The sequence below is a fragment of the Muntiacus reevesi genome, chromosome 22 (genome assembly GCF_963930625.1).
Source record: "Muntiacus reevesi chromosome 22, mMunRee1.1, whole genome shotgun sequence".
Lineage (NCBI taxonomy): Eukaryota > Metazoa > Chordata > Mammalia > Artiodactyla > Cervidae > Muntiacus > Muntiacus reevesi.
In genome coordinates, this window is record NC_089270.1 from 7936768 (window position 1) to 8008856 (window position 72089).

Here is a 72089-nt window from a genome sequence, read left to right on the forward strand (position 1 = left end):
AGTCATGAGGAGACTTCCTGGGGTGTGAGAAGATACACAGAGAGAAAGAGAGGCCCCAGGGAGAATTAAGGCACCATGGTCATTCTAAGTCACTACATTATGTGATTGTCTAATATGCAACACTACTGTCTTAGTTCATTCAGGCTGCTCTAACAGAATACCATAAATTGGGTAGCATATAAGAAACAGAAATTTATCCCCCACAGTTCTGGAGGTCAGAAGTCCAAGATCAAAGTGGTGATGGATTTGGTTCATTGATAACTCCTTCCCTCCTAATTCATAGATGGCCGTCTTCTTGCTGTTACTCACATGGAAGAAGGGGTGAGACAGCTTCCTGAGGCTTCATTTATAAAGGTACAAATCACCTCCCAGAGATCCCACCTCCAAATGCCATCACACTGGAGATTAAGCTTAGCAAATAAGCTTGAGGGAGACATGTTTGGTCTATAGCAAGTAAATAAGCAAAGCATGTATTGCAGGCTGCAGTTAAAAATCTAACTCTAGAAATTTTAATATGGATTTGTACCCTATTTTTACTTTTTTACAACCATTTGAAGTTGAGGATATCACTTATATTTTATGATTCTCACTCTCCTTGTCTATATGATAGAGATTCATTCACCCATTTAATAAAATTCTACCAAGAATGTGGAGGTAACTTGACGAACAAGCCAGTCTCTGCTTCAAGGTAGTCACAGCTTGTTTGAGAAAAAAAGGCAAGAGGCCAGAAAATCACAAGGCAGAGCCTTTAGTTCTATTTCACCAAGTACAACTCCTGGAACCCATGTACTGGGTGGGAGGAGTATTGGATTCCCTCCTAGACTCAGTAGGGGAGGTGATGGATGAATCAGAGTATAAACTGGACCAACAATGCAGGAGTTAGCCAAATGATGGAGGTGGGATGGATCAGAACAGAGATGTTTAAGACAAGGGCGTGGCATGTGTTTAGAGTTCAGCGCTAAGAGAGAGTTCAGGGCCTCAGGGAAGAAATAACCAGCTGGATTGGGAGTAGGTGTGAGAGCGTTTATATCCATTTAAAGTCCATTATCATAGGGTTGACCAATCTAGAGAACCTGAAATGAACTTCTCAGAAATGAATTATGCAGTCAATCGTAACCTTTAGGGAGGACACAACTTGATGAATGTACCGTGAAAAGGGGTTATTTTAAGCATTCCTGGGAGGAAAAAAAAAAAAGACCTGTTGCTAGAAGAGAAGATGGTTTTACAATTCGAAGACATGTTTAGGGAAGCAGTGGAGAATATCCAAAGCAATTAGGAAGCACAAATTTTGTTTTGTTTTAAATAGAAAAAAAATCCAACTCAAATAGAGCTCAAAAGCAAGGATTCCACTTGAGTTGGAAAGTGTAGCTCCTCGAAACAATTACCTGTGAGAATAAACATTATTTGATGCTGTTTCAAGCTCTGGGAAAATTATTATTCTGGATGATACCCATTTAGTACAGGGACAGAGGACAGAAGAGTAAACAATAATTGAACCGAGGGTCAGTAGGCTACAATAAGACATTCCAAGCCAAGAATTACGATGCACAAATCAAGGAGGGGAGATGAAGGTTTCATTCAAATGGTGGAAGACTAAACTTCAGGGAAGCACAGTCTTCAACCCGAGGGAAGTATGGCTCAGGGGAACCCTACCTTCACTTGAGAGAGTTGAGTCAGACTATTAGTATATTATTCAGCAAAGCAATGTTGGCAAGTTGCCTTGGCCCCTACTTTGACCCAACTATACACTTCTCAGGAGAAGAAAATATCAAGAAACTGAACATTGCAAATAAATGATCTTAAGGAAATCAGTGTTCCTATCCCAGTCGAGTAGATTTCCTGCTGGCATGTTCCCTTCTGGACCACATTCTAGGTTCTAGGAGCCCCAAAATTCCATCCCTGAAGGGTCCCAAACTTGTTTCCAGAGCCTGCACAGTCCTTTTTGCTTAGGTCTGTCCTGATAAAAATTACTCAGGGATGAATGAAAAATGCTTCACACACGATAATGTTTTAACCGCAGATCCTCTGGAATTGCATCATCTCTTCTGACACAAGTCGTGGACTAAGAAGAAGAAAACAAAGGAAATTTCCCTGGTCACTGTATACTTCAAACATGGACTGGTCCCAGAATAGCTCAGTAAGTGTTATGCTCCCAAGTATCATGTAAGTGAAGTTGCTTAGTGTGAAAGAATCAATGTAAAAAATAATTAAATCTCTCCAAGCGGGAGAAGCATAGAACAAGTACCTTTGTTTAGGTCTGCCTTTTCATGAATGTGTGATGAGTTCAGTAGCAACTATTTGCAAATATATTAGGCACACAAACACAGGTATAATCAGAACTAGCTTACCCTGTACAAGGAGGGACAGGTAGGACCCCTTCCAATTGTTTAGGTCACTCTTTGAGGATTAAATTCAGGAAACTGAAATGGATGAAGCCATTGAGGTAAGTCACTATTGGCAGCCAGGTTTGGGAAGAGGCTTAGAGAATGTCAGATGGAGACTTAAAGCATGACGGCAACATGATTGTCCCTGAGAAAACGTGGACTTCACCAGGTGAAAATGCTGGTTTTGAATTAAAAAATGAACCAGCAGAAAAGAGATGGTCAGTACAAAGATGAGAAATAGAGAGATGAGAAGACTTGACACTGATAAGTCACCTTTCCCGGGTCGTTTGGAGGAAAGGACCGCTGAATGAGAGCATTTGGAAATAAGGTATCTGTGACCTGCATATGGAGAAGAACGCTCGAAACTTCATAGCTTGAAGACACTGGCTATTATCATCATCTCTCTTCCATTTCTAGGAGTCCATGGTTACTCACCAAGTAACACGTTGAGTATCATTTGGATTCCCATGTAGACTCACCAGTAGGGAAATGTCTGTCTGTTTAGTAAAAGTGAAAGTAGCAGACACACCCCAAGGCAACGCCGATGAGTCATGCCCTGTCTATTGCCTGCCCGTGAGTTAGGCTTATAATCAATACCTGTGGCTGGCTTATCACCATCAACTGTGGGTGGATGCCACTCTTGTGATTCGGTCTCATTATCTAAGATTCTGCCCTAGCAGACTGAACATAGAAAGATTCCCCTGCTGACCTTGGATTAGCAAACAGTCATGTTGTCAACTAGCCCTGAGGAGGACACATGGCCGAGAACTGGGCAGGTTTTAGAAGCTGAGAGCGGGCTCCAGCCTCCAGCCAGTAAGAAGTGAGACTTTCAGTCGGCTAGCCTGAAGGAGAAGAATTCCTTTCTTTTTCAGTTGGAATATTATTGCTTTACAATGTTGTGTGAGTATCTGCTATACAAAAACATGAATCAGCTATAAGTATACATATATCCCTTCCTTCTTGAGCCTCCCTTCCACCCTCCCATCCCACCCCTCTGGGTCATCACAGGTCACTGAGCTGAGCTCCTTGTGTTGTACAGGAGCTGTGTATTAATTTTACACATGGTAATATATATATGTGTGTGTGTGTGTGTGTGTGTGTGTGTGTGTGTGAATGTTATCCTCTCAATTCATCCCACCCTTCCCTTCCCACCTTGAGAGCAATGATTAATCATTCAGATTTGGTATCAAAGCACCAGGTCTCAGATTTTTTTTTCCTGCTATGTGACTCAAGAACAATTTTCTCCCCCATAAAATGAGAATGATAGTAGTTAGTACCTACCCCACAGGGTTGAGAAGTACACTAAATGAGCTAATATAGGTTAAGTGCTTAGAATCAGGAATGGCACAAATATTTACTATTGTGAATCCATAGCTAAAAAGCAAAGATTTTCAGTTATGACCCCAAGAATTAGCACTCATGATCTCTGTGTTCAACCTACATGTCCAGTGCCTTCAAAAAGACCCAGGAGAGGCCCAAAAAGCTACAATGTTATGGGTGGAAAAAAATGAGTCCTTTGACTTTGCACCAACCCAGACACACAACCACACATCTATCACCACTGAGACTGTTTCCTCACTTGTCTACTATGTACCTGATAACAGCAAATAAAAACAAAAAATAATATGAGTAAATCAACTCTGTCTTCCTGTGCATAATGGATGGTAATAAATCTTTCATCAGCAGAAAAGCAGGCGAGTGATCATGCATTTCAGCAAATAAATCACCCAGCAGCCATGTTTCTGGAAACTGAAACGAGAAACATCTGCAGGGAATCAAGCAAACCTACTGAGATGGGTAATCTGGGCACACCATTAGTCTGAATTAGAGTCTCAGTGATTTTAGGGGAAAGTCCATCTCCTGGCTGACGACTCCAAGCTCAGGTGTTACTATGTAATTCGACCTTGTCCTACTGAAATCAGAGTCTTAAACAGTCTGCTTCTTGGAAAGAAAAAGAAATTTAAGACTGGCACAAAAAGCAAGCTTCCTGGTTATCTGCTAGGAACAGGCATTTCAGTAGGCATCTTGACCAGAGATGAGCTTCTGACACATTTGGGATCCAAGTTGAAAATCAGGAAGGTGATTCTGACAAACCAAAGACACAATTTTAACAGTGAAGTCTTTCATCCTAAGGGACAGATTTAAGAAATCGTCTATCAAAGAAAGTCATAAAATCTTGAAGCTGAAAGGGATCTTAGAAACTAATGAGCTCAATGTTGGTGCAGTAAGATTAAGGTGGCTTTTCCCAAAACCAAAAATCTAATTCAAAAAAAAGCTCATGAGGTCAAAGCTGGGAGTGGACCCCAAGTCTCTACCTTCCCAGCCCAGGCTGAGATAAGAAAAATAAGGAAACTGAGGCTCAGAATTGTTAAGTAGTTTGCCCAAAGTCAAACTGTTATAAGAGATTTGGGATTGAAATTTGTTTTTCTAATCCTAATATTCTTGTTTTTAATGTCCTCCTTGTATAATACCTCCATAGTAAGGAAGAGAAATTATGTTCTGTTTCTAGGATATGGTTTTTAGCATGACATACATTCAATAAATTTTATCTAATATTAAAATGATAAAAATGACAAAGTAAGATCATTATATTGAATTGCTTTTATTTTTCAGCTCTACTTAAAACATGGAATGCCTGAGTCATAGACATATAACCCCTTGTAACATAGCATCTAGCTGGGATATTGTATCTCCTTACGATGAAAGAAACATAAGAGTGGGTCCAGGATCATGAGATCTACTGGTTAAATCACCTGGTTACTGATGGCCTGGTAGAGTGTTGAAATAGTGTGTTAAGTGCACAATTGATGCACTAACTTGGAAACAAAACCTGCGAGGATAGGATGCCACACTCCTGCTTTCAGCACATTCATTAAATCAGACTTTTAACATGTCCCTGTGTCCCCAACAGAAGAATACGTGAATCCAGACAACAGAAGGTGGAAGCACGAGTGGTTCCTTTTATCACCATCCCCAGTGACCCATGGTGGGTGTTTCCTTGATCCCCAGTTCTGGGATCTGCAGCATTGGAAGTCGTCCCCTCCAAAGGAGTGCTAGGACCACAGTGAGCTTCAAACTACCAATGGCTTTTGTGCACTTTGAGTTTCTTGCATCCAGGGCTCATTAAAAAATGAGTCACCATCTTATCACAGGTGACTGACCCTGACTGGCAGGACTCCTATTACAGGATGGAAGAAGAGAAGAATGTGTGTCAATCTTGAGTAATCCAGGTGGGCACCTCTTGGTACTTGCTTGCCAAACAGTGACTGTGGTTGGACGAGTGGAGTAACATTTGGCGCAAGAAGAGAATGGTGATCAGGATCTGAGACCCATGAAGAGTTAAGTTTTGGGTTGTGCACAGATAACCCATTAAGACCAGTAGAGGTGATTAATGAGGTTGAGAGATTTAGAATGGTTAGTGGAAGGAACATCAGCTCTGGTCCCACAACCAACTACAGCTGTGAAGACATGGATGGATCTAGGATCTTTAATACTTCAGTAAGTCAAAAAGAGGAAAACGAATATTGTGTACTAATGCATACATGTGGAGTCTAGAAAATGGTATGGGTGAACCTATTTCCTAGGTAGGAATAGAGAGGCAGATGTAGAGAATGGACATATGGACCCAGCAGGGAAAGGCAATAGTACGAATCAGGAGATCAGGATTTGACATTCTGTCGTGTATAAAATAAATAACTGGTAGGAACCTGCTGTGTAAAATAAATAGCTGAGCACTGGGAGTTGAGCTCAGTGCTCTGTAGTGACCTAGAAGGGTGGGATATGGGTGGGGGATGGCACAGAGGCTCAAAAGCCAGGGGATATATGCATACATACAGCTGATTCACCTTGTTGTACAACAGAAATGAACACAAGCTTGTAAAGCAATTATACTGCTACTTCAGTCTCTCGTCATGTCTGACTTTCTGGGACCCCACGGACTGCAGCACGCCCTGTCCTTCAGCATCTCCCAGAGTTGGCTCAAACTCATGCCCATGGAGTCGGTGTTACCATCCAACCATCTCATCCACTGCCATCCCCTTCTCCTCCTGCCTTAAATCTTTCCCAGCATCAGGGTCTTTTTTAATGAGTCGGCTCTTTGCATCAAATGGCCAATTATATTCAATTAAAAAAATAGTTCTGCTATTCACCCCACTGACCTCCCTATTATAAGTTTCCCGTTGGATAGAGCAAGCCACCTTCATAAAGACAAAGAATAGAATGGTTGCCAAGGGGCTGGGGAGAGGGGAAAATAAGGAGCTCTAAAGTTAACAATCCTAAAATTTCAGTTCAGCAAGATGAGTAAATTCTACAGACTGTACAACATTGACCAATAGTTAATCACATCGTACTGTACATTTAAAAGATTGTTGAAGGAGTCAAAACTCAGCATATATATGCATCACACCCATAGTTAAATAAACATGTGAGCTACAGAATATACACGTGTGTGTGTATGTGTGTGTGTGTGTGTGTGTGTGTGTGTTTATGCTCATATATGGGGCTTCCCTCTTTCTTCTCTTTGAAAAACTGTAGTGAGGGGTAGGAGTAATCTGGTAGTTAAGATGGTAAAGAATTTGCTTGCAATGCAGGAGACCCAGACTCAAACCCTGGGTTGAAAAGATCCCCTGGAGAAGGAAATGGCTACCCACTCCAGTATTCTTGCCTGGAGAATCCCATATATATGAGAACACTACAGACATACAACATTTATCCAATAATTTCCATCATAAAATGGCCCAGAGTGGATGATGGGCACATTCCAGAAGGACAACTATTTCATGAGAACCTGATATGATATCTCCTATCATATCATTGGTCACTGAAAAAACAATGATAATAAGACAGAGTCCTTGACCTTAGAAAACTCTCAGGTCAGGAGAGAGAAGCAAGCTAACAGATTATTTTGATTTTCTAAACAGTTTATTTTTTTTTATTTGGAACTATCAAGCTGTAGGGAGATTCCAATTTATTTTCACACACATTTTTTTTTCAGTTTCATGTTCAGTTTTGCCTGTACAAATGGAAGTATTAGAAAAATCTGCATGCTAAATGTGAAATCAACTTTGCTGTCAAGCATAATTTAGTGACCCATGTTTTGTCGTTCTCATTAGCCAAATATTTTAGTGATCACTAACTCTCACTTATTTTAGCCCAGTCAATTTTAAAGAGAGAGAACCCTCTGCCCAGAATTATTTGTTTCTAGGCAGCAAAAATTACTGACATATGAGATAATTAAATTTGATCACTCCCCAGAGAGCAAGGCGGAGTAAAGATGGCCTTAGTTCAAGTTCCTGATTTAAAAAAAAAAAAATTTGGTCTGGAACACAGGAATTGAGACCAGAAGGTCTAAAAGGTATATATTATTGTGCCGTGAAGGGCAGTGCTCTGAGAAGATTGTTTTGTACCATAAACAACAGAATTCTCTGAGCCAGCACCATTCTCTTCTGTGAGAGCCTTATGTGTATCATTAAGCTCTTAGTCAGGTGAGCATACCGGTCCTGCTTGAGTCTGGGCCCCTGTGATTTTCATGAGGCAGGGAACTTACCTCTGAATGATGAGTTGCTGGAATTTTGTTGCTCCCAATTTTCATGTCAGTGATCCTACAGGGGGTTTGTTGTTAGACTTGTTCTATAAGATGCAAGGCTTCCCTGGTAGCTCAGTAGGTGAAGATTCTGCTTGCAATTCAGGAGATCCGGGTTTGATCCCTGGGTTGAGAAGAGCCTCTGGAGAAGGAAATGACAACCCACTCCAGTATTCTTAGCTGGAAAATCCCATGGACAGAGGAACCGGGCAGGCTATAGTCCATGGGGTCACAAGAGTTGGACACGACTTAGTGACTAAACCACAATAAGATGCAAAGTGAAGCCATTAAGCCATGGCCAACTTTTTCGATGTGGCTTCCCTGGTGGATCAGGTAGTAAAGAGTCTGCCTGCAATACAGGAGACCTGGATTTGATCCCTGGGTTGAGAAGATCCCTTACAGGAGGGAATGGCAACCCACTCCAGTATTCTTGGCTGGAGATTTCCATGGACAGAGGAGCCTGATGGGCTACAGTCCATGATAGGGTCAAACAAAGAGTTTCCTAGATTCTTCCTTCTCTCAACTTTGTAAATAAACCACAGTTGTTTGGGGTGGATTTATAACATTACCCCCACATTCCCCTCACTGCAATTTTTCAAAGAGAGGAAAAGGGAGAAGAGATGAGTATATGGTAACATTACTCTAGTTATGCCCCCAAGGATGCACCCACCTTAAGTGAAGGCTCTAAAGTAACAACTCAAAGCAGGTTTTCCATTTATTATATGTCATTGTTAGGCATTATTCACCAGTTTCATTGGCTTTCTAGGTGTTTCAGTGGTAAAGAATCTGTCTGCTAATGCAGGAGATTCAGGAGACGTGGGTTTGATCTTCCCTGGATCAGGAAGATCTTCAGGAGGAGGAAATGGCAACCCACCTGAGTATTCTTGCCTGGAGAATCCCATGGACTGAGGAGCCCACGGGGTTTTGAAGAGCTGGACACCACTGAGCATGCTTGTACACATTAGTTTCATTATCACCATTAGGAGTTGACGACTTTGTTAGTCTTTCTTTGAAAAACAATATTCAGAATAATGCAATAAGAGTTTTGCAATTCTTCAACACTCAGAGAACAAATAAGCAATCTATTAGTTGTCCATTCCAGTGAAATTTCCAGGAAATCTTCATAAATAAACACTTCTTGAACTTCCAAGAAAATGTTAGCTCATGCATAAAAATATGTTTTAATAAAACAGCAAGGACCAACTGTACAGCACAGGAAGCGCTGCTCAACGTTATGTGGCGGTCTGAGTGGGAGGGAGTTTGGGGGAGATTGGTTACATGCATATGTATGGCTGAGTTCCTTTGCTGTCCATCTGAAACAATCAAGGCATTGTTAATCAGCTATATCCCCAATACAAAATAAGTTTACTTTGTAAGAAAACAGTTTCATCATTGCCTTTTTAAAAAGTATGCTTCAAAATTTTAATGTAAAAACAACTCTTTCCCAGTGACTGGGTTTAAGTAGGACTGAATAACTTTGGGGACAATAAACATTATAAAGAGGAAATGTCACCAGGTAATAATTTATTCTATTCCCTTACAAGCCAAGGGGCTTCCCTGGTAGCTCGATTGGTAAAGAATCCTCCTGCAATGCAGGAGACCCTGCCTGGATTCCTGGGTCAGGAAGATCTGTTGGAGAAGGGATAGGCTACCCACTCCAGTATTCTTGGGCTTCCCTTGTGGCTCAGCCGGTAAAGAATCCACCTGCAATGCAGGAGACCTGGGTTCGATCCCTGGGTTGGGAAGATCCCCTGGAGGAGAGAAAGGCTACCCACTCCAGTATTCTGGCCTGGAAAATTCCATGGACAGTCTAGTCCATGAGGTTGCAAAGAGTCGGACACAATTGAGCAACTTTCACTTCACTCAGAAGCCAAAAGTAGATTCTAAGCAGAATAACTGAGTTTCAGATCAGCCCTTCCTATAGGATTTATGAATATAAATTTTAAAATTTTCTTATGAGAAGAAGTAAATTATTTTCCAATAGCTTTGTGGTCCATGGCCAAGTAGAATCTCTGAATCAACTTTCTGATAAGTGTCAGAGATCCCAAGAATAATTTTTCAAATATATACTTTATCCATTCTCTTGCCTCTAGCATCCCCTCAGTAAAGACCAGAAGAGAAAGAAAAAACTCTCTGATCTTTTAAAAAAAACAGGATGTCAGAAAGATGAAAAACAGATAAAGTTGTGTAACTTTATATGTGAGTAAGGTAAAATTGCAGTGGCAAAAAAAAAAAAAAAAAAAAAAAACACAAAAAACCCAAAACAGGAATTCTCATAAATTGAGCATCTGCTCTGTGCCAGACACTATCATAGAGATATATGTTGTTCAGTCACCCATTTGTGTCCAACTCTTTGAAACCCCATGGACCTCATTTAATTGGATTGGCCAAAAATTTCTTTGAGTTTTGCAGTAGGATCTTGACTACAAAAACCCTAATAAACAACTTTTAGCCAACCCAATATTTTAACTACCTATTTTTAATATATTTTCTTTTTTTAACTATGAAAGTATGATGACACATTAAAGGAGACTTGGAAAATACAGAACAAATTTACATATAGTTCCACTATATATTACAGTTTTTTTTAATAGATAAATTAAAAATTTTAGTTGGAGTTTCACTATCAAACTCTCAAAAATTAATAGAAGAAATGTACAGAAAAGTAAGTCAAAGCTCTTCTTGGTAAATGTCACATTGCACTTGAAAATAAGTGAGTTGTTTTCAAATATCTTTTGACATTGATTTCTAACATAATTCCACAGTGATAAGAGAACAGACTCTGTATGATTTCAATACCTTTGTGTGTGTGTATGTGTGTGTATGTGTGTGTATGTGTGTGTATGCTCAGTCATGCCATGGTGCTCGCAACCCCATGGACTGTTGCCCACTGGCTCCTCTGTCCATGGGATTTTCTAGGCAAGGCTACTGGAGTGGGTTGCCATTTCCTCCTCCAGGGGATCTTTCCAACCCAGGGATCAAACCCAGGTCTCCTGCATTGCAGGCAGATTCTCTACCACTGAGCCACCTGGGAAGCCCTTCAATACCTTTAGATCATGAATTTTTTTTTTTTAATGTCCCTGGTTATGTCGCAGTGTCTCCTTTGAATAGAATTGGTATCCTACTGTTGTGTGAGAATTGTATACATTTTAATGATGTTGAATTGGTTTATGGTGTTTTCAGGTCTACTTTAAATACCTCTTTAATAGCCTGATATCTATATAAAGTTACATTCTGAGGTATTAGGGGTCAAGAACTCACATAGGAACTTGGCAGGACAGAATTCAGCCTGTACCCAGGCTTAAGCTTGGGCATCAAGGTGGGTCTCCTGGCAGCTCCACGTCTATGTTGCAATGTTTGGATCAAACTCTAATTCCTCTTCTATAAGCCACAGCCAATGAACAGAAGCTGGAAGTGAGAAATTTGGACGCTTGCTTCCTTCCGCCTACAGAAAAAGTCATACCTGACCTGGAGGCCAAAACCTAAGCTCTTGCCCAATACAAATATGCCCAGGAAGCAGAGATGGGAAGCTAAACAAGATCACATGCCTTTTAAAACATAACATCCTGCCCATTACAAAAGGGAAGTTGGATAAATCTCAAGTTATGAACAGTCTGATGAGCAACACTGCCCCTGTGAAGGAAGACTTGGGGGATAAAGGTGGGCTGGGAAATAAGGAAGACACCAGAAAATCTCTATACTGCAGTAAGAGGCTAAACTAATACAGAAAACAGGGCAAGGATTACCCTTTTGCTCTGACTGCTCTTTGGTTCCTAGCTGGGACTCACATGACCCAAGACCATCCACTTCTTCCTCCTGCCTCCACCCTGGATCCTCAGCCTCATCACCTACCAGAGCCTGGCTTCTCTTGTTCACCACCCAGCAGACTATTCTCTGTCTGTTTCACAATTTTAGAAGCAAAGCATCCTTATTAGTTTCTCAAGATCCGAACTCTGTCAGGATCAGGCTCTACATGAAATGTATAGATCAAAACCCAAGGAGTTTGACATTTATATTTTTAATAGATTTTTTTTTCCTTCTTAAAACACCCACAGGCTGTGACTGAAGTGGAAATGTTTGCTTTTAATTGCAGTCTGTGCTCCGCTGGCTCCAAGGCTTGAGTTCCCCCAGCCGCCCTCCTCAGGAGCGCGTAGCTTTTGTATCAAACAGAGCTGGGAATGGGGATAGGAACAAAAGGTCTGAAATGCCATGTGATAAGAAAAGTTCTTTTAACACTCTTCAATCGCAGGCATCTGGGGGGAGTTTTAATTCAGAGAAGAAAAGATAGAGCAGACGAGGCTACTCGAAACCCTTTAATAATTATTTCTTGCATTTTTGAGTCCCCGTTTGGAGACATTACATTTCTCTGCAACTAAAACATAAATACCAGCCAGACTGTGGCAGCATCTTTCTGTAACAGACGCTCAGTGAGCCTCTTGTGGTTTCTATGGGGCAGTTAAAGATGAACAAGGAATAGCTTTAGCTTCAGGTCACTTACAGCCTGACATGTCCAAACCAGTTCTCCAGGCAGCTCACACGCCCAGGGAGACAGACCCAAACATCTCCCACCTGAGTCCAGGTGGCTCATGACCAATGTTCTCCCAAAGGTTTTGCTTCCAAGATTTCCAAGAAAACTGCTCACACACATCTGAATCTAATATTCTCCTCTGTGTTCAGAGGCAGTCTTCCTTGCAAATATTAAAAAATCCTGCTTTCTTGAATAAGAGGATTATAAGCCTTCTCTAGAGGTCTCAGAGTTCAGTTACTAACATCTCTGCATAATAATAAGGTCTCTGCTGTCACTGGAAATATTTTCATCATGATGAGCAAGGCAGGATTGAAAGTTGCTCAGGAGATACTGTATATGTCCGGTCCCAACTGCCTGCATCTAAACGGACAGCGAGCAGCCAGCACTTTTGAAGCGTGTTAGTTGCTCAGTTGTGTCAGACTCTTTGCAGCGCTATGGTTAGTAGCTCACCAGGCTCCTCTGTCCATGGGATTCTCCAGGCAAGAATACTGGAGTGGGTTGTATTTTCCTTCTCTAGGGGATCTTCCTGACCCAGGGATCGAACCCGGGGCTCGTGCACTGAAGGCAGATTCTTTACCAACTGAGCCACCAGAGAAGCGCTTTTGAAAGGACCCCCTGAAAAGGAGCCAAGGGCAGGTGAGAGACCTCCCTCAGCCCCTCCAGTTCCTCCCAGCATCTGACCTTGTTATTGCTCTACCCCTCCTCCCTGATGTCAATAACAAATTTAATGCCAGAGAAAGTGTGTGTTAGTCATTCAGTCACGTCCAACTCTTTGAACCCCCCCTGGACTGTAGCCTGCCAGGCCCCTCTGTCCATGGGATTCTCCAGGCAAGAATTCTGGAGAAGGTTGCCATTCCCTTCTCCAGTGCCAGAGAAGATAGCATATATCTATCATCCAGGATGCCCCCACTTGCATTCAGGCTAACTAAACCCTAATCTAAAATGACCATCTACCTCAGACTGGTAAAAGTCATCCCTTATTTTCAGGCCAGGCACAGTGATTTGGCACCTAATGTGCACTCTACGTCAAGGCTGGATATTGTCACCCTGCTTATTTATGCAGAGTACATCATGAGAAACACTGGGCTGGATGAAGCACAAGCTGGAATCAAGATTGCCAGGAGAAATATCAATAACCTCAGATATGCAGATGACACCACCCTTATGGCAGAAAGTGAAGAAGAACTAAAGAGCCTCTTGATGAAAGTGAAAGAGGAGAGTGAAAAAGTTGGCTTAAAACTCAGCATTCAGAAAACTAAGATCATGGCATCCAGTCCCATCACTTTATGGCAAATAGATGGGGAAACAATGGAAACAGTGACAGACTTCATTTTCTGGGGCTCCAAAATCACTGCAGAAGGTGATTGCAGCCATCAAATTAAAAGACTCTTGCTCCTTGGAAGGGAAGAAATGACCAGCTTAGACAGTATATTAAAAAGCAGAGACATTACTTTGCCAGCAAAGGTTCATCTAGTCAAGGTTGTGGTTTTTCCTGTAGTCATGTATGGATGTGAGAATTGGACTATGAAGAAAGCTGAGCGCCAAAGAATTGATGTTTTTGAACTATGCTGTTGGAGAAGACTCTTAAGAGTCCCTTGGACTGCAAGGAGATCCAACCAGTCCATCCTAAAGGAAATCAATCCTGAATATTCATTGGAAGGACTGATGCTGAAGTTGAAACTCCAATACTTTGGCCACCTGATGCGAAGAAGTGACTCATTTGAAATGACCTTGATGCTGGGAAAGATTGAAGGCGGGAGGAGAAGGGGATGACAGAGGATGAGATGGTGGGATGGCATCACCAACTCAATGGACATGAGTTTGAGTAAACTCTGGGAGTTGGTGATGGACAGGGAGGCCTGCCATGCTGCAGTCCATGGGGTTGCAAAGAGTCAGACATGACTGAATGAACTGTGCACCCTATCCTGTACTGATCCTGCCTGGCATACAAGCTGCAGAAAACAAGGTCTCTTTCCTCTTAAAATCACCCTTGAACCCTTGTCACACAATGCAGCTTGTCACATAGACACCTAGTTTTAGGTGTAGCTGGTTCCTTCCTGCCCACATCTCAACATTTATCTGTGCTCTTCCCTTCTACTCACCATTCCATCCACCCACTCATCCCCACCACCTGTGCCAGTAATTGTGCTTTGCCAACCCTGCCAGATTACGCATATAAGAATATTGCTTCCATTTCAGAGATAAGAAAACTGAGGTTCAGACTTACATGGATGCCTACTGGGACTTACATGGATGCCTACTCATTGTGAGTGGCTGAAATAAATTCAGTTACTCTAACTCCACAATTTAAGGTTGTTTCATATATGAAGAATTCATATTGGAATGATATCTTTCAATTTAGAGTTTTTGGAGGGAGGTATATTTTTAGGAATATTATCTCATGTTGATGTCACCACCACAGATGTTTGGGAAAGGTATTATGCTCCTGCACATTGCACATATCTTTGCAAGAGATTGGAATCCAACATTCATGGATTCTGATAAGGACTGTATCCTGGACAAGCTGAGAAAAGTTCTTGTTTATGTTCTCAATAACAACACCATGAACAGCCGCATGCCAAATTCCTTTGTCCTCCACTATCTCCTGGAGTTTGTTCAAATCATGTCCACTGAATTGGTGGTGCTATTTAACCATCTCATCCTCTGTCGCCCCCTTCTCTTCCTGCCCTCAGTCTTTCCCAGCATCAGGATCATTTTCAATTAGTTGGCTCATCACATCAGGTGACCAAACTATTGGAGCTTCAACTTCACCTTCAGTCCTTCCAATGAATATTCAGGGTTGATTTCCTTTAGGGTGTACTGGTTGGATCTCCTTGCAGTCCAAGGGACTCTCAAGAGTCTTCTCTAGAACCACAGTTCAAAAACATCAATTCTTCAGCACTCAGCCCTCTTCATGGTCCAACTCTCACATCCCCACACGGCTACTGGAAAAATGACATGTGTGTGTTCAGGTGAGGTGAACTCTTTGCAACTCCATGGACTGTAGCCTGCCAGTCTCCTCTGTCCATAGAATTTTCCAGGCAAGAATACTGGAGTGGGTTGCCATTTCCTACTCCAGGGTATCTTCCCTACCCAGGGATTGAATCCGAGTCTCTTGCATCTGCAGCATTGGCAGGTGGATTTTTTATTACTGTGCCACTTGGGAAAAACCACTGCTTTGACTATATGAACCTTTGTCAGCAAAATGAAGTCTCTGCTTTTTAATATGCCCTATAGGTTTGTCATAGCTTTCCTTCCAAGGATCAACCACCTTTTAATTTCATGGCTGTCGTCACTATCTGCAGTGATTTTGGAGAAAATTTCAGGAATTCTTTATATAACACTTAAGACTCACTTTCCTTATCTAGAAAAACTGGGAGATGGACATATAATAATAATTGAAATGTTGACATAGAGCGTGAGCTAGAAAGAAAGTTGAACATATCACTGTGTGGTGTCCCGGTTGAGTTCAATGCTTTTCACCTGTCTTATTTCCATACTAGGCTAGCTTGAATTACACCATCTATAAAGGTTTCTTTCCAGGTTTAAAATTTTATTAAAATGTCCTTTGCCATTTCTCGTCTTCTTTCTTCTTTTAGCTCAGTGACTATGTTTTGTTCCCAAAAGAATTCTTAGGGGAGTTTGATCAAGCTTGATAGGCTGGAGTTTTAATCCAGGCATATGGAATTGGGTTACAATTATGCTGATTCTAGAGGCATAAAAGTGACACCAGAGGAAACTTCTGTCTCCTCCTCCTCCTCCCAGGCATATTACTGACATCAGCCAGCGGCAAGGAAGTGATAGGTACAAGCAGCAAACATGGCAAATGAATTATCCCAAGCTACTTATTCCTTGGCATCAAGGCAAGCAACCTAGCAATTCATCTGCAATAAAACTCCAAGTTTTCCCGAATGAGTTGGCATAATGCCCTCAATGGCTTGCATTTTCAGCCTAGTTTGTAAAGAAAAACTAAGGGCATTCTGTTTGCATTTTCTTTCTCTTTTCTTCCCATTAAAATATAAGTACTTATTAATTCCAGAGCTCAGTGAAAGAGTAGACAGAAAACTTGATAAAGAGAAAATGTGAGGTTAAAAACAAGGTCTGCAGTCTACCTGTTATTAAATATTGATGTCAAACTTACTCAAGCTTACTCGAGGTTAATAGTTGATTAACTACTCAGCTACTCAACTCCCCACCCCCAACGTGGAGATTAATGTTCCTTCTTTGCAAAGAACTCTGCCACTTAGTCAGGGCTTCACTCCACTGGACTTGTTTTCTCTCTTTGCATTTAATCTAATTTGATGAACCCAAATCCTTTGCCCTAAACCACCTCCAACACCCACCTTCCCAACTCCCCGCAAAAAGAAAACAGTAGTTGAAAAATGTATCCAGTCAACCAGAAACAAATGCATTTCTAATTAAAGATTATAAATACAGGTCACCCTTTCAAACAAGCAAACACAGGTCAAGCACCATGCTTCTTGATTTGTTCCAGGTCATTGTTCTCCTCTGACTGGTTGCAGAATACTAATGGATCATCTTGATAAAAATTCATTTTTCCATCCATCTGTTATATTTCACTTTTAATGTCAATTTCTCCTAATGTATCTTGATTTTGCCCCAGCCTCAGCTGCAAATGCACCACATTTTATTAGAATACAGTCTCATGTCTCCAGTCCTCGAAATAAGGGAAGTAGCTGCAAGATCATTTTCTCCTTCTGCATTTGCAGTGCTAAGTTTCAGCATATGTTACCATAATGATTTCATGCAATACCATTTCCAAAGGCAGAGGCCCATCTGAATCAATTTCTTGTTTCAGAACCAGGTCAAATCAAATAAGTAATTTATACACACACACAAAAAAGAGAGATCTGCTAGCCACAGATGTCAAAGGCAATAGAGAAGAGAATATTTCATTTGGGAAACAGTTCTTAAGGCATAGGAAGTTTTGTTTCATCGTAATCAAAAGGGAAAATGCAAGGAGCAAAAATCCTGTAATTCTGCCACAGCCATCTGACAAAGCTAGGGCTGCTGCAAGTTTGTAAAGTAAGAAATGTGCACAAAGATCACTTCCTAAGTTCATATACGAATTAGAAAGTTATTTACTAGAGAGGTGAACGTGGCTCTAAGCAAACCTAACATTCCTTCTCTGTGACTCCAGACATTAGAAGCCAGACCACAGGCAATTTGGCAAAGTGTCAGAGGAAGAGGTGACTGAAAATCCAAGGATGCAGTCTGGTCAGAGAAGAGGCAGGACAGATAAAGGAGACACAGCTTACAGATGAGGGAGCTGAAACCTGGGGGATTTAATTGGTGGAGACTAACACCAGCAGGAGCTTCCCTGGTGGCTCAGATGGTAAAGAATCTGCCTTCAATACAGGAGACCCAAGCTCAACCCCCGGATCAGGCAGAGTCCCTGGAGAATGGAATGGCCACCCATTCCAGTATTCTTGCCTGGAAAAGTCCATGAACAGAGGAGCCTGGCAGGCTACAGTCCATGGATTTGCAAAGAGCCGGACACAACCGAGCCACACACACACACACATACTTGCATACACACACACACACTATCAGCAGCAACAACATTAAAAATCACACAGCTGGAGTTGGGTCATAACTTGCAGACTTTGGGACATACTTAAAAGATGTTACGGGAATACACGACAGGGACTATGAAAAGTGGTGTTTTAGGGAAATGAGTGAACGTATTAGTTAAGGTTCCCCAAAGAAACAGAACCAGTAGGTAACACCTATCACCTGTCTACCTATCTGGACATATAGACAGTCAGAGAGAATGAGTTCTCTCTTATTTCATTTCGTGTCCTGTTCAGGCTTTCAACAGATTGGATGAGGTCCACCCACATGTGGGAGAGCCATCTACTTAGTCTAGTGATTCAAATGTCTAGACACACTTCACAGGCACACCCAGAATAATGTTCAACCCAGTGTCGAGGTGGTCTGTACCCCAGTCAAGCAGATACACAATGAACCATCTCAGTGAGGACAGTCCATTGGTTCTTCCTTGCAGAATCATTTTCTTAGGAACGTAGGAGAGTGGACTACCAGCTTGTATTCATTCTGAGGTTTGGAGTGCTCAAAGAGTACTATGAATCAGAAAAGAATTCCATTCTCCCTTTGCTTTCTGAAATGCAGTCTCTACTTCTTCTCATGGTACTCCACCAACACTGGCCTTTTTCCCACCACAGGAAAATGCCCTATGTAAAGTATCCCTCTCTACCACTCTTTGTCTGGTAATAATTCTTTGCATTGGGCTTAAGGTTATCTGGTATGTTCTTATTTATTTGCTTCACACAAAAACACACTTGTACAGGCAAACCTAGGAGATATTGCAGGCTCAGTTCCAGACCACTGCAATAAAAAGAATACTGCAAAAGAGCCACACAAATTTTTCATTTTCCCAATGCATATAAAAGTTATTACACTATACTGTAGTCTATAAATTGTGCAATAACATTACAGTGCATAGATCTTAATTAAAGAATCATTTATTCCCACCAACAGTGTAGGCGTGCTCCTTTTTCTCCACACTGTCTCCAGCATTGAATATTTGTAGATTTTTTTAATGATGGTTTTTCTGAGTGGTGTGAGGTAATACCTCATTGTAGTTTTGATTTGCATTTCTCTAATAATTAGTGATAATGGGCATCTTTTCATGTGCCTGCTGGCCAGCTGTGTGTCTTCTTTGGAGAAATGTTTGTTTATTCTTCTGCCTATTTTTTGATTGGGTTGTTTGCTTATTTTGATATTAAGCTGTATATGCTGTTTGTTTATTTTGGAAATTAGTCCCTTGATAGCAAATACTTCCTCTCGGTATGTAGGTTGTCTTTTTGTTTTGTTTATGGTTTCCTTCGTTGTGCAAAAGCTTTTAAAGTTAATTAGGCTCCATTTGTTTATTTTTGTTTTTGTTTCCATTACTCTAGGGGATGGATCCCCCAAAATTGCTGTCTATCTCAAAGAGAATTCTAGGTATGTTTCCTCTAGGAACTTTATAGCATCCAGTCTTGGTGTAGCTACTATGAAGTACAGTATGGGGGTTCCTTAAAAAACTAAAAACAACAATACTATACAATCCTAGAATCCCACTCCTGGGCTTACATCCAGAGAAAACTATAACTTGGAAAGATACATACACACCAATGTTTATAGCAACACTATTTGCAGTAGCCAAGATGTGGAAGCAGCCCAAGTGTTCACCAACAGATGAATAGGCAAAAGAGATGCAATGGCAACCCACTCCAGTATTCTTGTTTAGAGAATCCCATGGACAGAGGAGCCTGGCAGGCTACAGTCCATGGGGTCACAGGAGTCAGACAAGAATTCGCAACTAAACCACCACCACATTCTGTGTGTGTGTGTATATATTGAGTATATATATACTCAATATATATATATTACTCAACCATGAAAAGAATGAAACAATGACATTTGCAGCAACATGAATAGACCTAGAGATTATCGCATAAAGTCAAGTAAACTGGATAAAGACTGTGGAATTTAGATTGTGGAATCTAAATTAGATTAACATATACAAATTAACAAATTAAATTAGATTAACATATACACATTCCTGTATCTAAAATAGGTAAACAACAAGGACCTATAGTATACCACAGGGAACTATACTCATTTTTTTGTAATAATCTATAAAGAATCTGAAAAAGAATATATAATATATATATGTGTGTGTATAACTGAATCAATTTTCTGTACACTTGAAACTAACATAATATTGTAAATTAACTCTACCACAATTAATTTTTTTAGTTTTTAAAGATGCAGATAATAACCCTCTACCCCATTGGTTTCTTCTGATCATCAAATAAGAACAGAGGTATGAGAGCTCTTAGCATAGGCATTTTGGGAAGAAGAGTCGCTCAGAAAAATGTTTACTGTCTAACTCTGAATGATTTTGATACTGGTATTTATAGAGTCAATGAAGAGGATGCTGCCTAGTAAATACCTATATACTGCAAAAAAAAACAAAACAACAACAACACGAAGGAGCTCTCAATCTAGCAAGGAAAGATCCATTAACAGCCACTGACTTTTAAAATATGTCCAGTGACAGGGCGCTGTACATGCACAGAGAAGAGGAGAAGGACAGCTAATACTCAAGGCAACTAGTAACCAAAATGGATCTTAAAGTTGGCTGGGTTAGAGGAGCCCATTCCAGAAAATGCATGGGGACATAAAGATGAGAAATAGTATGATGTAGGGAGGGGCATCTAGCATTAGATGGTGTGGATAACAAGCATTAAGGAAGGAGTAATGGAAAATGACACTAAAACGTTAGACAGGCCCTAAGGAACCTTGAGCACCACAAGGATCTTGAAGTCAACAGATAGGAGTGCAGAGATTTCAAGGGGGTTAGGCAGACGCCTGACACAGACGAGAAAGAACACACACAAACCTTTGTCTTCCACTCCCCTTTCTAAATGTGTGCAGATTTATTTTCAGAAACAGTGGTTTTTAGAATCCACTTTCTCAGCACCAACCCTCTGTGTTATACATCACCTGTTTACCTTCATCAGTAAAGCCAGAAACAAGTTTCATTCTGTGTGAACAAGCAACTGTGTCAACTGACCATAAAAGTTCTTTCCGGAGCATCCTCCTTAAACCAGTCAGGCCAAATCACCTGAGCAGAAAAGAGCAAAACTCCTCTGCATCAGACTGTGTGTGGTGAATCCAGCTCAGAATTTGGTGTAAGTTTATAAAAACTACCCCTAGGAAAGGCAGACACTTGTTTATTTGCCAGGTTTCTACTTCCGAATAGGTTCTGCATTTCTCCTTCCTTAATTCCACAAGAATTTGGTAAGTCCCTACTCTACCTGGGAAAGCCAAGATGGATGAAGGAATGTTGATCATTGTCAGATTCTCCAGGAGACCCTGAAACAGGATTTCTGGGCGTATGATTCTTAAGGAAAGGTCCCTAGGAAAAACCTAAAGTGCGTAGAAGAAACAAAGAAGAAAAGGGATAAAAATCAAGCAAGGATGTGATTTCAGGTGAAGTCTCACAGAAGATTGCTACACCCTGATCTTGCAGAGCCCTCGGATATAAGCTAAGTTCCAGAGCTGGTGCCAGCTAAGAGCAAGGGAGCTGGTCTTTCAGACTCTTACACAAGCCCGTCATCAACAAGTCATCCCAGTGACTTCCGGCTCTCTGTGCTGCACACAGGTCAGCTTCAATAGCCCAGGGTCTCAGTGTTAAGTCCTTCGAAGCAAAGACACACGGGAGCTGGGGCAGAGATACAGAGAGAGTAAAAAAGTCCGAGTGAATCTGGGGGTCCTCTAGCACCATCAAGGAACTTATCATAGTCCAGACAAACATGACTGGAGTTATGTAGTTATGAATTTGGATTCTCTGAATAGAAACGCATTTCCCATGCCATGCAAGCGAAAACTGAAATAATCAGCCTTCCTGGCCATTTGAGGAAACCACTCATCACAGTGGAGACATTGGTTTGCTTTTGGGGCCACTGTGTTTTATCTTTCCATGTTTCTACTCTATGAACCTCAATCACTCCACTAACTACTTCTTCTAGTTTACAATCAGTCATGCCACAAAGGCACCCCCGGCATCCGGGCAATCTGTGGTCAGTGTGACTAGCAAGCATTAGTTATTCGACTTGTTTCTTCACTTGGTCGAGTCTTTTTGTGACCCAAAGCCTTCAGGTTCTGCAAATAAAAATTGGTCATAAATATTCAAGTCTATCTACAAAGCTACTTTGAATAAAGCTACTACAAGTGAAAAAGCATACTTTGCAGTAGAACCAGGGACTTTTCTTTATCTTTGTTTCAAATGTTTATCAACGTCAAATTCAATTTACATTTCAGAACTAAAATAAATCCATATTAACTCACCAGCTTATGTATCTGCTTTCAGCCTCATCTAAAATTTCTTACCATCAAGGCATAGCACACGGCTAAGATTAAAACAGTAGTTTACATCTTCAGTAAGAATATCAGAGTGATGCTATTTTCTTACTCAATTAATTGATTCTATCCCAAATGGAACCAGACAAGATTAAATGACTCTCCCTCAAATGTTAACTATTACAATTGTGCATATTTTGACTTAAAAATTGTCTCATCCTTGAAGGACATAAAGCTGTATCAAATTTACTCATCATTAATCTAAGAACACAGGAAACTGCAGTCCTTTAGAATTATTAGAAAATTTGAGTGAGAAATTTAGGCTAATATTTGTTACAATGAATATTTAATGTATCTCTAGAAAATATTAATCCTTCACATGATGACTTTCTCACAGGCCAAAATAAACATTAGTTGTGTGCTCATCTTTATTCCCGCAAATTTCCAATAATGTTTTTTGCAACTTAATAAGATAGTTTAAGAAAGGATTGCAAATATCAAAGTAGAGATAAACAAAGCTGGCAAACAATAAGGACAGGGACAAAGTGAAGCTAGTAAAAGCACAAGAAAGCATATTATAATGGTCTACATAATTACTGAATTACTGACGATTGAGAAGACTCTTAAGAGTCCCTTGGGGGACAAAAAAAAAAACTATAGTTTTTCTCTCCTGTTTATAAAATCATACACCAAAGCACAGTTCAAAATTCATGCAAAAAAAATGTGTGACTATTTTTTTTCAACTTTGGATATTGTAAAAGAGTTAACAAATGTTTAACGTGTGTCTATAATATGACACCAAACAATGGACTGGTTCAACATTGGGAAAGGAGTACGTCAAGGCTGTATATTGTCACTCTGCTTATCTAACTTATATGCAGAGTACATCATGAGACATGCCAGGCCTTTTGAAACACAAGCTGGAATCAAGATTGCCAGGAGAAATATCAATAACCTCATATATGCAGATAACACCAACCTTATGGCAGAAAGTGAAGAGGATCTAAAGAGCCTCTTGATGAAGATGAAAGAGGAGAGTGAAAAAGCTGGCTTAAAACTCAACATTCAAAAATCTAAGATTCTCGTGTCTTGTCCCATTACTTCATGGCAAATAGATGGGGAAAGAATGGAAACAGACCATTTTCTTGGGCTCAAAAATCACTGCAGATGGTGACTGCAGCCATGAAATTAAAAGATGCTCGCTCCTTGGAAGAAAAGCTATGACATCCTAGACATCATATTAAAAAGCAGAGACATTACTTTGCTGACAAAGGTCCATATAGTCAAAGCTATGGATTTTCCAGTAGTCATGTATGGATGTGAGAGTTGGACCATAAAGAAGGCTGAGGGCCAAAGAACTGATGCTTTTGAATTGTGGTGCTGGAGAAGACTCTGAGAGTCCCTTGGACTGCAAGGAGATCCAACCAGTCCGTCCTAAAGGAAATCAGTTATGAATATTCATGGAAAAGACTGGTGCTGAAGCTGAAGCTCCAATATGTTGGTCACCTGATGCAAAGAGCTGACACTTTAGAAAAGACCCTGATGCTGGGAAAGATTGAAGGCAGGAGGAGAAGGGGATGACAGAGGATGAGATGGTTGGATGGCATCATTGACTCAAAGGACGTGTGTTTGAGTAAGCTCCCCAAGATGGTGAAGGACAGGGAAGCCTGGCGTGTTGCAGTCCATGGGGCTGCAAAGAGTTGGACACAACTGAGCAACTGAACAACACCAACAACATATCTATTGGGGTAAAACTAACCACAAAACATGAATTTGTTAGTTAGAATAACTTTTCAGGAAAATGTAGAATGATCAGAGGGAAACAGGCTTTCTGCAAAAGCAGTCAAAGAAAAAAAATGGTGTCTATAAGAGAAAATTAGCATCTGATTGTACAACTTTTATCTCACAAGTATAACATTACTTACTCACACTTGGAAGAAAATCAAATTCTATTAAAGTCAATGCTGGGCAAGGATTAACTGACAGCCCCAGAGCATTTTTCTTAAAAAGACATGGAATTAAAAAAAAAAAGAATGGAAAGTTGAAATAGGCAGTTTTGTTGAACCCCGCAAAGGTGGCATAAACCACCCTGTGGAAAGCTGAGTGGAGACAATAGAGGAAGACAATAGAGGAACAACAGCAACAGAGACCTGTTTGGGATTGGGAAAAAATATGCTTATTTTAGCATGAGTGATTGAGATCTTTGGTGGCATTGTCCTGCTTTTCTCATGGCCCCTTGGTAGGTTAGAACATCAAAAAACTACATTATTGTATATACACACACAAGGGTGGGCTTTATAATGAATAAACTCTGTTGAACAGGAAAAGATGGAACCCCTAAAACCTTGGAAGAATCCACTCTGTAAGTAAAACCTACTGTGGATGAATCAGAAATTTAACTTGAAGCTTTTTCAGCAAGCAAAACAAAAATAGAAAATATATCTGTTACAAGATTCAAATAATTCATGAAATATAAATAAGCCAGCGTCTCAGGAGAATTGCAACTTTCCTTGATGCTGGGTTCCTATAGGAATTTCTCCTAGGGGTTCTCATTTAAAAAAAGAAAGAAAGGAAGGAAAAGAAATCTTGTAATATGACTACAGTGACCTGTACAGTTTCCTTACTGTAAATCCCACCAAGGTTTCAGAAGGCTATTTCTTATAATATCAAAATAGCCTGAACAGATATTGCAGCAAGATGAAATTCAGTTTTTTAAGAAAAAATCCTTCTAGGCAAGGTCTTGGACAAAGCTCTTTAGCTATTCTATGTGATCCTGGTGTATATTTAAGGATATCTGAAAGAGAGGACAGACTGGTGTATCTCAAACAACCCTCCCTGGATACCATCTCTCTTGGCTCATCTTTGTGCAAACATGGAGTAACATTCAGCTTCTACCTGTGAGATGCCTTGAATTCAACTTACCCGTGTTTTCTGTAGCATACAGAACTGTGTGCCTAAGAGACCAGCAAGTCAAAGGCAGGGCAACGAGCATTGATGAGAATTGAAGACACAGATTAGATCAAGTGTCTGAATGTAAGTCTGCTGCCTTTCCACCCAGAAGAGAGGTGAGGAAGAACTAGCCTGCATGCGGGATTCACACAGAAAAAATTTTCCAGTCTGCTCATGAAGACTGCATGATAGCTAAGTAAGGCCCTGCATTGCTGAAAAAAAGATGGGGCTCAGAAGATACCTACCTAGGACAAAAACAAACAAACACATTTTAAAATTTTATTTCACACAGTTTTTAAACCTTACTTCCCATTTACAGATATTGCAAAATATTGGTTATATTCCCTGAGTGGTACAAAACCTCCTTGAGCCCATCTTAAACCCAATGGTTTATACATCCTGTTCCCCACCCCTGTATAACCCCTCTCCTCCCAGTGGAAATCACTAGTTTGTTCTCTGTATCTGTTAGTCTGCTTCTTTTACGTTATATTCACTAATTTGTTGCATTTTTTCCCCTCAGATTCTACATATAGGCAATGTCATGCAGTATTTATCTTTCTCTCTCTGACTTATTCTACTTAGCATAATATCTCCAAGGCCATCCATGTTGCTGCAAATGGAAAATTTTGTTCTTTTTTTGACTGGGTAGTATTCCATTGGAGATATATATATATATAATATATTACACCATTCATCCGTTGATGGACACTTAGGTTGTTTCTTTCTTGGCAATCAAAAATTTTGATCAAAAATGCTTTGATCAATAAAAATTTTTCAAACAAACAAAAATTTTAGATACTTTAGTAAAGCACCAATCAGGTATATGGGCTTCCCTGGTGGCTCAGTGGTAAAGAATCTTCTTGTCAACGCAGGAAATGCAGGAGATGAGGGTTCAATACTAGAGTGGAGAAGATCCCCTGAAGGAGAAAATGGCAACCCACTCCAGTATTCTTTCCTGGGAAATCCCATGGACAGCGGAGCCTGGTGGGCTATAGTCCATAGGGTTGCAAATAGTTGGAATGACTGAGCACCCACACGTGTATAGTCTGCTGTACAAATTTGGGTTATTCTACTTTCTAAAGGGCTGCCCAAAATAAACTGTTTAGGAGATATACAAGCAAGCAATTCCATGAGGCAATCTGTGGAAGGAAATTACGCTGTATAAACAAAGTAAAATGACTATCCTGTATCTCCATTCTAATTTACATTCCCCCATCAGTGAATGTTAGCGTCTTCAGTCCACACTTTGGCCAACACTTAACTGGAGGATAATTGTGCCATATCTTCTGAAAATAAAATAGATTTTTCTGTCTACTCAATGATTCCATTTCTAGGAATTTACATATATACGTGCAAACATGATGAAATGTACCAAGTGAAATATCTGCTTCAGCATAAGGCTGGAAACAATCCTATCCATTGAAGACTGAGTAAAATTTATTCATACAATGAATTCTACACTCCTATCAGAAGGGGTAAGTTTATATGGACTGCTGGGGATATGTTTATTAGGTAAGGTGCCCAAGTGTGCATGGCATAACTGTGATGCATATGTGTATGTGTTGAAAAATTATTGCAGCAAGTAGTAAATAAAGAGAGTGTCCGGGTAAATGACAAACCAGACTCAGTCCAGCATGTTTCTTACCACCAAACTTTGTGCTCCTTCCACCCCATGAAAGCATGGATATGTCTGGCTTTCATTTTCAAGCCACTCAGCTAGTAGATGGTATACAGGTTAGGTTTAGTCACTCAGTCTTGTCTGACTCTTGCTACCCCATGGACTGTAGCCCATCGGGCTTCTCTTTCCATGGGATTCTCCAGACAAGAATACTGGAGTGAGTTGCCATTTCCTTCTCCAGGGATTCTTCCCGACCCAGGGATCGAACTCAGGTCTCCTGCATCACAGGCAGACTCTTTACCAAATGAAGCACCAGTAGATGGTTTATGGATACTTGTTAAATGGCAAGTCCCATGCTCTATCTCCCCTCACATTCTTTCCTTTAATTATTGCTATATCTTAGAGGGTTTTTTTTTAATTGTCAGAGAATCAAACCTCCTAAGGGGCAAGATCTTCATTTCAAAGAAGCATCATCCCAACCTCTTTTGAGTCATGTTTTCTGGCAAGGACCTTTATTTGTTGCTATTATTGCCTTAGTTCAAGATGTATTATCATACCCAGGGCAGGCACAACTGTTCAGGAAGAGTGCACTCCCATTGCATGGATGGTCTGGCCTTTGATCTTAACATGAACGTCCCACTGATGCCCTGGCCCATCTTCAGTAATGACCCCCATTTTCATAAACCCAGATAAGTGTTCTCACAAACACCCAAGAAGCCTGATTATTCATGATAGGTTTGCATTCAATAAGCCTTTCACTCACTGATATTATGCACATCCATGTTATAGCACTGCCTTATGAAGCAACCCCATGGACTGTAGCAATCAGGCCTCCTTGTCCATCATCAACTCCTGGAGTTTACTCAAACTCATGTCCATTGAGTTGGTGATGCCATCCAACCATCTCATCCTCTGTCATACCCTTCTCCCACCTTCAATCTTTCCCAGCAACAAGGTCTTTTCAAATGAGTCAGTTCTTCACATTAGGTGGCCAAAGTATTGGAGTTTCAACTTCAGCATCAGTCCTTCCACTGAATATTCAGGATTGATTTCCTTTAGGATGGACTGGTTGAATCTCCTTGCAGTCCAAGGGACTCTCAAGAGTCTTTTCCAACACCACAGTTCAAAAGCATTAATTCTTTGGTGCTCAGCTTTCTTCATAATCCAACTCTCACATCCATACATGACTACTGGGAAAACTATAGCTTTGACTAGACGGACCTTTGTCAGCAAAGTAACGTCTCTGCTTTTTATTGAGCTGTCTAGACTGGTCATAATTTTTCTTCCAAGGATCAAGTGTCTGTACATTTCAAAATTATAACCATGATAAGTCTAGATATGATATGTCACTACAAAGGTACTACTTAGTTACTGACTATATACCATAACCCTCACACTGTACATTATATACCCGTAGCTCATTTATTTTCCAACTGGAAGTCTGTATCTCTTATCTTCCTCACCTATTTCTCTTACTTCCCTAACCCCTTCCCCTCTGGCAATCACCTGTTTTTTCTCTGCAACTATGACTCTGCTTTAATTTTGCTATGTTTGTTATTTGTTTTGCTTTAGATTTCTCATATAACTGAAATCATATAGTATTTGTCTTTCTCTGTCTTATTTAACTTAGCATTATACCCTCTAGGTCTATTCATATTGTCACAAGCAGGAAGATTACATTTTTTATGGCTGCTCCATAAACTTCTTAATCCATCAAGAACATCACATATTCATGATGATATGTTCCATCAATATTTATATCCATATTATCACCACAGACATAATTTGTCTTTTCATTGTATTTTCAGTAGTGTTTATAATAACGTCAGATATGTCATCTTTGACAGAATGAAATTCCCAAAGCTTGGCCCTGATTTATTAAATAAGTAAACAATTGACCAACTGTCAGGATGATATTAACCAACTTGTGTTTTACTTGAAAAATCAGATTATGTCCTTTAACTATTTCCAAAATGTTTTTATACTAATGGAGTCAACATATTTGCAGCTATGTTTTCATTTTTTGGTACATACAAAAGAAAAAATAAAAAAACAAACAAAAAGTAAATTTAGAGCAATACTCAATTGATCTAAATAAAAAACCGTGTTTCACACCATCTCTGACTAGAAGCTTCAATGTGTCATGTCTGTGCAGAATCTGCGGCCAGTAATATCGCTATGTTCTTCTTGGTAGATGGCTAAATATCAACAAATACACTGGGCAAGTTCCACAATTGTCCTTAGCTTTCTTTTTTTTTTTTTTTTTCTTTTCTCTTTTTTTTCTCTCCTTTTCCCTCTTCTGTCCTTAGCTTTCTAAAGAAATTTGAATCCAGTGCTTAATATTACATCAAACGTTCACTTTTGTTTTTTGCTGGCAAAAATAAAAGTGTATCGCAAAACTGAGAAACAGAAAACATCAAACAATAAAATTAATAAGTTTAAAAATCGACCCTGGGGCTTCCCCAAGGGCTCAACAGTAAAGAATCCACCGGCAATGTAAAAACCTCAGCAGATGCTCGTTCAATCCCTGTGTCTGGAAGTTCCCCTAGAGGAGGGCGTGACAACCCACTGCAGTATTCTTGCCTGGAGAATTCCGTGGACAGAGGAGTCTGATGGGCTACAGTCCACAAGGTCACAAAGAGTTGGACACGACTAACGTGACTGAGCACGCACAAAGATCGACGCTATCAAACAAATGTCAAAGTCACTGTAGCAAGGAACTCGAACTGCTCTCTATGTGTTCTACCTTGTTCTGTTCAGGGTCTACAACCTGAAGGTGTTGAAGGAACAGGTAGCGTATAATTTGCTGTGTTCCCCATGGATGCTGCCAACTGGAAAACCAAGTGGCTGGCAGCAGAAGCAGCAAGGACTCCTCCCATCTCCACCGGAGAGCAGGACAAATTAGCTGTCTCGCCTAGCATTCACATCCAAACACTTCATTTCACCAGCAAGTGCCACGCATGCTTTCTGCAACTGAGAGGCGAGGTTAAGTTATCACCACTTGTCCTTCAAATTTAACCACATGTTAGCTCAGATGGTCAAGAATCTGCCTACAGTGCAGGAGACCCGAGTTTGATCCCTCGGTTGGGAAGATCCCCTGGAGAAGGAAATGGCAACCCACTCCAGTATTCTTGCCTGGAAAATCCCACGGACAGAGGAGCCTGGTGGGTTGCAGTCCATGGGGTTACAAAGAGTCAGGCATGACTGAGCGACTAACACTAAGAAGAGAAGTCTGTTCACTGCAGGTAGTATTTTATGTAATTTTTTTTTTTTTTTTTTTACATAGTTCAGTTCAGTTCAGTCGCTCAGTCGTGTCCGACTCTATGCAACCCCATGAATCACAGCACGCCAGGCCTCCCTGTCCATCACCAACTCCTGGAGTTTACTCAAACTCATGTCCATCGAGTCAGTGATGCCAACCAGCCATCTCATCCTCTGTCATCCCCTTCTCCTCCTACCCCCAAGCCTTCCCAACATCAGGGTCTTTTCCAATGAGTCAACTCTTCACATCAGGTGGCCAAAGTATTGGAATTTCAGCTTCAGCATCAGTCCTTCCAATGAACACCCAGGACTAATCTCTTTTAGGATGGACTGTTTGGATCTCCTTGCAGTCCAAGGGACTCTCAAGAGTCTTCTCCAACACTACAGTTCAATTAGCTGAAGGTTCCTAGAGTGAGTGATATACTGACATTTGACCTCTTTTTGGATGAAGAAACTCCATTTTTATGTGTTTTTTTTTTTAAATTTTGGCTCTATTGAAGAATAGTTGATTTACAATGTTGTGTTAGTGTCAGGTATATAGCAAAGTGATTCAGTTAAACTTATGCATGTATTCATTCCTTTTTGGATTTTTTTTTCTATAAGTTATTACAGAATATTGAGTAGAGTTCCCTCTGCTACTCAGTAGGTCTTTGTTGCTTGTCTATCTTATATATAGTAGTGTGCATATGTTCATCCCAAGCTCCTGATTTATCCCTTCTTCCCCTCAATGTTTCCCCTTTGGTAACCATAAGCTTGTCTTTGATATCTGTATATCTGCTTCTGTTTAGTGAGCAAATTCATATGCATCATTTTTAAAAGTTTATATTCCACATATGAGTGATAACATGTGACATTTGATTTTTTTTCTGTCTGATTTATTTCACTTAGTGTGATAGTCTCTCAATTCAGTTCACTCTCTCAGTCATGTCCAACTCTTTACGACCTCATGAACCACAGCATGCCAGGCCTTCCTGTCCATCACCAACTCCCGGAGCCTACCCAAACCCATGTCCATTGAGTCGGTGATGCCATGCAACCATCTTATCCTCTGTTGTCCCCTTCTCCTCCTGCCCTCAATCTTTCCCAGCATCAGGGTCTTTTCCAATGAGTCAGCTCTTTGCATCAGGTGGCCAAAGTATTGGAGCTTCAGCTTCAGCATCAGTCCTTCTAATGAACACCCAGGACTGATCTCCTTTAGGATGGACTGGTTGGATCTCCTTGCAGTCCAAGGACTCTCAAGAGTCTTCAACAACACAGTTCAAAAGCATCAATTCTTCAGCACTCAGCTTTCTTTATAGTCCAACTCTCACATCCATACATGACCACTGGAAAAACCATAGCCTTGACTAGATGAACCTTTGTTGGCAAAGTAATGTCTCTGCTTTTAAATATGCTGTCTACGTTGGTCATAACTTTCTTTCCAAAAAGTAAACATCTTTTAATTTCCTGGCTGCAGTCACCATCTGCTAGGTTCATCCATTTTGCTGCAAATGGCAGCAATGTATTTCATTATATTTATAGCTGAGTAAGAAACCTCCTTTAAATGAGATGTAGCTGTAAGCACAAACTCCTTTAGTCCTTTCACAGAAGACACTAACCTGATGGAATAATGAATTTAATGTGCCAGATTATAGATGATATTTCAAAAAGATATCATGTACCTTACATCAACAGTATAGGATGTTATGTTCTCCAGTAGGTAGGGTACACAGGTCAGGGAATATAGGTGTGGAAAGTGTGATCAGCATTCCCAGTGACCCAGTTGGGAAATTTACTCTTCCTCTGTTCATAGATCTTGACACTATGAGTCTAGAGTTTCTTGTCCCAATAGGAGGAAGATTTTCATGGGGTCGCACAAGAAACACCCTCCCCAATTTAAAGTCTTTTGTTTCCTTGGTCTCCTCATGCTTGTAAATAGAAGAAGAAAGGATTTTCCATTTGGGCAAATGTAATGGACTTCTATCATCTTAAGTAGGTAGGATTTATGCTACATAGATGAATAAAGAACACAAACATTAGGTGATCCACTGGTCCACCTGTCCAGTTTTATTGTAATTGGGCAAATACAGCAACCAGGATTAAAAACTCAGGACAAGGACAGAGAAGAAATGAATAACTGTGAACTAATAATACCAACTGTCACAGAAAATTAAACCAAAAATCTTTTGATTTGCTCTGGACTGGAGTGAATTTCCTCCAGGTTCTACTTTGGGCTTTTAATTACTTTCCATTATCACTAATAGTTGCCTTACCAGAAGCATTAATTTCCCATTCATCCTCTTATAATACTAGGACAATGCCAGTTAACACTGCCCAGACTCAACATAACAGTGCAGAAGGAGATTAGAATGCTGCCTAGATTATTAATTTTTCTTTACAGAATTACTTTCAAGACAAATTGAATTTCATTGTCTGAAATGAATTTTGATGTTTTTGCAGAGAAGGGACAAATAGGTGTCAGACATTACAACGTACATGGTGATGACATAATTGAAAGAAATCAAATGGGTTTTTATACATGAGATTCAGTGCTATCTTTAAATGAGCTTAAGGAGGTTTCTGTCAAGGTCCGAACACATGATTCATCACTGCAGAGTACAAGTGACAAAATTAAGATTACTGTGTTTCAATGGAGAGATAAAAGAGGGTAATTCTCATCATCACAGCTATTTTTCAAATTCAAGTACAAAGACTGCCTTCGAGTGAAGAGAACTGAGACTTCTTCAACAATTATTCCACCCTGAAATCTATATGAATCCACAGTATGGATTATTCAGTTCAGTTCAGTTGCTCAGTTATGTCCGACTCTTTGCAACCCCATGAATCGCATCATGCCAGGCCTCCCTGTCCATCACCAGTTCCTGGAGTCTACCTAAACTCATGTCCATTGAGTTGGTGAATCCATCCAGCCATCTCATCCTCTGTCAGCCCCTTCTCCTCCTGCCCCCAATCCCTCCCAGCATCAGGGTCTTTTCCAGTGAGTCAACTCTTTGCATGAGGTGACCAAAGTATTGGCGTTTCAGCTTTATGGTTATTAAAGTTATTACTTATTATTTAAAAAATTTTTATTAACAAATGCAACAGGATTAATGAAGATATACGTTGTAGAACATAGGAGGTGTCTTTTCACTGTGAAGGCTGAACAAGCTCTCTAAGGCTGGGTCAGTCATCTCTGGGGTGTAACCTTCTTCAGCCTGAGGGCTATGGAGAATGATTATTTGATTCTCATTTGGACAATCAGACTCTCTGTATGGAGTTGGAGGAGGATTGGTTGTGGATGATGAAGGAAAAAGAATTGAGAATTTCTCCCAAGTTTTTGGCTTGAGCTGAATAGATATGATGTCATTTGCTGAGATCAAAGGGACAAGGGAAGAAAAGAAATCATAGATCCATCATAAATATACCTTCCTACTTCTTACTCTATTGAAAGCTAGAAGTTTTGCTTTTTCATCAGGTTTTGATGATGGACTGTTTGAGGGGGAATTACTTGTCTTTCTCGTCTGCAGTTCTCTAGATGGGACTGTCTGAAACACTCCAGGCAATGGTTCTGAAGCTTGTTCTCTCTTCTCTCCATTCACCAATATCGCTCAGACTATTTTTGTGGGTTTTTTCCTTTGTTTTTTCCTTTGAAGAATCTTGTAGTGATTGTGTTGTCTCATTCAATTTCAACTATCTCCTCAAGCTGAAATGTGTGCATAAATTTGCAAGACAGTATTTCAAAGGCCAGACTTACTAATGGAAAACAGAAAGTTTCTTTTTATACAAGAGAAGCTATGTGAATAAAGGTGATATATCTAGACATATCTAGGATCATAAGCAGCCTTATTTGTGGCAAGAAAAGATATTGAAATCTGAAAAAAATAATTACAACATTTGATTTTTGGAGTTTTCTTTTTATTTTTTATTGAAGCGCAGTTGATTTACAATATTGTGTTAGTTTCAGGTGTATAGACAAAAATATCTTATGACACTGCTTATATGTGGAATCTAAAAATATTTCAAATGATACATATGAAGTTATATACAACAAAGAAACGCACCTATGGAAAAAAAAAACTTATGGTTATCAAAGGGGAAAGGAAAGGGCAGATAAGTTAAGAGTTTGGAATTAATACAACATCTGATTTTTGCTCCCAGATATCAATTCTAGTGCCTTCCTTCACTCTCCAATTTTTTTTTTTTCTCCTTAGATCTTCAAAGTTGCTCTGCAGTGAATGGCATTTTTCCTTCTTGATAATCTCTAATCTCTTCAAAGACTGTGGTCCAGGAAACTAAATGTACTGGCTTTGAGTAGAAATTAGGATCAAACTATTCCCTCTTATCATCTAAAATAGAACCAGGAAATTGAACCACTGAGAGTGAAGGCAAGAAGCAAGATCAGGCAAACAACTACTGACCTGACCGTGAAGATATTATTGAATTTAGTCTGAAGATAGTTCACTCTTCCCAGAAACTGGGAGCCCTTCATATTTGTCTAAGGATTGGCAGTCCTTCAAGAACTCAAAGAAATAAAAGGGAGAAAAGAAAGAAATATTACAATATTCTAACAAGGCAACAGAAGGCCACTGTGGTTTATGAAATTCTTTATGTATATTAGCTAGTTTAAACTTGACAAGAACCTTTTGAGTAATATGTTAATAAGAGCTAGAAGAAATTACAGAAGCTAGAAAAGTTACACACTTAGTCAGGTAGGTCTGGTTAAGACTCAGGTCTATGTATCATGTTCCTATCACTCTCTCCAGAAGAGAGGTGAATGAGCTACAGAACTTGATCTTAAAGGTTTTGAAGAATATTGAACTATAACTATTTTCAGAGGAGGAGGTAAATTTATCACAAATTTGAAACTATAAAAAAAAAAAAAAAGAAGCCTGAGAGTGTGTTAGGATATTCCAAGGATATAGAACCAATAGGAAATTGATAGCTAGCCAGTTAGATAGGTGATTTAAAAAAAAAGATAGATAGATTTATACACATATACACAATGGAATATTATTAGCCTTATAAAAGAAGGACATTCTGGAACATGGATGAACCTTGAGAATATTATGCTAAATGAAACCACCAGTCACCAAATGGCAAATGTTGTTTGATTCCACTTTGTGAGGTACCTGGCATAGTCAAAATCACAGAGAAAGAAGGTAGAAGAGGGATTACCAATGGCTGAAGGAGAGGAAGAATGGGGTGTTATTATTTAATGTACAGAGCTTCACTTCTGCAAGATTAAAAATGTTTTGGATATGAATGATGATAGTTGCACAACAGTATGAATTCCCCCTACATTGCAGAGCCTTGTACTTCAAAAGATTTTTTTTAAAAGCAAACAAATTTTAAAAAGCACCAAAGTTTGCAACCTGATCTGTTATGAGTAGCTCAAGTAGAAATTTGTACAAAGTATGAACAGAACAAGACATGAAGGATAATTCTGACTTAAAGAAGAGGACCTAATATAACTGAATTGCACATTGATGAATAGAGTTTTTATGTATATTTTGCCACAATAAAAAATGTTTTAAATGTTAAAAAAGAAATTAAGATGAATAAATGGGGTCAAGAAAGTCCTCATAGAAGACTGGAAGAGCTGGTCTAAAAAAATGATCTAGAATTTAACCAAGAGAAATAAGCAAACGGGATACTCCAGACAGACAGAAGGTACAAAGCTGAGGACTAAAACATCAAAGGACAATCTTGGCCACGTACCACATGGAGAGAAGTCTAGTGTGGGACAAACCCAAGTAATTCCACATTGAATGTTGACTGTGTGTTACAGGTTTAGCCACTCAGTCTTTCTAAAATTCACTCTCCCCAACAGTAAAATGAGGATAACAGTGCCTGCTTTATAAGGATATTGTGATAATTAAATATGTTTAGGGATATTTATGGGCTTTCCAGGTGGCTCAGTAGTAAAGAACCTGCCTGCTAGTGCAGGAGATGCAGTTTCAATCTCTGGGTTGGGAAGATCCCCTGGAGGAGGACATGGCAACCCACTCCAGCATTCTTGCCTGGAGAATCCTAAGGACTATAGTGCATAGGGTCACAAAGAGTCAGACACGACTGAGTGGCTGAACATCAGGGATGTTTATAGTACAGATGCTGTTACATGGGAAATACACACTCAGTTATAGCTGTTTTAACATAATAACTATAAATAGTCTTCACATAATACATGCCAGACATGCTTCCTGGCTGAGCCTTACAACCTGTCTGTTGGATATTAGGACCACAGCTGACATGGAAGATGCTGAAATGTCCTGTTGAAGAAGGTGATCTGTGACTTTCCAGGTGAAAGTTTAGTGAAAGCCACAAAGTCACCGAGGTGTGAAGGGGGTACTCCATCTCTTAGCAGATGCCTTCTGAACTATTAACCAACCCCCTCCACTCTAGCCTGGATAACTTTCTGTTTAGCCTGAAGGCTGCTTTTCTTTCTCCAAACCAAGACATGGCATAAGTTACTGATTCTAGTTGGTGTAGGGCCAGGTTGTATGACCTCTCACATAGCAGGAAGTACTGACCTAGAGGGGAATGTGCATCCATGTAAGAAATTCTTAAGCATGATGCAGGCATTGAGCTTAAAACAACAAAACTGCAAAAAAGATCTCCAGAGTCCACTTTCTCCTTGAGGATGGAAATTCTTCCCAGTACCAGCAACCTTAGCCTACTCTTTGTCTAGGCTTTTTAATCTTCCTTACCCCATTCCCTACCTCTCCCTTTCATAGCAACCTTTTGAAACTACTTCCAGGTCTTCATATATTTACTTCTATTTCACATCTCCAAATATTTGAAGGCGAGAATTCCTTGGTATGGAACACTTCTCCACTCCCTTCAGCTAATTAAGTTCCATGCACCCTTCCAAAGACCCTGATGCTGGGAAAGACTGAGGGCAAGAAGAGAAGGGGTAGACAGAGGATGAGACAGTTGGTTGGCATCACTGACTCAATGGACATGAGTTTGAGCAAACTCCAGGAGATAATGAAGGACAGGGAAGCTGGTATGCTATAGTCCATGGGTCACAAAGAGTTGGACGTGACTTACTGACTGAACAACAATTATCCTTCTGAAAACACTCAGCTCAAGCCTAACCTCTCCTCCAAATAGTCTTCTTGGACACTCTCTTCTCATCTGGATTCTAATGTAGCATCTCTGGGTTTCATCACCCACCAACTGACAGTCCTGACATTCTCATGGTATTCTGTGCATGTTCACTGCCAAATAATATCACAGTGTTTTATAATAATTTATTTCCCGGCCTTTCTTTATTCCTTTAATTAAGGAATACTCCTTGATGATAGGAGCCAAGTTCCATTCATCACAGTTTCCTCAATGCCTAGTATAATGCATTCCATATATGTATGTTTTTCTTCAAGTTTTTCTGAGATTTAATTGACATACAGCTCTGTATAAGTTTAAGATGTACAGCATAATGATTTGATTTATAGGCATCATGAAATGATTATCACAATAAGCTTAGTGAACATTTATCACCTCATATAGATACAAAATTAAAGAAATAATAAACAACCTTTTGTGATGGAAATTCTTAGGATTTACTCTCTTAATGACTTACATATATATCATACAGCAGTGTTAATTGTATTTGTTATGTGGTACATTACATGTCTAGTACTTATTTACTTTACAACTGATGGTTTTTACATTTTGAATGCTTTCATTCAATCCTCTCTCCCCCACATGCCTACCTCTCATAACCACAAACCTGATCTCTTTTTCTATAAGTTTGTTTGTATGTTTGCTTGGTTTTTTTTTTTAAGATTAATTGACCTACAATACTATGTTCATTCCTGTTACACAACATAGTGATGTTTTTCTATACATTCCAAAATGATCACCATGGTAAATCTAGTTACAAAATGTTATCATGCAAAGGTATTACTTTTAAAGGAAATGAAACCATTAATTAGAAAAGATATAGTCACCCTTATGTTCATGCATCATGACAGTACTTACGATAACCAAGATACAGAAACAATCTAGTTGCCCAGGAACAGATGAATGGATAAAGAAAATGTGGTGTATGTGTGTGTGTGTGTGTGTGTGTGTGTGTGTGTATATATATATATATATATATATATAAAATTCCACTCTATATATAGAATGCAATATTACTCAGCCATTAGAAAATGAAATCTTGCCATCTGTGACAATATGGATGGACCTTGAGGGTATCATGCTAAATGAAATAAATCAGACAGAGAAAGACAAATACTATATTTCACTTACACATAGAATCTCAAACACAAAACTAATGAACAAACAGACAAAAACAGAAACGGAGTTATAGAGAACAACCAAGAGGTTACCAGAGGAGAGGAGAGTGTAAGGGAAAGAAGAGGTGAGGAAGATTAAGAGATACAGATTTCCAGTTGCAAAATAAGTGAGTAACGGGTGTGAAATGAACACCATGCTGAATGTAGTCAGTAACTAAGTAACATCTCTGCATGGTGGTATATTGCATTCAATGCATTTTTAAAATTTCTATTAGAGTATGGTTGCTTTACAAAGTTATGTTAATATTTCTGCTGTATAGCAAAATGAATTAGCTATACATATACATATATCCCCTGTTTTTTGGATTTCCTTCCCGTTTAGGTCACAGCAGAATACTGAGTAGGGCTCCCTGGGCAATACTGTAGGTTCTCATTAATTATCAATGCATTTTAATGGACAGATGAAGGGATAGACAAAAGGAAGGAAGGGAGAAGGGAGGATGAATCTGTCAGATCGCCCCCCTCCCACTACCACCTGCCACCACAATGGACAGCTTCCCAACCAGTTTCCTCTTACTGAAGTGATCCACATCTTGCCTATCGGTGCCCTTCCATGGAAGCTTTCTCAGTGCTATAATTTGTTCTAAACAATCATCCCTTTGGACATCTTTTGATAAGCTATTACAGGAAAAGCATGTGTTCCGAACTCCTCCAGACATCTGTTTAATTCTTCTCCGCTGCTTAAAATCTCTCTAATGTTAGGAAACTTGTTTCACAGCTTTGTCTCATTTTCCTCATCTGTAAAAACATTATTTATTATACCCACCTTGAAAACAGGAGCAAAAGGACATGAAGAATGTTTGAGTGGTGGAGGTTTTTATTAGAACCGAAAAGAATCAGCATGGGATCTCTCCACCCTTGGAGTTATTATGAGGCTTTTCTGTTTCACTCATTTTTGAAACCCCAAGGAAGTTCTGTAAGTAAACACTGTAAAAATATCTTCTGCTTCTCGTAATCACGCACCTAGAGCACTAATAAAATTAGACCTCCTCTTGGCCCAACTTATGACTCCCTCAGCTTAAATATTTCCTGCTAAATGGATCTCTTAAAAGTCCTCGGGAAAAATATTTGCATTAAATATGCCAAGAAAATGAATACATACCTACAAGTTAACAAGAGCAAATTCAAATTAGTGAGCAAAACATCAAGTCCATAGTAAATAAATAGGCGTTGCATATGCATGCCTGCTAGAGGCGAGCAGTCAGCAGTGAGGTCCCATGGAGAGGGATTCCAAATTTGGAGTCTGACTCCTCTGTCACACATACTGATTTTCACAAAATTACTTAATTTCTCTCAGCCTCAGTCTACCCATCCACAAAACCGAATCAACAGCAATAACTTTGTAAGAAAGGTAGGGTGACGATTCAATGGAAACTTGTCCTACAGCCATGACTAAGCGCCTAGAACATAGCAAGTGCCCAATTGTTCTGTCCCTACATCCAACTCTGCAGTCCCAGGAACTGCAGCATGCCAGGATTTTCTGTCTTGTCCTTTAAAAAAAAAATACACAGATGACCGTCAAATAGAGATTCCAAGATGTATTTACTATCTCTTATCCAAAAGTCTACCCCGGTCATTCATTCTAAGACAGAATTTTCAGCTTGCCTAAGTAACTCTGGGACTACCCTTCATAGGTAGGATGGTGGCAAATAAGCTTTATTTTTGTCCATTATTAGGAAATATAGGTATGCAGTGTTTGGGGGAAGATATTTTCATTTAAAAAAAAATTTTTTTGTCTTCCCTTTGGAAAGAGTTGCTCAAAGGCAATAATCCAAAAGAAAAAGGTTATAAGCACAATGAATTTCAATTAAGCAGTAACTTATATAAGATTGAAAAGAAATGTAAGTTGACTAAATATCCAACAGAGTGTAAATTTTTTTAAATGATTGTTCACTTGATAAAAATGCTTTGCCATTTTAAAAAGTAATCACTGTGAAGGATATATTCTAACACAATAATAGAAATAGATTTAGGAGGAGGAGTGGAAAGAAAGCTAACATTTAACATTTATCGCTGATTATATGTCAGGCACAGAGCTAAGCACATGTACAGAATGCAGAGAAAGACTGTGAAAAAAGCAGAATTCAATATAGTATATATCCATTATTGTTATAACTTTAACCAAATTCTGTGCTCATGGTTGGGGCTGTAAGAGAACTTAAAATAATGCTTGATTTTCTAAGATGGAGAAGTGAGTTGTTTTGTTTTTTTTTCTTTCTTCTGTTTCCTTTATATTTCTTTAATATTGGTTTTGTAATAAAAGAAAATTATGCTCTACTCTGATAAGAAATCTATAATGAAAAACCATAATTTTCCATTCGAAAGAGAAAAACTGAAAGGCTTTCCAGTTTTCCAAAAATACCTGATAAACAGATTGTTGAAAGTAAACCTCTTGTAATAAAAGGATTTTATTGCTGTTATTTTTTAATTAATAAAAGCGTACCAATTCTGAGACTCCAAATAGAAACTGAGAATTACAATGGCCTCCCAGCATCCATGCCTGTCCTTCTCCAATTTCACTTAGTAGCCAGAGTGATTTTTTAAAACTCAGATTGTACCACTCCCCTGATAAACATTTCTCAAGGCTTCCCACTGAACTTATTAAATAATCCATGCTCCTTACCATGGCTCATGGTGCCCTACCTGACCTAGTCCTTATGCCTTCTTTAGATTTGTCCTTTCCATCTAACTTGGGGTTCCCCATGTCCTAGCCACATTGGTCCTCATTCTCCTTTCTCAAATCTACCTCAGAGCCTTTGCACTTGCTCTTCCATTGTCTTAACACTTCTCATTCTAAGATTTCTCCACGCTAGGTCCTTTACATCTCTTAGATCTCCTGTCAGTCATCACTGAACTGTTGGACTCTTACAATGTACCAGGCTCTAATTCATTGCTAGCGGTCAGTAGGTGACAGGACCAGACCCAGCATTCAAGGAGCTCAGGGCCTTGTAGAGCTCATGGGAGGTAAAGAAGCAGGCGCAACTCACTGTGATATGTGCAATGGGCGCTGAGACTCGGCAGGGGAATTGGAGTTGCAAAACCAAAGCTTCCAAGATCAGAAAGAAAGAAAAAAAATCCATAGGGAGCAATATGTAGTCTCAAAGATGAGCAAGAGAAAGCTAAAGAAGTGGCAGACCAATTGTCTCAGCCACAGGGACCAGGGAAAAGGGTGTCTCATTTAGGAACTGTGAGTGGTTTGCTCAAGACTAGTTCACCTAGAACTCTGCATACACAAGTCGGGGAGCTCCTAGACTTTTTAATTTACCAGGTAGGAATTCTGGGATCTCAACCAAGGATGCTGCATTCACACAAGAGTCTACTGTTAGAAAGAAAGAGAAGAAGAGAAAGGAAGGTAGGACATGAAGAAAAGAAAAGAAATGATGCCTTGCTATGTGCATAGCTTTACAGCCTTCCAATGCTGATGCCAACCAGACTTTCCTCTCATCCAGGCTTCTCAGGATAGTGGTGCTAGACCCTAAGGTTTCTGGATGGAATCCTAGTAGACTCCCTCCTCCTTCTAGATCAATCAAGGGAGTCTGGGTCAATCCACTCACCCAACCTGCCTCAGGGATAAGGAAACTCTAAGGAGATTAGATGCTGTGCTTAATACCCAGGACCCTAAGGGAAAAGAGGACAAAGACTTGACCTTGGACTTTGAAAAGCCCTGCATCCCACCCAGCTCTGTTGCATCTTCTGAACTATGTGTGGAGGGAGATTGTATATAGAAGGACTAACTATGTTTTTCTTATTTTCTTACCACTATAGGCTAATACTAAAATAAGGGTCAGATTGGGGTGACGTGGAGAACAGAAACAACCCACATTCTCAACAATGAGCAGCCCCTGGAAAGAGTCTGAAACGCCAACAACCTGGTCCCTATCCTGCTACTATATCTGAAACTGCTATAGCAAAATACCACAGACTGGGGGCTTAAACAACAGACCGATTTCTCACAGTTTGGGAGGCTGGAAATTCTGAGACTGGAGTGCCAACATGGTCAGGCCCTGGTGAGAGCTCTCCTGACTTGCAGACAGCTCCCTTATGACTTACAGCTGGAGACTGAGCTTTCATAGGGCACTAATCCCATCATGTGGACCCCACACTCATGATGTCATCTGAACCTGAGCATCTCCTAAGTGCCCATCTCCAAGTGCATCACATTGAGGGATTAGAGTTTAGTCAGTCAGTCTTGTCCAACTCTTTGTGACCCCACAGACTGTAGCCCACCAGGCTCCTCTGTCCATGGGATTCTCCAGGCAAGAATACTGGAGTGGGTTGCCATGACCTCCTTCAGGGGATCTTCTCAACCCAGGAATCTAACCTGGGTTTCCTACATTGCAGGCAAACTCTTTACCATCTGAGCTACCAGGGATGCCCATTAGAGCTGGCATATGAATTTGATGGGATGTGTATGTGCTCCTCTGTCCATGAGTTTCTCCAGGCAAGAATACTGGAGTGGGCTGCCATTTCCTCCTTGAGGGGTCTTCCTGACCCAGGGATCAAACTTGTGCTTCCTGCAGCGCCTGCATTGGCAGGCGGATCCTTTCCCACTGTGCCACCTGAGAAGACATATGAATTTGGGGGGCATACAATTTAGTTCATAGCACCAGCTGACTCTGACTTTATTTGGAGAGCCCTTCCCTTTTCTGTTCATTTCATCCCCTCCCCCATCAAATAAGCAATGCAACACAAACAACAGTTTATTTAAGTTATGAGATACTGTATGCCAGATATGTCCTAGAAGCTTGGTATGTATTAACTCTTTTAATCCTTGCATAAGCCAGAGGTCAGAACCATTATTATCACAGTTTCGCATATTATAAAATTGAGAGAGAGTGATTGAGAAACTCCAACAAGGTCAACCAATCCAGTGTACTGAAGAAGGAATCCTAGAGATGAGAGGGGCAGCTGAAAAGAGAAGGGTGTTGCAGGCAGGGGAGGGGCCGTGCGTGGGGGTGTGGCCAGAGGGAGGCAGAAAGCAGGTTCAGAAGAGTGTGAAGATGTACCAACCACCTGACCTCCCTCCTTGGACCACACACCCCTTCCCAGTGCTTTGCATGGGCTCAACCCACAGCTCTCAAATGATTAGCTCATCTGTTACGAGATCAAAACTCTACATTTTCAGAGCTTCTTAGGAAGATCCATATTTCCATGTCCTGAAAATAACTTGCAACTCCTCTCATTTTTAAAGTTATCTGAAAAGAGAAACCTATTAAGAAAATGGAAACGGAGGAAGACAGGTCACCTTGAAGCTAACTTCCAAGGAAGTTTACTCACAGAGCTTTTAGGGAGGGTGTATCCATATCTGTGGAAAGGAAAATTGATGGCAGCAGTCCTGAGGATTGTTTCTCTGAAAGATGGTAATTGGCCAAGGGACGTTTTGTGAACGCTGCTCTAAACAGAACTGTCAGGGGAGGAGCCCCTGCAATTATGGCCACTGTGGATGAAGGATCTATATTCAAAGGCGTCATTGTGAAGATTCGGACGAAGGGGTAGAATTAGTGAAATAATAGAAGTTAATTTCTATTTTCCTCTAGCTGAGTGAATGAGGCATATAATTAAGTCAAATCACCTTCACCCGTTTACAAGTATGCTGAGCACGTGTGCATATGCACACACACATACACAGCACCTCTTCTGTATCTGTATTCACAGCCACTCACACAAGAAGAGCATCGACACAAAAATAATCAGTTTTCTGTAGAAAGAATCACACCTTTTTTTTTTTTGCATCGCACACTCACCACCATTTGGTGGCTTGACCTGTTTAGGAGCCCATTCATGGTTCCTTCATGGTTACAATGGTGATTGTTCAATCATTCCTGATGCTTTAGATAGCAGCTGTGGATTTCAGTCCCAACCACATCGAAAAGAATCGTATAAGCTTAGTTCCATCCACACGCACCTGCAATGATAATACTTCATGCTTGTGTATGCTCAGTCACTTCAGTTTTTTCTGATTCCTTGTGATCCCATGGACTGCAGTGCACCAGGCTCATCTGCCCATGGGATTCTCCAGGCAAGAATACTGGAGAGGGTTGTCATTTCCTCCTTCAGGGATCTTCTGATCCAGGGGTTGAACGCTCATTTCCTGCACAGTTAGGCAGATTCTTTACCACTGAGCCACATGGGAAGCCCAATAATACCTTAAGGATGCAGATTTCCCCAATGAAGAATCTAACAGCTAATGTAAATGAAGACACCCTATCTCCTGGCTGCAGAACTGCCTCGATGAAAACACCTTTCCTGTGGGGAAAATTGCCTTTTCCTCTGCATGTTTGCTCAGCTGGACATTCAGTCACTGCTCATTTCTGAACCAAAATATATGGCAAAGCTGACAGATTCTGAGCCCTGAGGGGTTGATGAAGACCACAGACTCTGCCATGGGCAACTCAAGCTCCTGTCTTTCTTTGGCTGGGACTAGAGTGAGGCAAGTGAGACAACTTAGCGATAACATGTAAGGAGTTGCCTACTGTCAGGTCCTACAAGAGTCAGGTCCTTACATTTTATATCCCAGGTACCTCACTCACCCTGCTCTCAGACCTGATCTTTCTCCAGGTGTTGAAAGTTCCAAGCCTTCAGTCATACTTCTTACTGTGAAATCCCTAATGCTTTGGGGGGACATGACCCAGGCCACCATTTCCCTCTGCAATGTACCTCCTCCTTCCCAAAAGGTTTGGCTAAGCTTCCAGCATTTTTTTCATTTTTTTAAATATAAATTTATTTGTTTTAATTGGAGACTAATTATTTTTTACAATATTGTAGTGGTTTTTGCCATACATTGACATGAATCCGCCATGGGTGATCATGTGTTCCCCATCCTGAACCCCCCTCCCACCTCCCTCTGGGTCATCCCCTTGCACCAGACCCAAGCACCTTGTCTCATGCATCGAACCTGAACTGGATATTCATTTCATATATGATAATATACATGTTTTAATGCCATTCTTCCAAATCATCCCACTCTCGCCCTCTCCCACAGAGTTCAAAAGACTATACATCTGTTGTTCTATACATCTATGTCTCTTTTGTGGTCTCGCATATAGATATGTCTCACATATCTTTCTAAATTACATATATATAAGTTAGTACAGCATTTTTTTAAAATTTTCTTATTGGAGTATAATTGCTTTACAATGCTGTGTTAGTTTCTGCCATACAACCAAGTGCATCAGCTACATGCATACATAGAGCCTCTCTCCCACCCACCGCCCCCATCCCACCATCCAGGTCATCAGAGAGCACCCAGCTGAGCTCCCTGTGCAAACAGCAGCTTCCCACCAGCTATTTCACACGTGGTAGTGCATACTGGAATCTAGAACTATGGTACAGATGAACGTATTTGCAGGGCAAGAAGAGAGATGCAAATACAGAGAATGGACAAGTGAACACAGTGGAGAAAGGGGGCATCTGACAAATTAGGAACGTAGCTTCCAGCATTTTAACCCACCTCTTAGGTAGGTCCTTTTTCTTCCCTTAAGAGACCCTATTTCCTGGATACGGGCTCCTTCCTTTCTCTTTGCTGTTGATGGCACAGCTCTCTGGGGTAAGAACCAAACTGTACACCTGTGGTCCTTGGAGTGTGCACATCTTAGTCAAGATTAGTGTGAGGACAGTGCTTATCAGCTTTTTAAAATCATTACCATCATCTTCCTGACCAGCTCCCTAACACATGCATTCTTAGTGGGGGCACGATGGAGTGTTGAGTAGAGTTTCCTGTGCTATATACAGTATGTCCTGGTAGACCTAAACTCTCTTTCAAGGAACTGTCCTAAACTCTAGACTGGCATCTGCAGGAGATGAGCATGCTCTTTTGGCCACAGTTCTGAAGCCACATTCTCCAGTCATTCACCAGGAGTACAACTAAACACTTGACCTCTATCTTTCCCATGCCTTCTTGCCTATTGCTCACTAAGACATACGTTCAGGAGGGGAAAACCTAAGTACAATTTGTATGCTCCTTAACACTCCGACACATCACTTGCTCATGTTGGTTGTAGGTTTTCAAGAGCATACATCATGAGCTTCATCCCATCCACTATTCTGGAATTTAATATATTTCAGATAGTTGACATGAAAGCTCCAATACTTTGGCTATCTGATGCAAAGTGCTGACTCTTTGGAAAAGACTCTGATGCTGGGAAAGATTGTGGGCAAGACGAGAAGAGGGTGGCAGAGGATGAGATGGTTAGATAAAATCACTGACTCAATGGACATGAATCTGCACAAACTCAGGGAGACAGTGGAGGATAGGGAAACCTGACGTGCTGCAGTCCATGGGGTGGTAGAGTTGAACACAGCTTAGTGACTAAGCAACAGCAAAGCTGCAGATGGTGTGTTTCATTAAATAAGTTTGGATAACTGATGATAGTTTGATAAATCAAATAATTCTTCGAACTTCAAATGGTGTTGAGAAACACTGATTTCAATCTTGACTCTGAGATACATAAGCTGTGTTCTCCTGAATAGGTTACTTCTGTGGTCCTCAGTATCTTCATGTGAGGAATGAAGATCAGTGCTCTATATATCTGAAGGTCTTTTCAGCTCTGCTGTTCTAGGAGGCTGTGGTGCAAACATGCAGATAGAATGTAAGCTAAACATTTAAGGGGGTGTGATAGGAGGCAAGGGAAGAAACCCCGCGGGATGTCCATAGCCCTGAACTACAAGTGTCTAGTGGGGCAAAATTGCTTCTTCTCAATTTCTCAGGACCTGGGTAACAGCTGTGCAGTTTTCCCCAGGAATCCCAGAGTAACTAGGAAAAGAGTAAAAGGTGGAAGAAAAGGGATGAATGAGAGAGGGAGGGGAGGAAAGGGAATGAGGGAGAGAAGAGGGGGATGGCCAGGGAGAGAGAGGCAGAGAGGGGGCCACAGAGAGGCAGAGAGAAACAAAGAGATGGGGACAGAGTCAGCGAGTGGGAGAATCAGAGACTCTGAGAGAAAAAGACAGGTTTACAGAGACAAAGACATGTAGCGAAACAGTAGGCAAGAGGAAAGGAGACCAAAAGATAGCCCCAGAAAGATATGGAACATAAGAGAGTCACAGAAGGAATCAGAGAAAGAGAGAGAAACTCAGGACCTGCTGGTTAGACAGCCACTGAGAGATTTCCAGAGATGAAAAGAGGGAAAAGAGCACTTAATAACCTTTTCAAATGATCACCACTCCGCAGATTCTTCCCTCGCAGGTACTCTGGGAGAGGGAGGGAGCCTTGGCTCTCTCCATCTCTCTCCTCCAGTGCTCCAATTATGCAAAGAAGACAGAGTTATTTGAGTTCTGGGTGCTGTTAAGTGCACTCTTGCCTTCACGTACAACGTGCTAGAACACGATGTTCCCCGGGAGATGTCGTGTACTAGAAACTCCCCGCAGCCAAGAATAGCAGGGGCTGCCTGCCATCCTCCTGAAACCGTGGCACCGCCAAGAGCGGGAGCGTGTTCACACTTCAACTTCATGAGTTTGCAGCTTTGGTTTAATAGGCCCAACAGCGCCAACACCAAACAAATCTCTCCCTGGCCTGGAAGCGGCCCCACCCCCAGGCTGAGCTCCTAAGAAAGCACTTGCTTAGTATAGGAAGCCGCAAGTGTGATGAGGAGCAGACATGCTACGGGGACTTTTTGATCCGTGTCTTCCCTCAAAGGAGACTACGAGTTCTTGATTCTTCTCTGCTTTTCTGGACCTCAGGGGCTCCCAACCTGAGTGGTAAGTGAAAGTGAAAGTGTTAATAATTCAGTTGTGTCCCTCTTTGTGACGCCCTCTAGGCTCCTCTGTCCATGGAATTCTCCAGGCAAGGATGCTGGAGTGGGTAGCCATTATCTTCTCCAGGGGATCTTGTCAACTCAGGGATCGAACCTGGATATCCTGTACTGCAGGCAGATTCTTTACCGTCTGAGCCACCAAACCTGAGTGATTGTTGTTGTGGTTCAGTTGATCGGTTGTGTCTAGCTCCTTGTGACCCCATGGATTGCAGCATGCCAGGCTTCCCTGTCTTCACCATCTCCAGGAGCTTACTCAAACTCATGTCTATTGAGTCAGTGATGCCGTCCAACCATCTCATCCTGTGTCATCCCCTCCTCTTCCTGCCTTTAATCTTTCCCAGCATCAGGGTCTTTTCCAAGGAGTCAGTTCCTTACATCAGGTGTCCAAAGTTTTGGAGCTTCAGCTTCAGCATCAGTCCTTCCAATGAACATTCAGAGCTGATTTCCTTTAAGATTGACTGGTTTGATCTCCTGGCTATCCAAGGGACTCTCAAGAGTCTTCTCCAGCAACACAATTCAAAAAAGCATTAATTCTTCAGTGCTCAGCATTCTTTATGATCCAACTCTCATATCCATACATGACTACTGGAAAAACCATAGCTTTGGCCATACAGACCTTTATCAGCAAAGTGATGTCTCTGTTTTTTAATACACTGTCTAATACACTGGCATAGCTTTCCTTCCAAAGAGCACTTGAGGGATCTCAATTCCATTATTTTCAAAATTTGAGTACTAAAACCTACGTTGCTTGCTTCTCACGAAGGTCTAATGAGTTAAACTTGGAAAAGTTTTCATAAATGGTAAGAACTCAGTCATTTGCCCTTATTTTAGTTTGCTTACAGTGTCATTAACTCAGGGACAATAAAAATGAGCTCATCCTAAGTTCCATGAGAAATAGCCTGGCTACACAGTAGGCATTTAATCCATTTTTATTGAATAAGGGAATATTTTTGGTCCCCTCCTTTGACTCTCTTTTCATCTGCCCATTCTAATACCTACCTGATTTCTGAATATAGAGTTTTCTTTTCCTTTTCAAGTCAGACCCTCACATCCTTGGACTAGAGGATACGCATTCCCTCGCTTTTCATGATCTTCAGTGCTACCCTGGACCTGGAAAGTGTTTTCCCTCTGATCTCATCAACACCACTGTCTCCAGGACTCAAGTTCCTTGGGGGACTTTTGACCACACTGTCTTCCCCACTTCAAACTCACATTTCATCTCAAATCAACAGCCAATGAAAATAACCTCTCCATGTGTGAAACAGGCCATGAGAGAGGAAGGAATTTCTCACCCACGTTGGTTTCAGAGATCTAAAGGGAAACACTCTGCCCCTAGGGTCTTAGAAAAGTGAGAGGAAAAGGAAATAGAGGATCAGCCCCCGAAGGAAGGAGTAGAATCCAGGTCACTCTGTCAATTGCCCTTTCTACCTAATACTGTCCCTCTCAGTCCTTTTAAACGCAGACCCGGGTCAGTCTCTTATACTTGACAAGGAGACCAGCAATGCCCCACCTGTGAGGATGAAGAGGATGTCCAAATATCTGGAAAATTTCTAAAGAGGCACAGCACTGCTTTTTTGCTCTCTGACCATTTCCCCTGGCATAGTCCACAAATAAAAACGTCCTCAAAATTCAGGCAAATTTTCAAGCTTTCACTGTTAATCCTTTTCTAAACAACATAGAATGTACCCCCAACTATTAATGGAAGCACACTTTCCAGAGTGTAATTAAATGCTCTAATCACATTTCTAGCATTAAAAATGGTTTTAGGTCTTGTTTGGCTTTTTCCTTTCCTAACTAGTTGTTTACTCTGCTCATAATTACAGTGTGGACGAAAGAGGAGATTCAAAAACAGCTCCAAATACTCAAAAAGAAATAGCTTTGCTATTGATAAAAATAATAACCTCTGGAAAGCAGGGGGTGGTGAGAAAGCCTAAATTTATTGCTGCTGTGTTGAATGCACAAATGTCACTTCCTTAAAGAGGGAAAATTAGTTTTTAAGCCTGGTTTAGCAGCCAGAATCTCAGGCTGTCTGCATAATATTGGATTTTCCAAGGCTTCTATGATGCCCTGAGGTGGGATGTTTTGCATGCAAATTGCAAATTATATAATGCTAAAGATGTCATATAAGGAAAAGATGAAGACTGAGTTCTCATTTCTTTTTCTTCAGTCTCCTCTTCCTCTTTTCTGGCTCTTCAACTCCAGCTGACATTTATTGAGCATCTATTGTGTCTTAGATGCTCTTCTATCATTTAAAACATGTGACAATCATTTGAAAGAGATAGAATCATTCCACTTTGATGGATGAACAAACTGGGGTTCAGAGAGTTTAAGTGGCTAAGCCATCCTGTAAAGAAGAGGTAGAACTTCATTCTCTACACTAGAGCTTTTCAAACTTAGGCATGTATGAAAAGCCCCCAGATGGCTGTGAAAATGCAGTTTGCTGGGTCCCACTCCCCAAGTTTATGGTTCAGAAAGTCTGGGTGGGGCTCAGGACCATGTATTTCTATCATGTTCCCAGGTGATGCTGCTGCTGTGGGTTGGGGGATCCACTTTGAAGAGCACTCCTTTCCAACACGGTACCCCTTCCTCAGGTGCATCAACCTCATTGCTGGAAGGGATTCCAAGAGGTTTTTCAATCCACATCTCTGCCTTAGCGAAGTAAAATATTATTTAGATCTGTTTCATAGGCAAGTCATTAGAGAACTGTTGAGAACAGAAGGAATGTCTTACGCAATCAGCCAAGTAGTCAGAACCAAGTTACTCACATTTATCATTAGGTTGAAATTTAGTAGATAGAACATTTTTAAAGTCGGGGTTCATCCAATAAAAGAATTGCCCATTCTACTCCCTATCCTGTGAGCCAAGCCCCAGTGAGAGATCAGCTGACTAGTTAGAAACAGTTGCTTCCAGACACCATGATCCACCCATGACGGGGGTGAAGGTAGTGGAACAGGCCAGGGGTTGGAGGCAAGAGGGTCCTTTAGTCTCAGCCTGAATCTCAGCTTCTCTGAGGCCTTTATTCCTTCCAGAAGGGGCTGTTCATGTTACTCATACAGTCTCAATGAGAGATCAGCAAGGTTGAAGGAGAACATTCATTATTTTATCTTAGACTTGTATTTGTTGTTTAGTCACTCACTAAGCTGTGTTGAGCTCTTTGCAACCCCATGGACTGCAGCCCACCAGACTTCTCTGACTGTAGGATTTCCCAGGCAAGAATACTGGAGTGGGTTACTATTTCCTTATCCAGGAGATCTTCCCAACCAAGGGGTCAAGCCTATATCTCCTGCTCCTATCAGCATCAGCATCCCCCAATACACTCTGAACTAGATTTTTAACAATGCTGTGAGCTATTTTCTCCCTTTGTACTTTTGCATCTGCAAAAAGCTGAAAAACAAAAATATTTCAAGATAAACATTTAAATAAGGTCCAATGTTTGCAACTCTCTTTTATTTCTTCAAAAAAGAGTGACCTGGGCCTCACTCTCAACGTTGAAGAAATTCTAATCATGATTCCTGTGCGTCTAGAGCAATCACACTTCACAAAGCAGCATTTATCAATGTCTAAAGGAGAGGAGAATTGCAGAAAAATCCCGGATACGTGTGCAAGCCCACATCTCTCAGGGCAAAGCCTGCAGAAGGAGCACGGCCTTGTACATTGTCTGGTTATAAGATCACGGAAATCTCTTGTCTGCAGAGCCTCCAGTCAGCCTCCAGCCCCACCCTCCCCATGCTCCTGAAATCAGTTCTCCACACTGCGCCAGGATCGCTGCAGCAAAACTCAGGTCTGAGCATTGCATTCCCCCGCGGCACCCTCCAGGGGACACTGGTACAGGACAGCCCCCATCCTTAAGCCCAGGTTTCTCCTCTAACTCTCAGTGGTTAACAGTGCTGGCATTGGTTGCAGTCCATCTCAAGGTTTACATGAAAATTCATTGTTGTTCAGTCACTGAGTCGTGTCCAACTCTCTGAAACCCCATGGACTGCAGCACACCAGGCTCCTCTGTCCTCCACTGGCCCCAGGAGTTTACTCAGACTCATAGCCATTGAGTTGCTGCTATCTAGCCATCTCATCCTCTGCCACCCTCTTCTTCTCCTGCCTTCAATCTTTCCCAGCATCAGGGTCTTTTCCAATGAGTCAGCTCTGCCTCAGGTGGCCAAAGTACTGGAGCTTCAGCTTCAGCATCAGTCCTTCCAATGAATATTCAGGGCTGATTCCCTTCAGAATTGACTAGTTTGATCTTGCAGTCCAAGGAACTCTCAAGTGTCTTCTCCAGCACTACAATTCAAAAGCATTACATGAAAATAACTAGTGTATAAAGTCACACTCAAGAAAAGCAGACATTACCATTTAGGATTTCACCTCCATTGTTTGAATATGACTGCAATGAAGAAGGAAAAGGAAAGTTTAATCACCGTGAAAACATAAATGCCTTGGCATCTCCATATCCCTGAGTTCCACCTTTGTGGATTTAACCAGTAGTAGATCAAAAATATTTGAAATAAAATTTCTAGGAAATTTCCAGAAGGAAAATTTTAATTTGCCACACATTTGCACATCACTTGCATTGCACTTGGTATTATAGTTAATTTAAACACGATTTAAAGTACACAGAGGACGTGTGTAGGTTATATGCAAATACACACAGTATTCTATAAAGCACTTGAGCATCCATGGGTTTTGTTATGGGTGGTCCTGGAACCAGGTCCCCTTGGATACTGAATGATGGTAGTTTTTTTCTTCATTTTACTTTTTAAAGTCCTGGTACTCCTCCCTATGTGTTCATTGAATTTGAACTTGCACCTTTAAATGTCAGAACATCTCTAAGATGCTAAATACAGAAAATGGGGGAACAGAGACACTTATCAGAAAGTACAGAATGGGGACCTTCCCCATCCCTCTTATTTCAGCTTGTGATCTTCATTGCCATGCCGTATGTCTACAGCAAGTGGAACAAGAAACAGTTATGTGAAATCAGATCCTGGGGCAAGGCCCACCATTCATAGTAAGTGCAGTGTGCTGAACTCACTATGCAAACCTGGCTAATCTTGTTCTCTATGTTGGGGCCTCAAACTCCTTATCCCTCAGTTTCCTTCCAGTTCTGCGATTCTGAATCAATAAAACCCATTTATCTTTCTTCATCCTTACAGCCTTCACAGTCAAGAGGTAAAGAAAATGAATTTTTTTTTTAATTCTTCAAGATCTAAGATACAACTTAACTTCTTAAATTTCATGAAGGCTTGCTTCTATTTTCTTTCTCAATTTTTTTTTCTTTTGATGGTGCACCATGTGGGAACAGGCCCCTTGCATTGAAAGTGCAGAATCTTAACCACTGGACCACCAAGGAAGACCCATCCATTCTCTTTCTCTGTCCTTTCTTATTTCTCTTTTCTTTCCTCCACTCTGGCCTCATCTGTTCTGTTTCCTCCCCTTTGTATTCCCTGGGTGGCCTTTCCACCTCTCACTGCCCTTCAGGTTGCAAGGTGGGCAAAGCTACTTGGTCGAGTGTCACAAGTATACTGAGTGATCTAAGAACCACCAAGGACCTTTCCGGGTATCCTCATCTATAAACTGCGATGTTTGGGCCAAATAATAATTTTGATTCTTTTCCCTATATAATGCTTTTAGAAGATTTCCCCCCTCCACATGAAGACAGAATTGTTGACGGCAGCCTTGTGCTCTCTCCCGCCTTCCCCAATGTCATCTTCTGCATTACCTTCCATCTTGCTCTGTAGATGCGAGATTTCCCAGGGCTGCTGAGTGGACCCCTCTACCTGAGAGGAGAGGAAATGAAGGTCTCAGACACTTCTTGGCAAGTGAACAGAGCAGCTAAATGGTGCCAACAGTGACTTATGAGCAAGTTGCAATTCAGCAACCAGAGGGCGCCTGAGCAGTTCTCAGACAACAGACTGAGGGTGATGAGCGCCATGAATCTATGAAGGACACACCTTGTCACGGAAAATGAATGAGCCTTGACATGAGCTTTATAAATGAGGGCACGAAAGGGACAAAGAGACTTTGATGTTGCGGACTTGAGGGATACTTCTGGCCAAGATGAGTGAAATCATGAGATGGGCAGGCAATGGCTTAAAGGAGAACACAGTTCAGATGAAGACATGGCTATGCAAAGAAGAAACTGAACCATGAGCTCAGAAGCACTGCTTGCTAAAGTCTGTTTTACTCCTATCATAGTGGATATTTCTTGGTGACCATGGTCCCCATCCTCAAAGCCTTGGTAAATTCTTTGTTCAACAGCAACTCCATTCATGGTGGAAAGAGTAGGTGGTGGTGGTCCTGATTCAGCCTGAGTCTGATGTGAAATGTAAGGCCTCAGATGACACCATGAACCCTTCTTTGCCTGGTCCTTGTAGGCTCCTCATCCCTCATCGCAGGGCAAATATTAAACTGATATGCACTGATTCATGCATTCCAGTTGCAGAAAATTGAAATGTTTCTATACTATTTGCTAAATAGTCATGGCCTGAACTGCCAGAATATCCCCATCACTTGCCTGGTTCTTTCTCCAAATAGTCTCCACAATTTCCCAAGAATCCACTAACTAGAGTGATTACCTGGTTCTGCTGCTATGTAACCTGGATCTCCTGTTCCTAGGTTACGTTTGCCTTCTGTCCCAATCAGTTGCAGTTTGTGGCAGACACAGATGGACTGCCCAGATCCTCCTTCACTGAAGCCCTTACCATTTCTTTTCTTTAAATGTATTTTTAACTGGAGGATAATTGCTTTACAATTTTGTGTCGGTTTCTGCCATACAAACAATGTGAATCAGCCGTAAGTATGCTCATGTCCCCTCCCTCTTGAGCTTCCCTACGACCCCCGCCGCCAGCCCACCTCTCTTGGTCATCGCAGAACACCAGGCTGAGTTCCCTGTGCTACACAGCAGGACCCCACTGACTTCTCACTGCACTGTAAGAAATCTCAGTTCAGCTCAGTCACTCAGTCGTGTCTGACTCTTTGTGACCCCACGGACTGCAGCACACCAGTCTTCCTTGTCCATCACCAACTCCCGGAGCTTGCTCATATTCATTCAGTCAGTGATGCTATCCACCCATCTCATCCTCTGTCATCCTCTGTCTCCTTCTGCCCTCAATCTTTCCCCAGCATCAGGGTCTTTTCCAATGAGTCAGTTTTTCACATCAGGTGGCCAAAGTATTGGAGTTTCAGCTTCAGTCCTTCCAGTGAATATTCAGGACTGATTTCCTTTAGGATGGACTGGTTAGAACTCCTTGCAGTCCAAGGGACTCTCAAGAGTCTTCTCCAACACCAAAGTTCAAAATCATCAATTCTTTGATGCTCAACTTTCTTTGTAGTCCAGCTCTCACATCCATACATGACCACTGGAAAAACCATAGCTTTGACTAGATGGACCTTCGTTGGCAAAGTAATGTCTCTGCTTTTTAATATGCTGTCTAGGTTGGTCATCGCTTTTCTTCCAAGGAGTAAGCGTCTTTTTCATGGCTGCAGTCACCATCTGCAGTGATCTTGGAGACCCCAAAAATAAAGTCAGCCACTGTTTCCAGTGTGTCCCCATCTATCTGCCAGAAATCTATCCAGGTCTTCGTGTGGCTGCTGAGAATCGGAGCCATGCTCTTCCATATCAAATAAATGAGCAAGATGTGGTTTAAGAGCCTCACCATTTCAGCTTAGTGGAGAGCCTTCTGATAGGCAATATTTTCTCTAGAGTCCCCTGGGGACTGCCAAAGTTCTGCTGGACCTGGATCTTGGGGCCACATCCCCCTGCCCAGTCCCCCTTGCTCCTTCTTGCAGTCACAGTGAACACATACTGAACATTTGCCACACCTAATTCTGCCTCAGAAGCTGCTTCCCGAGAACCTGACCTACCACCGTGTAAAACCATTTATTTCAGTTGCTTCAACACCAAGGGACAGGCACTAGGCAGACGTGTATTTTGACAGATCCCCTAAGCCTTGTTCTCATCCCCATACCTCATATTCCTTTTACAGGAAAGGAGTTGGACTTGTGTGATGACAGATTGGGACCCTTGGCTATTAGTATTTGAGGCTTCTTTTCCATATCTACTTTCCCACTTTGTCCATTGTACAGGGTGTTAACCTGCATTAATTTGAAAATTATGTCTAAAATCTTCAACTGTACAAGAAGAATCAAAGTGAGGTCATCTATGATGATACTTCAGACATATTTTATGCGGCCAAAATGTTGCGCTCACTGCAATGTTCTATTTTAAACCAGCTATCTGGGGGAAGGCTGATAGAGCCTCAGTCTGCTCATTGTTCCTCCCGAATACAGCATTCCAATACCCTTGGCTGCTTGAATGAACCTTTGCACATCACTGCTCTGAGCTTTATCTGCATCACACTGATAACAAGATTAAAAAATGCCACAATGTAGGGGAGGTTCTGAATTTATTTCTTCAAGGGCATTTTCTTATAAGGATAATGAAAATATTGGCTATGAATATTTAACTCACACCATACCTAGTTTCTAAGCCCATTTTTAACATCTCTGTGTTTTTTTTCCAGACTTATAGATGGAATAGCTGCACTCAGCGCATGGGCAAGGGAAAAGCTCCCAGACGACTCCTAAAAACCAAAAATGTTTGATAAGGATCATATACCTACTAAAGATCCACATTTCACTTATAATACCTTTAAAGTGCCTTTATGTCCTTCTATGTCAATGCCGGAGATACAAGAGATGCCGATTTGATCCCTGGATCAGGAAGATCTCCTGGAGGAAGAAATGGCAACTTACTCCAGTATTCTTGCCTGAAGAATCCTATGGAGAGAGGAGCCTGGCAAGCTGCAGTCCATAGGGTCACAAACAGAGCTGGACATGACTGAAGAGCTCACCACTTACTGACACAGACAAGTAAATATCAACAGCAGGATTAATGCCTTAAACACTAGTAAGTGCTGAATAAATAGTTTTGGTATATAAAGTGAAAGTGAAAATTGCTCAGTCATGTCTGACTCTTTGCGGCCCCACGGACTACACAGTCCATGGAGTTCTCCAGGCCAGAATACTGAAGTGGGTAGCCTTTCCCTTCTCCAGGGGATCTTCCCAACCCAGGGATCGAACACAGGTCTCCCGCATGGCAGGTGGATTCTTTACCAGCTGAACCACAAAAGTGAAAGAACAAATAAAAAGTTACTGAGGCTGAGATATTTGAAACGTTCTAGAATTTTGGATCTAGAGAGAAGCTTCTAGAATTATTTATTTTACAGGTGTGGGGAAAGATTCTGATAATTTTCCAGATATTTTTATGACCTTATTAATTTTTATGACTTCCTATTTCCGATTTGAGTGCAGTTCATCCAAGTTGCCATGACTGATGTAAGTAGCTGTTTTCAGAGCAGCCACTTAGAAGAACTACGTTAATTTTGATACTTCTGTTTGCTAAAACCAATTTCATTATTTAAACACTTTACTCTCTGCGAGCTTATTTGGTTTCCACTGCTATAAAAGTGGTGAATAAAGTGTGAGATTCCTAAAATTATAGAACTATGGGTCTAGGTAGTTGGACTGGATTCTGATAAGAAAAAGAAGGGACTTCCTTTCCTGTAGCCAGGGATACAGACCTAAGAGATTGATCCATCTCATCACTATGTTGTGTTTTTGGATATTTTGAACTTACTAAAGTGATGTATTAGCAACATAGAGTAGAAAAAATGGCATTGATACCATACTGTATGAGCTTCTCAGGCGGTGCTAGTGGTAAAGAAACTGCCTGCCAATGTGGGAGACATAACAGACACATGCTCAATTCCTGGGTCAGGAAGATCCCCTGGAGGAGGGCATGGCTACCCACTCCAGTGCTCTTGTCTGGCGTATCCCATGGACAGAGGAGCTTATTAGGCTAAGTCCATAGGGTGGCAAAGAATTGGACATGACTGAAGTGACTTAGCAAGCACACATCCTGCTGTATATAACTTCAATAAAGCTCTTTCAACCATTTCCTCATCAAAGAGTCCATTACGTTTTGGGTCTAGCCAATCTTGCAGACTCCCCAGGAGACCTAAGTTTCATCATGGAAAGAGTCAATAATGTGTCCCAAGGTTCAGAACCTCAATTTTTACCCAAGGTCCCAGGAACAATTTCTTGTGACTCCCATGACTTCCATTTACTTGTGACTTGGGAATCAGAGAACCAAGTTCAAGCTTTTTCTAAACTTACTCTCTCAAAATATTTTCCTGACAGACCCAGATGTGAAGTGCAAAATCTTTCTTTAAGATAAATTTTTCCTTTTAATGTTAAATTTCAAGACTTGAAAAAATATTTCCTAATTAGCCATGTTATTCAAAAGATATAAATAAGAGAGTAATACAAAAGAGCAGAAAACTCCAAGATAATGTTATTTTTCTTCATTCCTAGCAACATATTTTTATGTTTGACTAACACAGGAGAATGAGCTTGTATATAATGACTACATGGTAATCTGGATCAGGAGAGTAGAAAAGAGTTTCTAAAATATATTCTTAAAGATAATGATGACGCTGTATATATTTAAGTAGATTTCAGAACTCATAATAGGGTTTCCTTTGGTTTAACTCTCACAATAGCCCTGAAAGGGTTGGCTAGGTGGATAAGCAATTTCTTTTTTTTTTCCTGCTTGTTCTCAGTCACTAAGTCATGGCCAACTTTGTGATCCTATGGATTATAGCCTGCCAGGCTCCTCTGTCCATGAAATCTTTCTCAGCATGAATATTGGAGTGGGTTGCCATTTCCTCCTCCAGGGAATCTTCCCTATCCAGGGATTGAATCTTTGTCACCTTCATTGCAGGTGGATTCTTTACCATCTGAGCCACCAGGGAAGCCTGTAAAACAATTATGTTGTCGTTCAGTCACTTGGTCGTGTCTGACTCTTTGCCAGCAATTATACTACAATTAAAAAATACATTTAAAATGCAAAAAAAAGACTTAATGGAAAAATACAATAACCCAATGTAGACAGAATAGCATATAGTACAGACCTTCCTGAACAAAGTTTTGAAGGAAGAACATAAGGAGTTACGATGGCTTGAGATGCTTGCAGAGGGCAAAAGGAATATGAAACAAGTAATGGAAAAGGTGGGAAGACCAACTCTGAGCAAGTAAACTTTTGCAGATCTGAAGACTCTGCAGTTTCTTCCTTGCTTTGATATATTTGTTTTATGTATAATAAGACTCTTGAGAGTCCCTTGGACTGCAAGGAGTTCAAACCAATCAATCCAAAAGAAAATCAACCCTGAATATTCATTCGAAGGACTGATGCTGAAGCTGAAGCTGTAGCTCCAGTACTTTGGCCACCTCATGCGAAGAACTGACTCATTGGAAAAGACCCTGATGCTGGGAAAGACTGAGGGTAGGAGGAGGAAGGGAGTGACAGAAGATGAGATGGTTGGATGGCATCACTGACTTGATGGATCTGAGTTTGAGCAAATTCTGGGAGAGAGTGAAAGACAGGGAAGCCTGGTGTGCTGCAGTCCATGGTGTCAAAAAGAACTGGATATGACTTAGCAACTGAACAACAACAGTGATGCCTTATGAAATCAAGAAAAGACAGAATCCAGTCAGCCCAAGTTCTTCCCAAGCACCACATTCATCATTAGTACCAAAATACTTGCTATTTTCTCAGTTTTTCAGGTCTTGGTGAATTTCTTACTTTATTCCTCAAGACTCTTCCTTGAGATTTTTCTTCTGAAAGAAACCTCCTGTTGAAGTCTTCCTGATACTCCACTTAAAAGGTTATGACTCCCTCCTATTTGTTCCCATTTTATCTGCTATCAGTCCTGAATATTCATTGGAAAGACTGATACTGAAGCTCCAATACTTTGGCCACCTGATGCTAAGAACTGACTCACTAGAAAAGACCCTGATGTTGGGAAAGATCGAAGGCAGAGGAAGAAGGGGATGACAGAGGATGAGATGGTTGGATGGCATCACTGACTGGATGGACATGAGTTTGAGCAGGCTCTGGGAGTTGGTGATGGACAGGGAAGCCTGGTGTGCTATAGTCTATGGGGTCGCAGAGAGTCAGACATGACTGAGTGACTGAATTGAACTGATCTGCTTCTGTGCCACCATCCTAATACCAATTAAACTCTATCTGGGATTAAAGTGCAAAGTAAACTTCACCTCTACTTGTCAGCATATTCTTTGAGAGCAAGGATGATATCTTTCTCAATTTTTGTATTCCCTATTGCAGTTACCATCATTGCCCTGCACATGTTAAATGTTAAATAAATATTTCTCTATTAAAATACAAATAAACAAATGGATTTGATGATAGATCTCACATATAAAATTAGTTGTGTTTGGAATGAAAAAATTTTAACTCCTGATTTTTAAAACTTGCTTTAAAAGAGCTTAATTCTAGAACCAGCTCTTCATCCAGTTATAGAAAACTGATACAGTTGAAAATGATAAATGATAAAACAAAGGCTTTAATTTTGTTTGCAAATTGTCTGGTTACAACTTGACCATTATGGACAAATAAACAGTTACTGTCAGCCCCAGTAAACTGTAAATGCTAACTAAACATAGCAATGTGAGTGGCATTGCATTATGTAAATAGTATTGATTTTTTGTGTTTGTATTAAGAGTAAATCACTGTTAGAAAATAGCCTTCTTAGTCAAGCATTCTAATTTAAACCTTATTATTTTAAATATCCCCCAGAGCAATCACATTATATTCTATCCATATATTCCAGGAGAGTATACTGAGCACACACACACACACACACACACACACACACACACACACTCACACACACACACATACACACTCACACACACACACACACACTCACACACACACACTCACTCACACACACACACACACACACTCACACACACACACACACACACACACACTATAATCCTGACGGTTTGCATCTTGTCCAGTCTGATTATATAAACTCATCTTAGGTCAAACCCCACCCCCTCATTTACCCCCCTCCGTTCACGCCCACTCAAGTTCTCTTGTGGAACACTTGCTGTCACTACCACAGGTTGAACCCATTATCTGTATTTGCACCATCATTTGATTTTGATTTCCCCGGTGGCTCATATGAAGCGTCTGCCTACAATGCGGGAGACCTGGGTTCAATCCCTGGGTCGGGAAGATCCCCTGGAGAAGGAAATGGCAACCCACTCCAGTATACTTGCCTGGAAAAACCCATGGACAGAGGAGCCTGATAGGCTACAGTCCATGGGGTTGCAAAGAGTCGGACACAACTGAGTGACTTCACTTTGATTCTGCAAACTAATTCCTGGTTCAACTGAAGGTGAGGAAATGTGATAGTGATGACCCTAGAAAGCTTGTTTCAGGTATCGGGATGGGGGTATCCCAGCTTGAGCTCAAACTAGATATATATGAGTGAGGCAGCAAGAAGCAACTGTCCCATGAACAAAACTAGGAAAATATTTTTTCATATGCCTTCGGGGGTGGTGCAGGGATGGGAAGACATGGCCTTTGCAGTTATTCAGTCACCATCCCCATGGACTTGTGCCAGCCCTGGATAAAGAAAGGCTGCTCACTCTTAGCCCTGAGGTGCAGGGACACAGCATTGCTGCTCCGGTACCCAGGGGAAAGGATGTTGAAGACTGACGCTGAGGACACGGAGCTCCAAGCGCTTTGATGTTCTGAGGTGGGGGCACACACCCTGCAGTGCTGGCAGCGTCTGGAGAAGTGGCAGCCTTGGGCAGAGACTGATGTTCGATGCTGGGCAGAGTCCAGGGGCTCTGGGCACATGGCCTCTCTGTGTCCTCCATCTTCGATTATAGGGGATAGCCTTCATTTAGCCTCTCTGACCTTTCCTGAGTTCCAATGGGAAGATGGGAAGGGAGGGGGTGGGAGACCAGGGAGAAACAGTCAAGAGCAGCCTTCGGGCAAGAGCTTCTTTCCCCATCAATGGATACACACAACAATATCTTTTCATTATTTTGCAGAGACTGAAGCCCCTTCTAGGTGGAAGAGGCTAATGATTAATGACGGTATGCTGTCCACAAGCATGTAGACCCCAGATCAGCTGAACCTGAAGGTTGATGATGCAGACTCCTACTTACCTCTCCACCAACCCATCAGAAAAATGTCCACGCCTTGATCATTTTGGACATTTAATATAAAACTTCTCACTATCTTCCCCAAGTAAGGACAAATTCTTTCGATGGCATGAGCCTGCTGTGATCCCCTTTACCTGGCAAAGCAATAGAGCCACACTTTTCGGCGTGCTAAGAAATCCCTTCAGTCGTGTCCAACTCTTTGAGACCCTATGGTGACTCTGTCCATGGGGTTCTCCAGGCAAGAATACTGAAGTGGGTTGCCATGTCTTCTTCCAGGGGATCTTCCTAACCCGGGATCAAGCCCATGTCTCTATGTTTCCTGTACTGGCAGGTGGCTCAGACAGCAAAGAATCTGCCTGCAATGCAGGAGACATGGATCCCATCCCTGGATTGGGAAGATCCCTTGGAGAAGGAAATGATAACCCACTCCAGTACCCTAGCCTGGGAAATCCCATGAACAGAGGTAGTCTACAGCTCATGGGGTCACAAAGAGTTGGACACGACTGCGTGACTCTCACTTTATTTCTCTTCAGTTTTCCATTGTGCATATATGTGTGTGCGTGTGTGCTCAGTTGCTCAGTCATGTCTGACTCTTGTGACCTCATGGACCGTAGCCCACCAGGCTCCTTTGTCCATGGGATTATCCAGGCAAGGATACTGGAGTGGGTTGTCATTTCCTCCTCCAGGGGATCGTCCCAACCCGGGGATGGAACCTGTGTCTCCTGCGTCTCCTTCACTGGCAGGTGGATTCTTCATCACTAAGTCACCTGGGAAGCCCCTGTGTGTATTACATATACATCTTTATCCATTCATATGTAGAAGGACATTTAGGATGCTTCCATGTTTGGCTGTGAACACTGAGGTGCAGTAATATTTTCTAATTATAGTTTCCATCTAAATTTTGTTCAAAATTCCTAAGGGCTCCAAGAATGCAGGCTTGGGAATAAACCAGATAAATGGTCATTACACAACTTTATTTGGGCAAGCCAAATGACGAATCCCGGAGAGATTCTTTACATAATGATAGTTGAAAGAACCACTGTCCTTGGGGAGAGAAGAGAAAGCTTATTATTTTATTTATTTTATCATCTTTTATTATCTTCAAGCTCATTTGCACAAGGAGACTTGCAGCCACTGGTGCAAGTACAAGGAAAAGCCAGCCAGTTTGGCTACTGGAAGAAATTTCTCATCATTAGCATCGACCAACAATCAGGAAAACTGCCTCAGGAAGTAGTGAGCTTGCTCCCATTGGAAGTATATAAGCAAGGAGACAAATCTCATCAACAACGTACAATTAACTTTTGAGCCCCGTGGAAGAGGACATGTCATATGGAAGTAAAGGAGACTCGTTCAGCATGACTCGAGAGAGGAAAAGGACTAGTCAGTTGAAGCTACCAGGAAATAGATTTTAGCTCATTAGCAAGGGCTTATTACCAACAAAGCAGGAGGTCTTACAAGTCAGGGAAATAGCTCTTTATCATGTTCAAGCAGAGTTTAGCCAACTGCATAACAAGGTGGTTTTGCTTTGAGTAAAATTAGAAAAATACCAGAGTATTGTGTGAAAAGTATTTTCTTTACAGCTAAATCCTCTCATCAGATGAAGCAATGTGTAGAATTTCAGTGATGATTATCATGTGGACACTACTAATAATAACAGAAAAGACTTCACAGCACCACAGGCCTTCCACCATTCTAAGCACTTTATTTTTTTAAAATTAGAATATAATTGCTTTACAATGTTATGTTAGTTTCTGTTATACAACAACATGAATCAGCTGTAATCACATATATGTATTTATATGTGATTACACATATGTGCTGTAAGTATGTATATAAATGTGTGTGTGTATATATATGCACATATATATATATAATAAATTGTAAGTTCAGTTCAGTCGCTCAGTCGTGTCTGACTCTTTGCAATCCCATGGACCATAGCAAGCCAGACCTCCCTGTCCATCACCAACTCCCAGAGCTTTCTCCAACTCATGCCCATCAAGTCATGAGTAAGTATATATAAGTGTATATATAAGTAAGTATGTGTATAAGTATATATAAGTAAGCTGTAAGTGTATATGTGCATCTCCCCTCCCTCTTGAGCCCCCCTCCCACCCTCCACCCCTCCCCTCTAGGTCATCACAGAGCAACACGCCGAGCTCCCTCTGCTATACAGCATCTCCCCACGAGCTCTCCATTTTACACATGGTAGTGTGTATATTTCAGTGCTACTCTCACAACTCGTCCCATCCTTTCCTCCCACCCATCGTGTCATTCTAAGCACTTGAAATGTACTCACTCTTTGAATTCTCACACATCCCTATGAGGTAAGCATCATCATTACTATTTCTGTTTTTCAGATGAGTAACTGAGGCGCAGAGTTGAATTAACAGCTTTAGGTCTCATAGCTAATAATCGGGATCACACCCAGCAAGCCCATGCTGTCCACCGTCTTAAGTAACATGCCACATTAGCGACAGTGGAGTTGGGAGGCTGAGAGACCCACCCATCTGCCTCAGCGACCTTGAGGTACCTCCAATAATCCAGTTCACCTTAGAGAACAATTTGGACAAACCGGAACTACAAAAGACTGTAATGGCTCTTCTGAATCGAATTTCTATGTGAAGGAATTCACATAAATGCAAAACTCCGAAGACTTGGGCTCTGTTGAGCAAAAGAACTTGCCTCCTTCTTTAACTGGACCCTGTCCCCCAGGAGAGGCCATCCCGCAGCAGAGAAGACTCTGAGCCGCCTACAGAGAAAATGCATTGCCTGTGGCCTCGCTTTTTCCCCCAAGTTCTCCAGGAAAGGGAACTTGCCTCATAGAAAGATCTCTCTTCAATTTGGGGTCACAGGTTAGCAAAAAGGGAAGGAGGGAAGGGAGGGAGGAAAGAAGGGAAGAAGAAAGGACACAAAGAAATAAGGAACAAGAAAGAAACAATGACAGACAGATATAAAGAATAGGAAGTGATGCATGATTCTGAATGTTAAATGTCAACCCTCTCAGAGGGTGGCGAAAAGCAGGCTTCACTCATGTAATACCCCTAACTAGAACAGTGCCCTAATTCTGCTCTCTCTTCTGTCATTTGCTAGAACTGTGAAGACACATGAGCCAAGGGTCTTAACAAGAATCTACACTTTATTCCAAAGCTGCCATATGCTAGGCTTGAAACCAAACTCTCTAGCATATGTGCCCACGAGCAACTGACTGTGAATGATGACACAGAAGCATCCAGCACAGAACAGCTTTATGCATTTGTCTTCAGGAATTCCCAAAGCCTCTGCAGGCATCATGAATCCCACCGTCCTGCCTGGGTCCTCTTGGGGGCACTACTGTACTCAGTCCATAGACCCTGGGGCTATAAATGCTTTAAACCCTCCAGGAATTCCTCATAAGTTAATACAACCCACCAGCTTTACCAACAGTAAACAAACACACAAGAGAGAAGAGAGCGGGAGATGAGAGTTAAAGGGATTTTAGAGACCATAAAATGCAACTTTCATTTTTCAGATGAGGAAATTAAGCCTCAAGGATAAAAAGTCACTATGACAGAAACTTGAATTTCTGATCACTATTCCATCATTTTGGGTTGAGTTTTTTTTGCCCTGTCATTATTCCACATGATATGTAAGTCTCCCCAGAGCAGTCCATATTTTCTTTAACCCTTGCCTTATACAGACTATAAGGCATATAGCCTATATATCCTGTATATATCCTGCATATATCCTGTATATGTGTGTGCATGTGTGTGTGTGTGTGTGTGTGTGTGTATACTCTATATCTCCTGTATATCTTGATATATTCCTAATATACAGGCTCACAGATGAGATTCAGTCCACTTTTTTGGCCAGTTTATGTTCCATCTATTTTGAAATAAAACAAAATTTACAAGATGTTTATGTGACCAGAGATAAATTTCATCACAGAGAAACCCTCAGTTCTTGCTGATCTTTGTATATTGCAAGTTTTGCTGAAGGTCTAAGCATGCTTTCTCAGGATGAATAGGTCATTCCTCATGCTGTTGATTCCAGGATGGAATAGATGATCTCTGATGCCTGCCTCTACTCAGCACACAGTTCTAGATAGAGCTGACTGTTCTCTCTCCTTGCTGGATCCACTTAACATTCCCACTCTCTCTTTCTTTCTCTCTCTCCCTTCCTCCCTCATGTTCTTATCCTCTGTGCTTTTTCTCTGTATCCACAAGTAGACCTGAATGTCATTGTTTAGTCACTATGTCATATCTGACACTTTGTGACCCCGTGGACTGCAGCATGCCAGGCTTCCCTGTCCTTCACTATTTCAAATTCATGTCCATTGATGATGCCATCCAACCCTCTCATTCTCTGCCCCCTTTCTCTTCCTGCCCTCAATATTTCTCAGCATCAGGGTTCTCTTCACATCAGGTGGCCAAAGTATTAGAGCTTCAACTTCAACATCAGTCCTCTCAGTGAATATTCAGGATTGATTTCCTTTAGCATTGACTGGTTTGATCTGAACATGCTGACATAAATATTTCAATACATAGTGGAGGGCAAGGCTCAGTTTAGACCTTGAGCTTAAATTGCACCTCTAATCATCTTTTCCAATTTTCTTTCTAATGAAATCAGGGCAACTGTGAGGAGTGCTGCTAACAGAGATAAAGAATAGCATTTTTTGATTTTAACCATAGAATTGTACAGGTATCCATGAATTCTATTGATATAATAGCATTAAATTTTAAATAAATGCATACATACATGCATACATAAATGGATAGCTCTTTCTCACAGTAGAATTCCAATTAACAAGTGGAGAAGGGAAATCACCAGAAGGCAAACATCACAGTAAAAAACATCAGAGATAAGATGCATGAGTTAGAGGAAGAAAGTCTGAGGAGAATGAGGACTTGCGTAATCTCAAACTATCTCACCCCAAGATGTTTTTTCAACATCAAAAGAAAAGATAATAACTTTACAGTGGGAAAGCTTGAGAGATGCCAAGTCAACCAAGTGATCAAGGTAATCATCCCTCGTGATGAGCTATATTGACATCATGAACACCTTGATATGGTCCATGGAGGACACCACATCATTTTGGGGGCATTCTTGGCAAAAACACAAAACCACTCCAATGTCATGAAAACAATGCACAAATTCACATTGAGAGACATTCTGTAAAATAATTCATCAGTACTCTTTAGAAGTGCCGAGGCCATGAAAAACAATGAAAGAATGAGAAACTGTTTCAAATTGGAGAGGTCTAACAGACGTTAACAACTAAATGCAATGTAGAATCTTGAATTGGATCTTAGATGAATGATATTGAAAAATTTGGTGAATTTTGAAGAAACTCTGTAATTTAGTTAATAATATTGTACCAATGTTAACTCCCTGGTTTTGATAATTGGACTACAGTTATATAAGACATTAACATTATTAATATCTGGGAAAGCCTGGTAAGGCATACAAGGAAACTCTTTGTACTATTTTTGAAAGCTTTTCCTAAGTCTAAAATACAAAATAAAATATTTTTTAAAAGCATATTCTACTTTGATTTTCATCCTGTTCTTGTACCTTACATGTGTCTTCTAGAAGTATTACTGTCCTTGGTCATCATAATAACAAAATAGCAACCAGTCACAACACTGATTTCTTGGAGAGTTCATAATAAACTTGACAGGAAGGTTTGATTCTAATCATTTAACCCAAACTACTATGTATAGCTGTCATGAAGGAAGATCAAACAAATAATGGGATTTATACTTAAAACATGCCTCTCAAAGCCTCAGTTTCTTATGATTGTGATAAAAACAATGCTGATAGAGAAAAGAGAAAGAATTCAGTCTTCACAAATCAGTTGAATTTTGGAGTTAGATGTCCCTTATAACATTTATTTGCTTTAAAATACATTCCTTGTTTATCCCTTAAGCTCATAGTTTTTGTTATATCTTGATTTCCATAGCAACAATCTTTACCAATAATAACATTTTCCAGGAATGTAATCCTTATGGTTGGCAAGAGTTATTATTTCCAGAAAGATGGAGTAACACATGCAGCTGAGCCGTTTCTACAGTAAACTACATTTAGGATCATGTTGTAAAAAGGTGTGCATAATGGGAACTGAATTCCCATTTCTTAGAAAAAGGCCAAAGATTATCCTACAAGGACAGACAGACTTATGATAACTACTATTTATTGAGGGTCTTCTGGATGCCAGGGGCATGCTTGATACTTGACCTTTATTATCTAAATAAATTTCATGTCAGAACTTTGAGATAGCTATCATTATACTCATTTTTAAAAATGAGAAAACTCATATTCAGTCTAATAGGTAGTGGGAACTAATAGTCAGATTCTGATTCCTCTGCCTCCAAACCACACAAGTCTCTTCCTCATAACAGGAAGCTCAAGACATCAAAAGTCTATTATCTTTAGCTAGAGGGTCAAGATGCCTTAGCCAGGTGAATGCCTGAAAAATATACACAGACTTTTTGTCTGAGAATATTGATGATGCTGTTTGTGCTGGCTGTGTCAGAATTATCTGAGCACTTGCTTTTATCCAGCTGATATCACAAGGAACAGCTCTGCTTCCTGTTCAAAAAAATCCTTAGGGCATCAGGAAGACAAACTTCACAAGCCCTCCTTGGGCACCTTCCAGAGGAGTTGCCATTTAAGCCGAGTCTTAAGAAAAGAGCTCTACAGCCAGACAAGTGTGGGGACCACGTTCCAAGCAGAGAAAACAAGATGCACAAAGATACAAAGGCATAACTGGGAAGAACTGCACATAGACAGTATGGATTAAATAAAGGGACTCACGTGGTGCCTACATGCAAGAAACACAGCGTTCAGTCACTATTGATACCTTAATAGAACTCACAATCTTACCAGAGAGACCCAACTTCTAAACAGGAAGCTGGTGAGTTTCAAAAGAATAGTAAAAACTCGTCTCCCGCTCGTTACCCTGCAAAATGCCCCTCAAGCATCTGACTCTCTTCTCTCTTTTCTACATCTCTAGCACGTGTGTGCGTGCTAAGTCGCTTCAGTCCTATCTGACTCTCTGCGACTCTATGGACCTTTGCAGCCTTTCAGATCCTTCTGTCCATGGAATTCTCCAGCCAAGAACACTGCAGGGGGGAGCCATTCCCTGCCCCAGGGACATCTCTAGCACACTACTGCCTAATTTGAAAAATAAGAACCCAAAAGGCTGTCTACTTCTCAATATTTATTCGGTCAAAAACCTAATGGTATACCTTTTATTTTTTAGTGAAGATAGCGTATAAGTCTGTTATTCCTTTTTAGTTGTGCTGGGCCTTTGTTGCTGCGAGCAGGCTTTCTCTAGCTGTGGCCAGGTGGAGGCTGCTCCTCTGGTTGTGGGGGTGTCCCTCATTGCAAAGCACACGCTCTAGGCACACGGACGTCAATAGCTGCTGCGTGTGGGCTCCAAGTTAGTGGGCTTCAGTAGGTGTGGCCCATGGGCTTTGTTGCCCCATGGCATGTAGAATCTTCCCGGACCAGGGATGGAATCTATGTACCCTGCATCGGCAAGCGGATTCTTATCCTCTGTATCACCAAGTGAGAGTGACCACGAAAGTCGCTCAGTCATGCTGGACTCTTTGCCACCCCCGTGGATTAGACAGTCCGTGGAATTCTCCAGACCAGAATACTGGAGTGGGTAGCCTTTCCCTTCTCCAGGGGATCTTCCCAATGTAGGGATCAAACCCAGGTCTCCCCCAAGGAAGTCCTAAAGCTGCTGTTCTTGCCAATCAAGTTCTTTGACATAGGAGCCTGATTCAAGTGAATGGGTTTGCCGTTTTTACTCTGAAAACTTTTCCCCTGCACCTCACTCATGTGTTATGTCACCTTCAGCAACGACAGAACAAATACAGAACAATGGGAAACGGAACTGCTATTTATCATTAGCTATGTGCCTTAAGCACTGACCATATTCAGTGAATATTTAATGGATGCTCACTCTGCATCAGTGCTCACAGCTCCACAGGAATCATTTTATTTAATCTTCATAAACATTCCAAGAGGAAGGTTCTAGGTTTACTGTCTTCAGTTTAGAAGAAGAAAGTGAGGCAAAAAAAAAAATGATTAAGTAAGTGGTCCAAGAGCATCAATAAGCAAGTAGCAGAACCAAGAATTTACCTGCACTATATCTGACAACATGCAGCCTCATGTATATCTGTCTGAAAGCCCTGAATGACTATCCTAAGTCTGAGGCATCACCCTGGACTCTGCAGTCTGCCCTAGTTATAGGTGAAGTTGAGGATGACTATCATAAATCTACCATACTCTAACCCCCATACAAATTTTAATATGAGTACTCTTAACTTCCTTTTAAAGAAATGTGTGATCAGTCAGGAGCAGCCATGGACTCTTGGAGCTTTCATTAAAAGAAGAAAAAAAAAGAATGAGGTGTTCTAATAGCACATCTTCCCAATACAAACAGGCCATCCGGCTAGTGGTACAAACCTGCTGGGACCCAGGCATCACTGCACGCTGGGAAGGAAAGCGAGATCTCCTGTCCTCCAAGGCTATCACAGGAGGAGCACTGTGGGGAATCAAACTGAATGTGGGGCAAAGGAAACATTTCAAGTAAAATGCCTCAATTCTACTTGTCTTCTACTTTACTCCCCTGCACTCCTGTGGTGCTAAGGACTTAAAGAGTTTGAATAACTTGCCCAAGATACACACAGTTAACATGTAACAGAACAACTGCTCCCAAAAGCTTTCTCTTGCCTTGTCTGTTGCTCTAATATCAGAATTGTCCTGCCTTTCATCTGATGCTTGCGACCTCATGGGGGAAGTGGAGGGGAGGCTCAGAAGTCATTCTGCTATGAGTAAGTTCTAGCATGCTTCAAACCTCATTCTCTCTCCCCTCTTCTCTCTCCTAATGGAGACATAATCCCTCCTTCTAATGGGTTTGAGGAGCTTAAATGAAGTGATAGATGTATTAGCATGATGAACAGCACAGGGCAAGGTCAGGACACAAAAAACTCAAATTGATGTTTGGATTCTGATAGAGCCATGTATTCCTCATTAGTATAAATCTTGGAAAAAGAATAAGAGTGATATTAGAAAGGTAAGGAGGAAGAAGAGGATCGAAGTTAGGAAAAAATAGTAAGGAAAGTAGGAAGGAGAAAAAGCAAGTGCATTGACCAAGGAACATCCAAAGAGCTGAAGCTCTCCCAAGACCTCTCATCCTCTGTCTCCACATCATTACACTCTCTTCTCCTCTCTGGGGTGAATCTAAAACCTGCTCTCTAGGGAGTTCCAAGAGCCATCTTTACTCATTGCATGAAATAGTTAAATAAAGCATTGTTGAGATAATGGTTGACCAAAGACTTGGAAAGTATGGGATAGACTTGGAAAGTATGGGATATACTTTGAAAATTTATGTTTTTTCTTTTTTAAAAAGAATGGGCCAGTACTAGGGTTACTTGAAGCCAGACTATGTACAGCACTGTGAAAGACTGTATTGATCAGAGTTCTCAGTTACAAAGAGCAGAACCTGACTCTAGTTGATTAAAGTAGAAAATAAACTTATTAAAAAGCTACTGTGAAGATCATAAACTTGCCAGGAGTCTGGACATCCAAAGTTTGAAAATGAACAAGAACAAAAGATGGTGACTGTCATCACTGCCACCAGAATTCTGGTGAGTGAGAATCTTCTGGTTAATGAGGAAGCCACAGAGGCTTGGCAAGAGACATTTAAAGATCAGCGAAAGTAGAATATCAAGTTCAGACCGTTCTCTTCTCCTTTGGCACAGATTGGAACCAAAAATGGCAGCTTCCACTAGTGTGACCTCTTTTATGTTCTA